The sequence below is a fragment of the Petromyzon marinus genome, chromosome 49, assembly GCF_048934315.1.
Source record: "Petromyzon marinus isolate PM22_M1 ecotype Great Lakes invasive population chromosome 49, UKy_Petmar_22M1.pri1.0, whole genome shotgun sequence".
NCBI classification, from domain to species: domain Eukaryota; kingdom Metazoa; phylum Chordata; class Hyperoartia; order Petromyzontiformes; family Petromyzontidae; genus Petromyzon; species Petromyzon marinus.
In genome coordinates, this window is record NC_133715.1 from 13,000,848 (window position 1) to 13,072,575 (window position 71,728).

A 71,728-nucleotide genomic window follows, 5' to 3' on the forward strand; every position below is an offset into this window, starting at 1 on the left:
CTCCCACAGGTTTCAGTGTAAATCAGAGAGACTCCCACAGGGTTCAGTGTTAATCAGTAAGACTCCAACAGGGTTCAGTGTTAATCAGTGAGACTCCCTCAGGGTTCATGTGTTAATCAGTGAGACTCCCACAGGGTTCAGTGTAAATTAGTGAGACTCCCACAGGGTTCATGTGTTAATCAGTGAGACTCCCATAGGGTTCAGTGTTAATCAGTGAGACTCCCACAGGGTTCAGTGTTACTCAGTGAGACTCCCTCAGGGTTCATGTGTTAATCAGTGAGACTCCCATAGGGTTCAGTGTTAATCAGTGAGACTCCCATAGGGTTCAGTGTTAAGCAGTGAGACTCCCACAGGGTTCAGTGTTAATCAGTGAAACTCCCATAGGGTGCAGTGTTAATCAGTGAGACTCCCACAGGGTTCAGTGTTAATCAGTGAGACTCCCACAGGGTTCAGTCTTAATCAGTGAGACTCCCTCAGGGTTCATGTGTTAATCAGTGAGACTCCCACAGGGTTCAGTGTAAATTAGTGAGACTCCCACAGGGTTCATGTGTTAATCAGTGAGACTCCCATAGGGTTCAGTGTTAATCAGTGAGACTCCCACAGGGTTCAGTGTTAATCAGTGAGACTCCCACAGGGTTCAGTCTTAATCAGTAAGACTCCCTCAGGGTTCATGTGTTAATCAGTGAGACTCCCACAGGGTTCAGTGTAAATTAGTGAGACTCCCACAGGGTTCATGTGTTAATCAGTGAGACTCCCATAGGGTTCAGTGTTAATCAGTGAGACTCCCACAGGGTTCAGTGTTAATCAGTGAGACTGCCTCAGGGTTCATGTGTTAATCAGTGAGACTCCCATAGGGTTCAGTGTTAATCAGTGAGACTCCCATAGGGTTCAGTGTTAATCAGTGAGACTCCCATAGGTTTTGTGTAAATCAGTGAGACTCCCACAGGGTTCATGTGTTAATCAGTGAAACTCCCACAGGGTTCAGTGTTAATCAATGAGACTCCCATAGAGTTCAGTGTTAATCAGTGAGACTCCCACAGGGTTCAGTGTTAATCAGTAAGACTCCCATAGGGTTCAGTCTAAATCAGTGAGACTATCACAGGGTTCAGTGTTAATCAGTGAGACTCCCATAGGGTTCAGTGTTAAGCAGTGAGACTCCCACAGGGATCAGTGTTAATCAGTGAGACTCCCACAGGGTTCAGTATTAATCAGTGAGACTCTCACAGGGTTCAGTGTTAATCAGTGAGACTCCCACAGGATTCAGTGTTAATCAGTGAGACTCCCACAGTGTGCAGTGTTAATCAGTGAGACTCCCCCAGTGTTCAGTGTTAATCAGTGAGACTCCCTCAGGGTTCAGTGTTAATAACTGAGACTCCCACAGGGTTCAGTGTTAATCAGTGAGACTCCCACAGGGTTCAGTGTTAATCAGTGAGACTCCCACAGGGTTCAGTGTTAATCCGTGAGACTCCCTCAGGGTTAATGTGTTAATCAGTGAGACTCCCATAGGGTTCAGTGTTAATCAGTGAGGCTCCCACAGGGTTCAGTGTAAATCAGTGAGACTCCCACAGGGTTAATGTGTTAATCAGTGAGACTCCCATAGGGTTCAGTGTTAATCAGTGAGAATCCCATAGAGTTCAGTGTTAATCAGTGAGACTCCCATAGGGTTCAGTCTTAATCAGTGAGACTCCCACAGGGTTCAGTGTTAATCAGTGAGACTCCCATAGGGTTCAGTGTTAATCAGTGAGACTCCCACAGGTTTCAGTGTAAATCAGAGAGACTCCCACAGGGTTCAGTGTTAATCAGTAAGACTCCGACAGGGTTCAGTGTTAATCAGTGAGACTCCCTCAGGGTTCATGTGTTAATCAGTGAGACTCCCACAGGGTTCAGTGTAAATTAGTGAGACTCCCACAGGGTTCATGTGTTAATCAGTGAGACTCCCATAGGGTTCAGTGTTAATCAGTGAGACTCCCACAGGGTTCAGTGTTGATCAGTGAGACTCCCTCAGGGTTCATGTGTTAATCAGTGAGACTCCCATAGGGTTCAGTGTTAATCAGTGAGACTCCCATAGGGTTCAGTGTTAAGCAGTGAGACTCCCACAGGGTTCAGTGTTAATCAGTGAAACTCCCATAGGGTGCAGTGTTAATCAGTGAGACTCCCACAGGGTTCAGTGTTAATCAGTGAGACTCCCACAGGGTTCAGTCTTAATCAGTGAGACTCCCTCAGGGTTCATGTGTTAATCAGTGAGACTCCCACAGGGTTCAGTGTAAATTAGTGAGACTCCCACAGGGTTCATGTGTTAATCAGTGAGACTCCCATAGGGTTCAGTGTTAATCAGTGAGACTCCCACAGGGTTCAGTGTTAATCAGTGAGACTCCCACAGGGTTCAGTCTTAATCAGTGAGACTCCCTCAGGGTTCATGTGTTAATCAGTGAGACTCCCACAGGGTTCAGTGTAAATTAGTGAGACTCCCACAGGGTTCATGTGTTAATCAGTGAGACTCCCATAGGGTTCAGTGTTAATCAGTGAGACTCCCACAGGGTTCAGTGTTAATCAGTGAGACTCCCTCAGGGTTCATGTGTTAATCAGTGAGACTCCCATAGGGTTCAGTGTTAATCAGTGAGACTCCCATAGGGTTCAGTGTTAAGCAGTGAGACTCCCAGAGGGTTCAGTGTTAATCAGTGAGACTCCCATAGGGTTCAGTGTTAATCAGTGAAACTCCCATAGGGTGCAGTGTTAATCAGTGAGACTCCCAGAGGGTTCAGTGTTAATCAGTGAGACTCCCATATGGTTCAGTGTTAATCAGTGAGACTCCCACAGGGTTAAGTGTTAATCAGTGAGACTCCCATAGGGTTCAGTGTTAATCAGTGAGACTCCCATAGGTTTTGTGTAAATAAGTGAGACTCCCACAGGGTTCATGTGTTAATCAGTGAGACTCCCACAGGGTTCAGTGTTAATCAATGAGACTCCCATAGAGTTCAGTGTTAATCAGTGAGACTCCCACAGGGTTCAGTGTTAATCAGTGAGACTACCATAGGGTTCAGTCTAAATCAGTGAGACTATCACAGGGTTCAGTGTTAATCAGTGAGACTCCCACAGTGTGCAGTGTTAATCAGTGAGACTCCCCCAGTGTTCAGTGTTAATCAGTGAGACTCCCTCAGGGTTCAGTGTTAATAACTGAGACTCCCACAGGGTTCAGTGTTAATCAGTGAGACTCCCACAGGGTTCAGTGTTAATCAGTGAGACTCCCACAGGGTTCAGTGTTAATCAGTGAGACTCCCTCAGGGTTAATGTGTTAATCAGTGAGACTCCCATAGGGTTCAGTGTTAATCAGTGAGGCTCCCACAGGGTTCAGTGTAAATCAGTGAGACTCCCACAGGGTTCATGTGTTAATCAGTGAGACTCCCATAGGGTTCAGTGTTAATCAGTGAGAATCCCATAGAGTTCAGTGTTAATCAGTGAGACTCCCATAGGGTTCAGTCTTAATCAGTGAGACTCCCACAGGGTTCAGTGTTAATCAGTGAGACTCCCATAGGGTTCAGTGTTAATCAGTGAGACTCCCACAGGTTTCAGTGTAAATCAGAGAGACTCCCACAGGGTTCAGTGTTAATCAGTAAGACTCCGACAGGGTTCAGTGTTAATCAGTGAGACTCCCTCAGGGTTCATGTGTTAATCAGTGAGACTCCCACAGGGTTCAGTGTAAATTAGTGAGACTCCCACAGGGTTCATGTGTTAATCAGTGAGACTCCCATAGGGTTCAGTGTTAATCAGTGAGACTCCCACAGGGTTCAGTGTTAATCGGTGAGACTCCCATAGGGTTCAGTGTTAATCAGTGAGACTCCCATAGGGTTCAGTGTTAATCAGTGAGACTCCCATAGGTTTTGTGTAAATCAGTGAGAATCCCACAGGGTTCATGTGTTAATCAGTGAGACTCCCACAGGGTTCAGTGTTAATCAATGAGACTCCCATAGAGTTCAGTGTTAATCAGTGAGACTCCCACAGGGTTCAGTGTTAATCAGTGAGACTCCCATAGGGTTCAGTCTAAATCAGTGAGACTATCACAGGGTTCAGTGTTAATCATTGAGACTCCCATAGGGTTCAGTGTTAAGCAGTAAGACTCCCACAGGGATCAGTGTTAATCAGTGAGACTCCCACAGGGTTCAGTATTCATCAGTGAGACTCTCACAGGGTTCAGTGTTAATCAGTGAGACTCCCACAGGATTCAGTGTTAATCAGTGAGACTCCCACAGTGTGCAGTGTTAATCAGTGAGACTCCCCCAGTGTTCAGTGTTAATCAGTGAGACTCCCTCAGGGTTCAGTGTTAATAACTGAGACTCCCACAGGGTTCAGTGTTAATCAGTGAGACTCCCACAGGGTTCAGTGTTAATCAGTGAGACTCCCACAGGGTTCAGTGTTAATCAGTGAGACTCCCACAGGGTTCAGTGTTAATCAGTGAGACTCCCTCAGGGTTAATGTGTTAATCAGTGAGACTCCCATAGGGTTCAGTGTTAATCAGTGAGGCTCCCACAGGGTTCAGTGTAAATCAGTGAGACTCCCACAGGGTTCATGTGTTAATCAGTGAGACTCCCATAGGGTTCAGTGTTAATCAGTGAGAATCCCATAGAGTTCAGTGTTAATCAGTGAGACTCCCATAGGGTTCAGTCTTAATCAGTGAGACTCCCACAGGGTTCAGTGTTAATCAGTGAGACTCCCATAGGGTTCAGTGTTAATCAGTGAGACTCCCACACGTTTCAGTGTAAATCAGAGAGACTCCCACAGGGTTCAGTGTTAATCAGTAAGACTCCGACAAGGTTCAGTGTTAATCAGTGAGACTCCCTCAGGGTTCATGTGTTAATCAGTGAGACTCCCACAGGGTTCAGTGTAAATTAGTGAGACTCCCACAGGGTTCATGTGTTAATCAGTGAGACTCCCATAGGGTTCAGTGTTAATCAGTGAGACTCCCACAGGGTTCAGTGTTAATCAGTGAGACTCCCTCAGGGTTCATGTGTTAATCAGTGAGACTCCCATAGGGTTCAGTGTTAATCAGTGAGACTCCCATAGGGTTCAGTGTTAAGCAGTGAGACTCCCACAGGGTTCAGTGTTAATCAGTGAAACTCCCATAGGGTGCAGTGTTAATCAGTGAGACTCCCACAGGGTTCAGTGTTAATCAGTGAGACTCCCATATGGTTCAGTGTTAATCAGTGAGACTCCCGCAGGGTTCAGTTTTAATCAGTGAGACTCCCATAGGGTTCAGTGTTAATCAGTGAGACTCCCATAGGTTTTGTGTAAATCAGTGAGACTCCCACAGGGTTCATGTGTTAATCAGTGAGACTCCCACAGGGTTCAGTGTTAATCAATGAGACAACCCATAGGGTTCAGTGTTAATCAGTGAGACTCCCACAGGGTTCAGTGTTAATCAGTGAGACTCCCATAGGGTTCAGTCTTAATCAGTGAGGCACTCACAGGGTTCAGTGTTAATCAGTGAGATTCCCATAGGGTTCAGTGTTAAGCAGTGAGACTCCCATAGGGTTCAGTCTTAATCAGTGAGACTCCCACAGGGTTCAGTGTTAATCAGTGAGACTCCCATAGGGTTCAGTGTTAATCAGTGAGACTCCCACAGGTTTCAGTGTTAATCAGTGAGACTCCCACAGGGTTCAGTGTTAATCAGTGAGACTCCCACAGGGTTCAGTCTTAATCAGTGAGACTCCCTCAGGGTTCATGTGTTTATCAGTGAGACTCCCACAGGGTTCAGTGTAAATTAGTGAGACTCCCACAGGGTTCATGTGTTAATCAGTGAGACTCCCATAGGGTTCAGTGTTAATCAGTGAGACTCCCACAGGGTTCAGTGTTAATCAGTGAGACTCCCTCAGGGTTCATGTGTTAATCAGTGAGACTCCCATAGGGTTCAGTGTTAATCAGTGAGACTCCCATAGGGTTCAGTGTTAAGCAGTGAGACTCCCACAGGGATCAGTGTTAATCAGTGAGACTCCCACAGGGTTCAGTGTTAATCAGTGAGACTCCCACAGGGTTCAGTGTTAATCAGTGAAACTCCCATAGGGTGCAGTGTTAATCAGTGAGACTCCCACAGGGTTCAGTGTTAATCAGTGAGACTCCCATATGGTCCAGTGTTAATCAGTGAGACTCCCACAGGGTTCAGTGTTAATCAGTGAGACTCCCATAGGGTTCAGTGTTAATCAGTGAGACTCCCATAGGTTTTGTGTAAATCAGTGAGACTCCCACAGGGTTCATGTGTTAATCAGTGAGACTCCCACAGGGTTCAGTGTTAATCAATGAGACTCCCATAGAGTTCAGTGTTAATCAGTGAGACTCCCACAGGGTTCAGTGTTAATCAGTGAGACTCCCATAGGGTTCAGTCTAAATCAGTGAGACTATCACAGGGTTCAGTGTTAATCAGTGAGACTCCCATAGGGTTCAGTGTTAAGCAGTGAGACTCCCACAGGGATCAGTGTTAATCAGTGAGACTCCCACAGGGTTCAGTATTAATCAGTGAGACTCTCACAGGGTTCAGTGTTAATCAGTGAGACTCCCACAGGATTCAGTGTTAATCAGTGAGACTCCCACAGGGTTCAGTGTTAATCAATGAGACTCCCATAGGGTTCAGTGTTAAGCAGTGAGACTCCCACAGGGTTCAGTGTTAATCAGTGAAACTCCCATAGGGTGCAGTGTTAATCAGTGAGACTCCCACAGGGTTCAGTGTTAATCAGTGAGACTCCCACAGGGTTCAGTCTTAATCAGTGAGACTCCCTCAGGGTTCATGTGTTAATCAGTGAGACTCCCACAGGGTTCAGTGTAAATTAGTGAGACTCCCACAGGGTTCATGTGTTAATCAGTGAGACTCCCATAGGGTTCAGTGTTAATCAGTGAGACTCCCACAGGGTTCAGTGTTAATCAGTGAGACTCCCACAGGGTTCAGTCTTAATCAGTGAGACTCCCTCAGGGTTCATGTGTTAATCAGTGAGACTCCCACAGGGTTCAGTGTAAATTAGTGAGACTCCCACAGGGTTCATGTGTTAATCAGTGAGACTCCCATAGGGTTCAGTGTTAATCAGTGAGACTCCCACAGGGTTCAGTGTTAATCAGTGAGACTCCCTCAGGGTTCATGTGTTAATCAGTGAGACTCCCATAGGGTTCAGTGTTAATCAGTGAGACTCCCATAGGGTTCAGTGTTAAGCAGTGAGACTCCCAGAGGGTTCGGTGTTAATCAGTGAGACTCCCATAGGGTTCAGTGTTAATCAGTGAAACTCCCATAGGGTGCAGTGTTAATCAGTGAGACTCCCAGAGGGTTCAGTGTTAATCAGTGAGACTCCCATATGGTTCAGTGTTAATCAGTGAGACTCCCACAGGGTTAAGTGTTAATCAGTGAGACTCCCATAGGGTTCAGTGTTAATCAGTGAGACTCCCATAGGTTTTGTGTAAATAAGTGAGACTCCCACAGGGTTCATGTGTTAATCAGTGAGACTCCCACAGGGTTCAGTGTTAATCAATGAGACTCCCATAGAGTTCAGTGTTAATCAGTGAGACTCCCACAGGGTTCAGTGTTAATCAGTGAGACTACCATAGGGTTCAGTCTAAATCAGTGAGACTATCACAGGGTTCAGTGTTAATCAGTGAGACTCCCACAGTGTGCAGTGTTAATCAGTGAGACTCCCCCAGTGTTCAGTGTTAATCAGTGAGACTCCCTCAGGGTTCAGTGTTAATAACTGAGACTCCCACAGGGTTCAGTGTTAATCAGTGAGACTCCCACAGGGTTCAGTGTTAATAAGTGAGACTCCCACAGGGTTCAGTGTTAATCAGTGAGACTCCCTCAGGGTTAATGTGTTAATCAGTGAGACTCCCATAGGGTTCAGTGTTAATCAGTGAGGCTCCCACAGGGTTCAGTGTAAATCAGTGAGACTCCCACAGGGTTCATGTGTTAATCAGTGAGACTCCCATAGGGTTCAGTGTTAATCAGTGAGAATCCCATAGAGTTCAGTGTTAATCAGTGAGACTCCCATAGGGTTCAGTCTTAATCAGTGAGACTCCCACAGGGTTCAGTGTTAATCAGTGAGACTCCCATAGGGTTCAGTGTTAATCAGTGAGACTCCCACAGGTTTCAGTGTAAATCAGAGAGACTCCCACAGGGTTCAGTGTTAATCAGTAAGACTCCGACAGGGTTCAGTGTTAATCAGTGAGACTCCCTCAGGGTTCATGTGTTAATCAGTGAGACTCCCACAGGGTTCAGTGTAAATTAGTGAGACTCCCACAGGGTTCATGTGTTAATCAGTGAGACTCCCATAGGGTTCAGTGTTAATCAGTGAGACTCCCACAGGGTTCAGTGTTAATCGGTGAGACTCCCATAGGGTTCAGTGTTAATCAGTGAGACTCCCATAGGGTTCAGTGTTAATCAGTGAGACTCCCATAGGTTTTGTGTAAATCAGTGAGAATCCCACAGGGTTCATGTGTTAATCAGTGAGACTCCCACAGGGTTCAGTGTTAATCAATGAGACTCCCATAGAGTTCAGTGTTAATCAGTGAGACTCCCACAGGGTTCAGTGTTAATCAGTGAGACTCCCATAGGGTTCAGTCTAAATCAGTGAGACTATCACAGGGTTCAGTGTTAATCATTGAGACTCCCATAGGGTTCAGTGTTAAGCAGTAAGACTCCCACAGGGATCAGTGTTAATCAGTGAGACTCCCACAGGGTTCAGTATTCATCAGTGAGACTCTCACAGGGTTCAGTGTTAATCAGTGAGACTCCCACAGGATTCAGTGTTAATCAGTGAGACTCCCACAGTGTGCAGTGTTAATCAGTGAGACTCCCCCAGTGTTCAGTGTTAATCAGTGAGACTCCCTCAGGGTTCAGTGTTAATAACTGAGACTCCCACAGGGTTCAGTGTTAATCAGTGAGACTCCCACAGGGTTCAGTGTTAATCAGTGAGACTCCCACAGGGTTCAGTGTTAATCAGTGAGACTCCCACAGGGTTCAGTGTTAATCAGTGAGACTCCCTCAGGGTTAATGTGTTAATCAGTGAGACTCCCATAGGGTTCAGTGTTAATCAGTGAGGCTCCCACAGGGTTCAGTGTAAATCAGTGAGACTCCCACAGGGTTCATGTGTTAATCAGTGAGACTCCCATAGGGTTCAGTGTTAATCAGTGAGAATCCCATAGAGTTCAGTGTTAATCAGTGAGACTCCCATAGGGTTCAGTCTTAATCAGTGAGACTCCCACAGGGTTCAGTGTTAATCAGTGAGACTCCCATAGGGTTCAGTGTTAATCAGTGAGACTCCCACACGTTTCAGTGTAAATCAGAGAGACTCCCACAGGGTTCAGTGTTAATCAGTAAGACTCCGACAAGGTTCAGTGTTAATCAGTGAGACTCCCTCAGGGTTCATGTGTTAATCAGTGAGACTCCCACAGGGTTCAGTGTAAATTAGTGAGACTCCCACAGGGTTCATGTGTTAATCAGTGAGACTCCCATAGGGTTCAGTGTTAATCAGTGAGACTCCCACAGGGTTCAGTGTTAATCAGTGAGACTCCCTCAGGGTTCATGTGTTAATCAGTGAGACTCCCATAGGGTTCAGTGTTAATCAGTGAGACTCCCATAGGGTTCAGTGTTAAGCAGTGAGACTCCCACAGGTTTCAGTGTTAATCAGTGAAACTCCCATAGGGTGCAGTGTTAATCAGTGAGACTCCCACAGGGTTCAGTGTTAATCAGTGAGACTCCCATATGGTTCAGTGTTAATCAGTGAGACTCCCGCAGGGTTCAGTTTTAATCAGTGAGACTCCCATAGGGTTCAGTGTTAATCAGTGAGACTCCCATAGGTTTTGTGTAAATCAGTGAGACTCCCACAGGGTTCATGTGTTAATCAGTGAGACTCCCACAGGGTTCAGTGTTAATCAATGAGACAACCCATAGGGTTCAGTGTTAATCAGTGAGACTCCCACAGGGTTCAGTGTTAATCAGTGAGACTCCCATAGGGTTCAGTCTTAATCAGTGAGGCACTCACAGGGTTCAGTGTTAATCAGTGAGATTCCCATAGGGTTCAGTGTTAAGCAGTGAGACTCCCATAGGGTTCAGTCTTAATCAGTGAGACTCCCACAGGGTTCAGTGTTAATCAGTGAGACTCCCATAGGGTTCAGTGTTAATCAGTGAGACTCCCACAGGTTTCAGTGTTAATCAGTGAGACTCCCACAGGGTTCAGTGTTATTCAGTGAGACTCCCACAGGGTTCAGTCTTAATCAGTGAGACTCCCTCAGGGTTCATGTGTTTATCAGTGAGACTCCCACAGGGTTCAGTGTAAATTAGTGAGACTCCCACAGGGTTCATGTGTTAATCAGTGAGACTCCCATAGGGTTCAGTGTTAATCAGTGAGACTCCCACAGGGTTCAGTGTTAATCAGTGAGACTCCCTCAGGGTTCATGTGTTAATCAGTGAGACTCCCATAGGGTTCAGTGTTAATCAGTGAGACTCCCATAGGGTTCAGTGTTAAGCAGTGAGACTCCCACAGGGATCAGTGTTAATCAGTGAGACTCCCACAGGGTTCAGTGTTAATCAGTGAGACTCCCACAGGGTTCAGTGTTAATCAGTGAAACTCCCATAGGGTGCAGTGTTAATCAGTGAGACTCCCACAGGGTTCAGTGTTAATCAGTGAGACTCCCATATGGTCCAGTGTTAATCAGTGAGACTCCCACAGGGTTCAGTGTTAATCAGTGAGACTCCCATAGGGTTCAGTGTTAATCAGTGAGACTCCCATAGGTTTTGTGTAAATCAGTGAGACTCCCACAGGGTTCATGTGTTAATCAGTGAGACTCCCACAGGGTTCAGTGTTAATCAATGAGACTCCCATAGAGTTCAGTGTTAATCAGTGAGACTCCCACAGGGTTCAGTGTTAATCAGTGAGACTCCCATAGGGTTCAGTCTAAATCAGTGAGACTATCACAGGGTTCAGTGTTAATCAGTGAGACTCCCATAGGGTTCAGTGTTAAGCAGTGAGACTCCCACAGGGATCAGTGTTAATCAGTGAGACTCCCACAGGGTTCAGTATTAATCAGTGAGACTCTCACAGGGTTCAGTGTTAATCAGTGAGACTCCCACAGGATTCAGTGTTAATCAGTGAGACTCCCACAGGGTTCAGTGTTAATCAGTGAGACTCCCACAGGGTTCAGTGTTAATCAATGAGACTCCCATAGGGTTCAGTGTTAATCAGTGAGACTCCCACAGGGTTCAGTGTTAATCAGTGAGACTCCCATAGGGTTCAGTCTTAATCAGTGAGGCACTCACAGGGTTCAGTGTTAATCAGTGAGATTCCCATAGGGTTCAGTGTTAAGCAGTGAGACTCCCATAGGGTTCAGTCTTAATCAGTGAGACTCCCACAGGGTTCAGTGTTAATCAGTGAGACTCCCATAGGGTTCAGTGTTAATCAGTGAGACTCCCACAGGTTTCAGTGTTAATCAGTGAGACTCCCACAGGGTTCAGTGTTAATCAGTGAGACTCCCACAGGGTTCAGTCTTAATCAGTGAGACTCCCTCAGGGTTCATGTGTTAATCAGTGAGACTCCCACAGGGTTCAGTGTAAATTAGTGAGACTCCCACAGGGTTCATGTGTTAATCAGTGAGACTCCCATAGGGTTCAGTGTTAATCAGTGAGACTCCCACAGGGTTCAGTGTTAATCAGTGAGACTCCCTCAGGGTTCATGTGTTAATCAGTGAGACTCCCATAGGGTTCAGTGTTAATCAGCGAGACTCCCATAGGGTTCAGTGTTAAGCAGTGAGACTCCCACAGGGATCAGTGTTAATCAGTGAGACTCCCACAGGGTTCAGTGTTAATCAGTGAGACTCCCACAGGGTTCAGTGTTAATCAGTGAGACTCCCATAGGGTTCAGTGTTAATCAGTGAGACTCCCATAGGTTTTGTGTAAATCAGTGAGACTCCCATAGGGTTCAGTCTAAATCAGTGAGACTATCACAGGGTTCAGTGTTAATCAGTGAGACTCCCATAGGGTTCAGTGTTAAGCAGTGAGACTCCCACAGGGATCAGTGTTAATCAGTGAGACTCCCACAGGGTTCAGTATTAATCAGTGAGACTCTCACAGGGTTCAGTGTTAATCAGTGAGACTCCCACAGGATTCAGTGTTAATCAGTGAGACTCCCACAGGGTTCAGTGTTAATCAGTGAGACTCCCACAGGGTTCAGTGTTAATCAATGAGACTCCCATAGGGTTCAGTGTTAATCAGTGAGACTCCCACAGGGTTCAGTGTTAATCAGTGAGACTCCCATAGGGTTCAGTCTTAATCAGTGAGGCACTCACAGGGTTCAGTGTTAATCAGTGAGATTCCCATAGGGTTCAGTGTTAAGCAGTGAGACTCCCATAGGGTTCAGTCTTAATCAGTGAGACTCCCACAGGGTTCAGTGTTAATCAGTGAGACTCCCATAGGGTTCAGTGTTAATCAGTGAGACTCCCACAGGTTTCAGTGTGAATCAGTGAGACTCCCACAGGGTTCAGTGTTAATCAGTGAGACTCCCACAGGGTTCAGTCTTAATCAGTGAGACTCCCTCAGGGTTCATGTGTTAATCAGTGAGACTCCCACAGGGTTCAGTGTAAATTAGTGAGACTCCCACAGGGTTCATGTGTTAATCAGTGAGACTCCCATAGGGTTCAGTGTTAATCAGTGAGACTCCCACAGGGTTCAGTGTTAATCAGTGAGACTCCCTCAGGGTTCATGTGTTAATCAGTGAGACTCCCATAGGGTTCAGTGTTAATCAGCGAGACTCCCATAGGGTTCAGTGTTAAGCAGTGAGACTCCCACAGGGATCAGTGTTAATCAGTGAGACTCCCACAGGGTTCAGTGTTAATCAGTGAGACTCCCACAGGGTTCAGTGTTAATCAGTGAGACTCCCATAGGGTTCAGTGTTAATCAGTGAGACTCCCATAGGTTTTGTGTAAATCAGTGAGACTCCCATAGGGTTCAGTCTAAATCAGTGAGACTATCACAGGGTTCAGTGTTAATCAGTGAGACTCCCATAGGGTTCAGTGTTAAGCAGTGAGACTCCCACAGGGATCAGTGTTAATCAGTGAGACTCCCACAGGGTTCAGTATTAATCAGTGAGACTCTCACAGGGTTCAGTGTTAATCAGTGAGACTCCCACAGGATTCAGTGTTAATCAGTGAGACTCCCACAGGGTTCAGTGTTAATCAGTGAGACTCCCACAGGGTTCAGTGTTAATCAATGAGACTCCCATAGGGTTCAGTGTTAATCAGTGAGACTCCCACAGGGTTCAGTGTTAATCAGTGAGACTCCCATAGGGTTCAGTCTTAATCAGTGAGGCACTCACAGGGTTCAGTGTTAATCAGTGAGATTCCCATAGGGTTCAGTGTTAAGCAGTGAGACTCCCATAGGGTTCAGTCTTAATCAGTGAGACTCCCACAGGGTTCAGTGTTAATCAGTGAGACTCCCATAGGGTTCAGTGTTAATCAGTGAGACTCCCACAGGTTTCAGTGTTAATCAGTGAGACTCCCACAGGGTTCAGTGTTAATCAGTGAGACTCCCACAGGGTTCAGTCTTAATCAGTGAGACTCCCTCAGGGTTCATGTGTTAATCAGTGAGACTCCCACAGGGTTCAGTGTAAATTAGTGAGACTCCCACAGGGTTCATGTGTTAATCAGTGAGACTCCCATAGGGTTCAGTGTTAATCAGTGAGACTCCCACAGGGTTCAGTGTTAATCAGTGAGACTCCCTCAGGGTTCATGTGTTAATCAGTGAGACTCCCATAGGGTTCAGTGTTAATCAGCGAGACTCCCATAGGGTTCAGTGTTAAGCAGTGAGACTCCCACAGGGATCAGTGTTAATCAGTGAGACTCCCACAGGGTTCAGTGTTAATCAGTGAGACTCCCACAGGGTTCAGTGTTAATCAGTGAGACTCCCATAGGGTTCAGTGTTAAGCAGTGAGACTCCCACAGGGATCAGTGTTAATCAGTGAGACTCCCACAGGGTTCATGTGTTAATCAGTGAAACTCCCACAGGGTTCAGTGTTAATCAATGAGACTCCCATAGAGTTCAGTGTTAATCAGTGAGACTCCCACAGGGTTCAGTGTTAATCAGTAAGACTCCCATAGGGTTCAGTCTAAATCAGTGAGACTATCACAGGGTTCAGTGTTAATCAGTGAGACTCCCATAGGGTTCAGTGTTAAGCAGTGAGACTCCCACAGGGATCAGTGTTAATCAGTGAGACTCCCACAGGGTTCAGTATTAATCAGTGAGACTCTCACAGGGTTCAGTGTTAATCAGTGAGACTCCCACAGGATTCAGTGTTAATCAGTGAGACTCCCACAGTGTGCAGTGTTAATCAGTGAGACTCCCCCAGTGTTCAGTGTTAATCAGTGAGACTCCCTCAGGGTTCAGTGTTAATAACTGAGACTCCCACAGGGTTCAGTGTTAATCAGTGAGACTCCCACAGGGTTCAGTGTTAATCAGTGAGACTCCCACAGGGTTCAGTGTTAATCCGTGAGACTCCCTCAGGGTTAATGTGTTAATCAGTGAGACTCCCATAGGGTTCAGTGTTAATCAGTGAGGCTCCCACAGGGTTCAGTGTAAATCAGTGAGACTCCCACAGGGTTAATGTGTTAATCAGTGAGACTCCCATAGGGTTCAGTGTTAATCAGTGAGAATCCCATAGAGTTCAGTGTTAATCAGTGAGACTCCCATAGGGTTCAGTCTTAATCAGTGAGACTCCCACAGGGTTCAGTGTTAATCAGTGAGACTCCCATAGGGTTCAGTGTTAATCAGTGAGACTCCCACAGGTTTCAGTGTAAATCAGAGAGACTCCCACAGGGTTCAGTGTTAATCAGTAAGACGCCGACAGGGTTCAGTGTTAATCAGTGAGACTCCCTCAGGGTTCATGTGTTAATCAGTGAGACTCCCACAGGGTTCAGTGTAAATTAGTGAGACTCCCACAGGGTTCATGTGTTAATCAGTGAGACTCCCATAGGGTTCAGTGTTAATCAGTGAGACTCCCACAGGGTTCAGTGTTGATCAGTGAGACTCCCTCAGGGTTCATGTGTTAATCAGTGAGACTCCCATAGGGTTCAGTGTTAATCAGTGAGACTCCCATAGGGTTCAGTGTTAAGCAGTGAGACTCCCACAGCGTTCAGTGTTAATCAGTGAAACTCCCATAGGGTGCAGTGTTAATCAGTGAGACTCCCACAGGGTTCAGTGTTAATCAGTGAGACTCCCACAGGGTTCAGTCTTAATCAGTGAGACTCCCTCAGGGTTCATGTGTTAATCAGTGAGACTCCCACAGGGTTCAGTGTAAATTAGTGAGACTCCCACAGGGTTCATGTGTTAATCAGTGAGACTCCCATAGGGTTCAGTGTTAATCAGTGAGACTCCCACAGGGTTCAGTGTTAATCAGTGAGACTCCCACAGGGTTCAGTCTTAATCAGTGAGACTCCCTCAGGGTTCATGTGTTAATCAGTGAGACTCCCACAGGGTTCAGTGTAAATTAGTGAGACTCCCACAGGGTTCATGTGTTAATCAGTGAGACTCCCATAGGGTTCAGTGTTAATCAGTGAGACTCCCACAGGGTTCAGTGTTAATCAGTGAGACTCCCTCAGGGTTCATGTGTTAATCAGTGAGACTCCCATAGGGTTCAGTGTTAATCAGTGAGACTCCCATAGGGTTCAGTGTTAAGCAGTGAGACTCCCAGAGGGTTCAGTGTTAATCAGTGAGACTCCCATAGGGTTCAGTGTTAATCAGTGAAACTCCCATAGGGTGCAGTGTTAATCAGTGAGACTCCCAGAGGGTTCAGTGTTAATCAGTGAGACTCCCATATGGTTCAGTGTTAATCAGTGAGACTCCCACAGGGTTAAGTGTTAATCAGTGAGACTCCCATAGGGTTCAGTGTTAATCAGTGAGACTCCCATAGGTTTTGTGTAAATAAGTGAGACTCCCACAGGGTTCATGTGTTAATCAGTGAGACTCCCACAGGGTTCAGTGTTAATCAATGAGACTCCCATAGAGTTCAGTGTTAATCAGTGAGACTCCCACAGGGTTCAGTGTTAATCAGTGAGACTACCATAGGGTTCAGTCTAAATCAGTGAGACTATCACAGGGTTCAGTGTTAATCAGTGAGACTCCCACAGTGTGCAGTGTTAATCAGTGAGACTCCCCCAGTGTTCAGTGTTAATCAGTGAGACTCCCTCAGGGTTCAGTGTTAATAACTGAGACTCCCACAGGGTTCAGGGTTAATCAGTGAGACTCCCACAGGGTTCAGTGTTAATCAGTGAGACTCCCACAGGGTTCAGTGTTAATCAGTGAGACTCCCTCAGGGTTAATGTGTTAATCAGTGAGACTCCCATAGGGTTCAGTGTTAATCAGTGAGGCTCCCACAGGGTTCAGTGTAAATCAGTGAGACTCCCACAGGGTTCATGTGTTAATCAGTGAGACTCCCATAGGGTTCAGTGTTAATCAGTGAGAATCCCATAGAGTTCAGTGTTAATCAGTGAGACTCCCATAGGGTTCAGTCTTAATCAGTGAGACTCCCACAGGGTTCAGTGTTAATCAGTGAGACTCCCATAGGGTTCAGTGTTAATCAGTGAGACTCCCACAGGTTTCAGTGTAAATCAGAGAGACTCCCACAGGGTTCAGTGTTAATCAGTAAGACTCCGACAGGGTTCAGTGTTAATCAGTGAGACTCCCTCAGGGTTCAGTGTTAATCAGTGAGACTACCATAGGGTTCAGTCTAAATCAGTGAGACTATCACAGGGTTCAGTGTTAATCAGTGAGACTCCCACAGTGTGCAGTGTTAATCAGTGAGACTCCCCCAGTGTTCAGTGTTAATCAGTGAGACTCCCTCAGGGTTCAGTGTTAATAACTGAGACTCCCACAGGGTTCAGTGTTAATCAGTGAGACTCCCACAGGGTTCAGTGTTAATCAGTGAGACTCCCACAGGGTTCAGTGTTAATCAGTGAGACTCCCTCAGGGTTAATGTGTTAATCAGTGAGACTCCCATAGGGTTCAGTGTTAATCAGTGAGGCTCCCACAGGGTTCAGTGTAAATCAGTGAGACTCCCACAGGGTTCATGTGTTAATCAGTGAGACTCCCATAGGGTTCAGTGTTAATCAGTGAGAATCCCATAGAGTTCAGTGTTAATCAGTGAGACTCCCATAGGGTTCAGTCTTAATCAGTGAGACTCCCACAGGGTTCAGTGTTAATCAGTGAGACTCCCATAGGGTTCAGTGTTAATCAGTGAGACTCCCACAGGTTTCAGTGTAAATCAGAGAGACTCCCACAGGGTTCAGTGTTAATCAGTAAGACTCCGACAGGGTTCAGTGTTAATCAGTGAGACTCCCTCAGGGTTCATGTGTTAATCAGTGAGACTCCCACAGGGTTCAGTGTAAATTAGTGAGACTCCCACAGGGTTCATGTGTTAATCAGTGAGACTCCCATAGGGTTCAGTGTTAATCAGTGAGACTCCCACAGGGTTCAGTGTTAATCGGTGAGACTCCCATAGGGTTCAGTGTTAATCAGTGAGACTCCCATAGGGTTCAGTGTTAATCAGTGAGACTCCCATAGGTTTTGTGTAAATCAGTGAGACTCCCACAGGGTTCATGTGTTAATCAGTGAGACTCCCACAGGGTTCAGTGTTAATCAATGAGACTCCCATAGAGTTCAGTGTTAATCAGTGAGACTCCCACAGGGTTCAGTGTTAATCAGTGAGACTCCCATAGGGTTCAGTCTAAATCAGTGAGACTATCACAGGGTTCAGTGTTAATCAGTGAGACTCCCATAGGGTTCAGTGTTAAGCAGTAAGACTCCCACAGGGATCAGTGTTAATCAGTGAGACTCCCACAGGGTTCAGTATTCATCAGTGAGACTCTCACAGGGTTCAGTGTTAATCAGTGAGACTCCCACAGGATTCAGTGTTAATCAGTGAGACTCCCACAGTGTGCAGTGTTAATCAGTGAGACTCCCCCAGTGTTCAGTGTTAATCAGTGAGACTCCCTCAGGGTTCAGTGTTAATAACTGAGACTCCCACAGGGTTCAGTGTTAATCAGTGAGACTCCCACAGGGTTCAGTGTTAATCAGTGAGACTCCCACAGGGTTCAGTGTTAATCAGTGAGACTCCCACAGGGTTCAGTGTTAATCAGTGAGACTCCCTCAGGGTTAATGTGTTAATCAGTGAGACTCCCATAGGGTTCAGTGTTAATCAGTGAGGCTCCCACAGGGTTCAGTGTAAATCAGTGAGACTCCCACAGGGTTCATGTGTTAATCAGTGAGACTCCCATAGGGTTCAGTGTTAATCAGTGAGAATCCCATAGAGTTCAGTGTTAATCAGTGAGACTCCCATAGGGTTCAGTCTTAATCAGTGAGACTCCCACAGGGTTCAGTGTTAATCAGTGAGACTCCCATAGGGTTCAGTGTTAATCAGTGAGACTCCCACACGTTTCAGTGTAAATCAGAGAGACTCCCACAGGGTTCAGTGTTAATCAGTAAGACTCCGACAAGGTTCAGTGTTAATCAGTGAGACTCCCTCAGGGTTCATGTGTTAATCAGTGAGACTCCCACAGGGTTCAGTGTAAATTAGTGAGACTCCCACAGGGTTCATGTGTTAATCAGTGAGACTCCCATAGGGTTCAGTGTTAATCAGTGAGACTCCCACAGGGTTCAGTGTTAATCAGTGAGACTCCCTCAGGGTTCATGTGTTAATCAGTGAGACTCCCATAGGGTTCAGTGTTAATCAGTGAGACTCCCATAGGGTTCAGTGTTAAGCAGTGAGACTCCCACAGGGTTCAGTGTTAATCAGTGAAACTCCCATAGGGTGCAGTGTTAATCAGTGAGACTCCCACAGGGTTCAGTGTTAATCAGTGAGACTCCCATATGGTTCAGTGTTAATCAGTGAGACTCCCGCAGGGTTCAGTTTTAATCAGTGAGACTCCCATAGGGTTCAGTGTTAATCAGTGAGACTCCCATAGGTTTTGTGTAAATCAGTGAGACTCCCACACGGTTCATGTGTTAATCAGTGAGACTCCCACAGGGTTCAGTGTTAATCAATGAGACAACCCATAGGGTTCAGTGTTAATCAGTGAGACTCCCACAGGGTTCAGTGTTAATCAGTGAGACTCCCATAGGGTTCAGTCTTAATCAGTGAGGCACTCACAGGGTTCAGTGTTAATCAGTGAGATTCCCATAGGGTTCAGTGTTAAGCAGTGAGACTCCCATAGGGTTCAGTCTTAATCAGTGAGACTCCCACAGGGTTCAGTGTTAATCAGTGAGACTCCCATAGGGTTCAGTGTTAATCAGTGAGACTCCCACAGGTTTCAGTGTTAATCAGTGAGACTCCCACAGGGTTCAGTGTTAATCAGTGAGACTCCCACAGGGTTCAGTCTTAATCAGTGAGACTCCCTCAGGGTTCATGTGTTAATCAGTGAGACTCCCACAGGGTTCAGTGTAAATTAGTGAGACTCCCACAGGGTTCATGTGTTAATCAGTGAGACTCCCATAGGGTTCAGTGTTAATCAGTGAGACTCCCACAGGGTTCAGTGTTAATCAGTGAGACTCCCTCAGGGTTCATGTGTTAATCAGTGAGACTCCCATAGGGTTCAGTGTTAATCAGTGAGACTCCCATAGGGTTCAGTGTTAAGCAGTGAGACTCCCACAGGGATCAGTGTTAATCAGTGAGACTCCCACAGGGTTCAGTGTTAATCAGTGAGACTCCCACAGGGTTCAGTGTTAATCAGTGAAACTCCCATAGGGTGCAGTGTTAATCAGTGAGACTCCCACAGGGTTCAGTGTTAATCAGTGAGACTCCCATATGGTCCAGTGTTAATCAGTGAGACTCCCTCAGGGTTCAGTGTTAATCAGTGAGACTCCCATAGGGTTCAGTGTTAATCAGTGAGACTCCCATAGGTTTTGTGTAAATCAGTGAGACTCCCACAGGGTTCATGTGTTAATCAGTGAGACTCCCACAGGGTTCAGTGTTAATCAATGAGACTCCCATAGAGTTCAGTGTTAATCAGTGAGACTCCCACAGGGTTCAGTGTTAATCAGTGAGACTCCCATAGGGTTCAGTCTAAATCAGTGAGACTATCACAGGGTTCAGTGTTAATCAGTGAGACTCCCATAGGGTTCAGTGTTAAGCAGTGAGACTCCCACAGGGATCAGTGTTAATCAGTGAGACTCCCACAGGGTTCAGTATTAATCAGTGAGACTCTCACAGGGTTCAGTGTTAATCAGTGAGACTCCCACAGGATTCAGTGTTAATCAGTGAGACTCCCACAGGGTTCAGTGTTAATCAGTGAGACTCCCACAGGGTTCAGTGTTAATCAATGAGACTCCCATAGGGTTCAGTGTTAATCAGTGAGACTCCCACAGGGTTCAGTGTTAATCAGTGAGACTCCCAAAGGGTTCAGTCTTAATCAGTGAGGCACTCACAGGGTTCAGTGTTAATCAGTGAGATTCCCATAGGGTTCAGTGTTAAGCAGTGAGACTCCCATAGGGTTCAGTCTTAATCAGTGAGACTCCCACAGGGTTCAGTGTTAATCAGTGAGACTCCCATAGGGTTCAGTGTTAATCAGTGAGACTCCCACAGGTTTCAGTGTTAATCAGTGAGACTCCCACAGGGTTCAGTGTTAATCAGTGAGACTCCCACAGGGTTCAGTCTTAATCAGTGAGACTCCCTCAGGGTTCATGTGTTAATCAGTGAGACTCCCACAGGGTTCAGTGTAAATTAGTGAGACTCCCACAGGGTTCATGTGTTAATCAGTGAGACTCCCATAGGGTTCAGTGTTAATCAGTGAGACTCCCACATGGTTCAGTGTTAATCAGTGAGACTCCCTCAGGGTTCATGTGTTAATCAGTGAGACTCCCACAGGGTTCATGTGTTAATCAGTGAGACTCCCACAGGGTTCAGTGTTAATCAATGAGACTCCCATAGAGTTCAGTGTTAATCAGTGGGACTCCCACAGGGTTCAGTGTTAATCAGTGAGACTCCCATAGGGTTCAGTCTAAATCAGTGAGACTATCACAGGGTTCAGTGTTAATCAGTGAGACTCCCATAGGGTTCAGTGTTAAGCAGTGAGACTCCCACAGGGATCAGTGTTAATCAGTGAGACTCCCACAGGGTTCAGTATTAATCAGTGAAACTCCCATAGGGTGCAGTGTTAATCAGTGAGACTCCCACAGGGATCAGTGTTAATCAGTGAGACTCCCATATGGTTCAGTGTTAATCAGTGAGACTCCCGCAGGGTTCAGTTTTAATCAGTGAGACTCCCATAGGGTTCAGTGTTAATCAGTGAGACTCCCATAGGTTTTGTGTAAATCAGTGAGACTCCCACAGGGTTCATGTGTTAATCAGTGAGACTCCCACAGGGTTCAGTGTTAATCAATGAGACTCCCATAGGGTTCAGTGTTAATCAGTGAGACTCCCACAGGATTCAGTGTTAATCAGTGAGACTCCCATAGGGTTCAGTGTTAATCAGCGAGACTCCCATAGGGTTCAGTGTTAAGCAGTGAGACTCCCACAGGGATCAGTGTTAATCAGTGAGACTCCCACAGGGTTCAGTGTTAATCAGTGAGACTCCCACAGGGTTCAGTGTTAATCAGTGAGACTCCCATAGGGTTCAGTGTTAATCAGTGAGACTCCCATAGGTTTTGTGTAAATCAGTGAGACTCCCACAGGGTTCATGTGTTAATCAGTGAGACTCCCACAGGGTTCAGTGTTAATCAATGAGACTCCCATAGAGTTCAGTGTTAATCAGTGGGACTCCCACAGGGTTCAGTGTTAATCAGTGAGACTCCCATAGGGTTCAGTCTAAATCAGTGAGACTATCACAGGGTTCAGTGTTAATCAGTGAGACTCCCATAGGGTTCAGTGTTAAGCAGTGAGACTCCCACAGGGATCAGTGTTAATCAGTGAGACTCCCACAGGGTTCAGTATTAATCAGTGAGACTCTCACAGGGTTCAGTGTTAATCAGTGAGACTCCCACAGGATTCAGTGTTAATCAGTGAGACTCCCACAGTGTGCAGTGTTAATCAGTGAGACTCCCCCAGTGTTCAGTGTTAATCAGTGGGACTCCCACAGGGTTCAGTGTTAATCAGTGAGACTCCCACAGGGTTCAGTGTTAATCAGTGAGACTCCCTCAGGGTTAATGTGTTAATCAGTGAGACTCCCATAGGGTTCAGTGTTAATCAGTGAGGCTCCCACAGGGTTCAGTGTAAATCAGTGAGACTCCCACAGGGTTCATGTGTTAATCAGTGAGACTCCCATAGGGTTCAGTGTTAATCAGTGAGAATCCCATAGAGTTCAGTGTTAATCAGTGAGACTCCCATAGGGTTCAGTCTTAATCAGTGAGACTCCCACAGGGTTCAGTGTTAATCAGCGAGACTCCCATAGGGTTCAGTGTTAAGCAGTGAGACTCCCACAGGGATCAGTGTTAATCAGTGAGACTCCCACAGGGTTCAGTGTTAATCAGTGAGACTCCCACAGGGTTCAGTGTTAATCAGTGAGACTCCCATAGGGTTCAGTGTTAATCAGTGAGACTCCCATAGGTTTTGTGTAAATCAGTGAGACTCCCACAGGGTTCATGTGTTAATCAGTGAGACTCCCACAGGGTTCAGTGTTAATCAATGAGACTCCCATAGAGTTCAGTGTTAATCAGTGGGACTCCCACAGGGTTCAGTGTTAATCAGTGAGACTCCCATAGGGTTCAGTCTAAATCAGTGAGACTATCACAGGGTTCAGTGTTAATCAGTGAGACTCCCATAGGGTTCAGTGTTAAGCAGTGAGACTCCCACAGGGATCAGTGTTAATCAGTGAGACTCCCACAGGGTTCAGTATTAATCAGTGAGACTCTCACAGGGTTCAGTGTTAATCAGTGAGACTCCCACAGGATTCAGTGTTAATCAGTGAGACTCCCACAGTGTGCAGTGTTAATCAGTGAGACTCCCCCAGTGTTCAGTGTTAATCAGTGGGACTCCCACAGGGTTCAGTGTTAATCAGTGAGACTCCCACAGGGTTCAGTGTTAATCAGTGAGACTCCCTCAGGGTTAATGTGTTAATCAGTGAGACTCCAATAGGGTTCAGTGTTAATCAGTGAGGCTCCCACAGGGTTCAGTGTAAATCAGTGAGACTCCCACAGGGTTCATGTGTTAATCAGTGAGACTCCCATAGGGTTCAGTGTTAATCAGTGAGAATCCCATAGAGTTCAGTGTTAATCAGTGAGACTCCCACAGGTTTCAGTGTAAATCAGAGAGACTCCCACAGGGTTCAGTGTTAATCAGTAAGACTCCGACAGGGTTCAGTGTTAATCAGTGAGACTCCCTCAGGGTTCATGTGTTAATCAGTGAGACTCCCACAGGGTTCAGTGTAAATTAGTGAGACTCCCACAGGGTTCATGTGTTAATCAGTGAGACTCCCATAGGGTTCAGTGTTAATCAGTGAGACTCCCACAGGGTTCAGTGTTAATCAGTGAGACTCCCATAGGGTTCAGTGTTAAGCAGTGAGACTCCCACAGGGTTCAGTGTTAATCAGTGAAACTCCCATAGGGTGCAGTGTTAATCAGTGAGACTCCCACAGGGATCAGTGTTAATCAGTGAGACTCCCATATGGTTCAGTGTTAATCAGTGAGACTCCCGCAGGGTTCAGTTTTAATCAGTGAGACTCCCATAGGGTTCAGTGTTAATCAGTGAGACTCCCATAGGTTTTGTGTAAATCAGTGAGACTCCCACAGGGTTCATGTGTTAATCAGTGAGACTCCCACAGGGTTCAGTGTTAATCAATGAGACTCCCATAGGGTTCAGTGTTAATCAGTGAGACTCCCACAGGGTTCAGTGTTAATCAGTGAGACTCCCATAGGGTTCAGTCTTAATCAGTGAGACTCTCACAGGGTTCAGTGTTAATCAGTGAGATTCCCATAGGGTTCAGTGTTAAGCAGTGAGACTCCCACAGGGATCAGTGTTAATCAGTGAGACTCTCACAGGGTTCAGTGTTAATGAGTGAGACTCCCACAGGGTTCAGTGTTAATCAGTGAAACTCCCATAGGGTGCAGTGTTAATCAGTGATACTCCCACAGGGTTCATTGTTAATCAGTGAGACTCCCATATGGTTCAGTGTTAATCAGTGAGACTCCCACAGGGTTCAGTGTTAATCAGTGAGACTCCCACAGGGTTCATGTGTTAATCAGTGAGACTCCCATAGGGTTCAGTGTTAATCAGTGAGAATCCCATAGAGTTCAGTGTTAATCAGTGAGACTCCCATAGGGTTCAGTCTTAATCAGTGAGACTCCCACAGGGTTCAGTGTTAATCAGCGAGACTCCCATAGGGTTCAGTGTTAAGCAGTGAGACTCCCACAGGGATCAGTGTTAATCAGTGAGACTCCCACAGGGTTCAGTGTTAATCAGTGAGACTCCCACAGGGTTCAGTGTTAATCAGTGAGACTCCCATAGGGTTCAGTGTTAATCAGTGAGACTCCCATAGGTTTTGTGTAAATCAGTGAGACTCCCACAGGGTTCATGTGTTAATCAGTGAGACTCCCACAGGGTTCAGTGTTAATCAATGAGACTCCCATAGAGTTCAGTGTTAATCAGTGGGACTCCCACAGGGTTCAGTGTTAATCAGTGAGACTCCCATAGGGTTCAGTCTAAATCAGTGAGACTATCACAGGGTTCAGTGTTAATCAGTGAGACTCCCATAGGGTTCAGTGTTAAGCAGTGAGACTCCCACAGGGATCAGTGTTAATCAGTGAGACTCCCACAGGGTTCAGTATTAATCAGTGAGACTCTCACAGGGTTCAGTGTTAATCAGTGAGACTCCCACAGGATTCAGTGTTAATCAGTGAGACTCCCACAGTGTGCAGTGTTAATCAGTGAGACTCCCCCAGTGTTCAGTGTTAATCAGTGGGACTCCCACAGGGTTCAGTGTTAATCAGTGAGACTCCCACAGGGTTCAGTGTTAATCAGTGAGACTCCCTCAGGGTTAATGTGTTAATCAGTGAGACTCCAATAGGGTTCAGTGTTAATCAGTGAGGCTCCCACAGGGTTCAGTGTAAATCAGTGAGACTCCCACAGGGTTCATGTGTTAATCAGTGAGACTCCCATAGGGTTCAGTGTTAATCAGTGAGAATCCCATAGAGTTCAGTGTTAATCAGTGAGACTCCCACAGGTTTCAGTGTAAATCAGAGAGACTCCCACAGGGTTCAGTGTTAATCAGTAAGACTCCGACAGGGTTCAGTGTTAATCAGTGAGACTCCCTCAGGGTTCATGTGTTAATCAGTGAGACTCCCACAGGGTTCAGTGTAAATTAGTGAGACTCCCACAGGGTTCATGTGTTAATCAGTGAGACTCCCATAGGGTTCAGTGTTAATCAGTGAGACTCCCACAGGGTTCAGTGTTAATCAGTGAGACTCCCATAGGGTTCAGTGTTAAGCAGTGAGACTCCCACAGGGTTCAGTGTTAATCAGTGAAACTCCCATAGGGTGCAGTGTTAATCAGTGAGACTCCCACAGGGATCAGTGTTAATCAGTGAGACTCCCATATGGTTCAGTGTTAATCAGTGAGACTCCCGCAGGGTTCAGTTTTAATCAGTGAGACTCCCATAGGGTTCAGTGTTAATCAGTGAGACTCCCATAGGTTTTGTGTAAATCAGTGAGACTCCCACAGGGTTCATGTGTTAATCAGTGAGACTCCCACAGGGTTCAGTGTTAATCAATGAGACTCCCATAGGGTTCAGTGTTAATCAGTGAGACTCCCACAGGGTTCAGTGTTAATCAGTGAGACTCCCATAGGGTTCAGTCTTAATCAGTGAGACTCTCACAGGGTTCAGTGTTAATCAGTGAGATTCCCATAGGGTTCAGTGTTAAGCAGTGAGACTCCCACAGGGATCAGTGTTAATCAGTGAGACTCTCACAGGGTTCAGTGTTAATGAGTGAGACTCCCACAGGGTTCAGTGTTAATCAGTGAAACTCCCATAGGGTGCAGTGTTAATCAGTGATACTCCCACAGGGTTCATTGTTAATCAGTGAGACTCCCATATGGTTCAGTGTTAATCAGTGAGACTCCCACAGGGTTCAGTGTTAATCAGTGAGACTCCCACAGCGTTCAGTGTTAATCAATGAGACTCCCATAGGGTTCAGTGTTAATCAGTGAGACTCCCACAGGGTTCAGTGTTAATCAATGAGACTCCCATAGGGTTCAGTGTTAATCAGTGAGACTCCCACAGGGTTCAGTGTTAATCAGTGAGACTCCCTCAGGGTTCATGTGTTAATCAGTGAGACTCCCATAGGGTTCAGTGTTAATCAGTGAGACTCCCATAGGGTTCAGTGTTAAGTAGTGAGACTCCCACAGGGTTCAGTGTTAATCAGTGAAACTCCCATAGGGTGCAGTGTTAATCAGTGAGACTCCCACAGGGTTCAGTGTTAATCAGTGATACTCCCATATGGTTCAGTGTTAATCAGTGAGACTCCCGCAGGGTTCAGTTTTAATCAGTGAGACTCCCATAGGGTTCAGTGTTAATCAGTGAGACTCCCATAGGTTTTGTGTAAATCAGTGAGACTCCCACAGGGTTCATGTGTTAATCAGTGAGACTCCCACAGGGTTCAGTGTTAATCAATGAGACTCCCATAGGGTTCAGTGTTAATCAGTGAGATTCCCACAGGGTTCAGTGTTAATCAGTGAGACTCCCATAGGGTTCAGTCTTAATCAGTGAGACTCTCACAGGGTTCAGTGTTAATCAGTGAGATTCCCATAGGGTTCAGTGTTAAGCAGTGAGACTCCCACAGGGATCAGTGTTAATCAGTGAGACTCCCACAGGGTTCAGTGTTAATGAGTGAGACTCCCACAGGGTTCAGTGTTAATCAGTGAAACTCCCTTTGTGGTGCAGTGTTAATCAGTGATACTCCAACAGGGTTCATTGTTAATCAGTGAGACTCCCATATGGTTCAGTGTTAATCAGTGAGACTCCCACAGGGTTCAGTGTTAATCAGTGAGACTCCCACAGGGTTCAGTGTTAATCAATGAGACTCCCATAGGGTTCAGTGTTAATCAGTGAGACTCCCACAGGATTCAGTGTTAATCAGTGAGACTCCCACAGTGTGCAGTGTTAATCAGTGAGACTCCCCCAGTGTTCAGTGTTAATCAGTGAGACTCCCTCAGGGTTCAGTGTTAATAACTGAGACTCCCACAGGGTTCAGTGTTAATCAGTGAGACTCCCACAGGGTTCAGTGTTAATGAGTGAGACTCCCACAGGGTTCAGTGTTAATCAGTGAGACTCCCTCAGGGTTAATGTGTTAATCAGTGAGACTCCCATAGGGTTCAGTGTTAATCAGTGAGGCTCCCACAGGGTTCAGTGTAAATCAGTGAGACTCCCACAGGGTTCATGTGTTAATCAGTGAGACTCCCATAGGGTTCAGTGTTAATCAGTGAGACTCCCACAGGGTTCAGTGTTAATCAGTGAGACTCCCATAGGGTTCAGTCTTAATCAGTGAGACTCCCACAGGGTTCAGTGTTAATCAGTGAGACTCCCATAGGGTTCAGTGTTAATCAGTAGACTCCCACAGGGTTCAGTGTTAATCAGTGAGACTCCCTCAGGTTCATGTGTTAATCAGTGAGACTCCCACAGGGTTCAGTGTAAATTAGTGAGACTCCCACAGGGTTCATGTGTTAATCAGTGAGACACCCATAGGGTTCAGTGTTAATCAGTGAGACTCCCACAGGGTTCAGTGTTAATCAGTGAGACTCCCTCAGGGTTCATGTGTTAATCAGTGAGACTCCCATAGGGTTCAGTGTTAATCAGTGAGACTCCCATAGGGTTCAGTGTTAAGCAGTGAGACTCCCACAGGGATCAGTGTTAATCAGTGAGACTCCCACAGGGTTCAGTGTTAATCAGTGAGACTCCCACAGGGTTCAATGTTAATCAGTGAGACTCCCATATGGTTCAGTGTTAATCAGTGCGACTCCCACAGGGTTCAGTTTTAATCCCTGAGACTCCCATAGGGTTCAGTGTTAATCAGTGAGACTCCCATAGGTTTTGTGTAAATCAGTGAGACTCCCACAGGGTTCATGTGTTAATCAGTGAGACTCCCACAGGGTTCAGTGTTAATCAATGAGACTCCCATAGGGTTCAGTGTTAATCAGTGAGACTCCCACAGGGTTCAGTGTTAATCAATGAGACTCCCATAGGGTTCAGTCTTAATCAGTGAGACTCTCACAGGGTTCAGTGTTAATCAGTGAGACTCCCATAGGGTTCAGTGTTAAGCAGTGAGACTCCCACAGGGATCAGTGTTAATCAGTGAGACTCCCACAGGGTTAAGTGTTAATGAGTGAGACTCCCACAGGGTTCAGTGTTAATCAATCAAACTCCCATAGGGTGCAGTGTTAATCAGTGAGACTCCCACAGGGTTCAGTGTTAATCAGTGAGACTCCCATATGGTTCAGTGTTAATCAGTGAGACTCCCACAGGGTTCAGTGTTAATCAGTGAGACTCCCATAAGGTTCAGTGTTAATCAGTGAGACTCCCATAGGGTTCAGTCTTAATCAGTGAGACTCCCACAGGGTTCAGTGTTAATCAGTGAGACTCCCATAGGGTTCAGTGTTAATCAGTGAGACTCCCACAGGTTTCAGTGTTAATCAGTGAGACTCCCACAGGGTTCAGTGTTAATCAGTGAGACTCCCACAGGGTTCAGTGTTAATCAGTGAGACTCCCTCAGGGTTCATGTGTTAATCAGTGAGACTCCCACAGGGTTCAATGTAAATTAGTGAGACTCCCACAGGGTTCATGTGTTAATCAGTGAGACTCCCGTAGGGTTCAGTGTTAATCAGTGAGACTCCCACAGGGTTCAGTGTTAATCAGTGAGACTCCCTCAGGGTTAATGTGTTAATCAGTGAGACTCCCATAGGGTTCAGTGTTAATCAGTGAGGTCTCCCACAGGGTTCAGTGTTAATCAGTGAGACTCCCACAGGGTTCAGTGTTAATGAGTGAGACTCCCACAGGGTTCAGTGTTAATGAGTGAGACTCCCACAGGGTTCAGTGTTAATCAGTGAGACTCCCTCAGGGTTAATGTGTTAATCAGTGAGACTCCCATAGGGTTCAGTGTTAATCAGTGAGGCTCCCACAGGGTTCAGTGTAAAACAGTGAGACTCCCACAGGGTTCATGTGTTAATCAGTGAGACTCCCATAGGGTTCAGTGTTAATCAGTGAGACTCCCACAGGGTTCAGTGTTAATCAGTGAGACTCCCATAGGGTTCAGTCTTAATCAGTGAGACTCCCACAGGGTTCAGTGTTAATCAGTGAGACTCCCATAGGGTTCAGTTAATCAGTAAGACTCCCACAGGGTTCAGTGTTAATCAGTGAGACTCCCTCAGGTTCATGTGTTAATCAGTGAGACTCCCACAGGGTTCAGTGTAAATTAGTCAGACTCCCACAGGGTTCATGTGTTAATCAGTGAGACTCCCATAGGGTTCAGTGTTAATCAGTGAGACTCCCACAGGGTTCAGTGTTAATCAGTGAGACTCCCTCAGGGTTCATGTGTTAATCAGTGAGACTCCCATAGGGTTCAGTGTTAATCAGTGAGACTCCCATAGGGTTCAATGTTAAGCAGTGAGACTCCCACAGGGATCAGTGTTAATCAGTGAGACTCCCACAGGGTTCAGTGTTAATCAGTGAGACTCCCATTGGGTTCGGTGTTAATCAGTGAGACTCCCATAGGGTTCAGTTTTAATCAGTGAAACTCCCATAGGGTGCAGTGTTAATCAGTGATACTCCAACAGGGTTCATTGTTAATCAGTGAGACTCCCATATGGTTCAGTGTTAATCAGTGAGACTCCCACAGGGTTCAGTGTTAATCAGTGAGACTCCCACAGGGTTCAGTGTTAATCAATGAGACTCCCATAGGGTTCAGTGTTAATCAGTGAGACTCCCACAGGATTCAGTGTTAATCAGTGAGACTCCCACAGTGTGCAGTGTTAATCAGTGAGACTCCCCCAGTGTTCAGGGTTAATCAGTGAGACTCCCTCAGGGTTCAGTGTTAATAACTGAGACTCCCACAGGGTTCAGTGTTAATCAGTGAGACTCCCACAGGGTTCAGTGTTAATGAGTGAGACTCCCACAGGGTTCAGTGTTAATCAGTGAGACTCCCTCAGGGTTAATGTGTTAATCAGTGAGACTCCCATAGGGTTCAGTGTTAATCAGTGAGGCTCCCACAGGGTTCAGTGTAAATCAGTGAGACTCCCACAGGGTTCATGTGTTAATCAGTGAGACTCCCATAGGGTTCAGTGTTAATCAGTGAGACTCCCACAGGGTTCAGTGTTAATCAGTGAGACTCCCATAGGGTTCAGTCTTAATCAGTGAGACTCCCACAGGGTTCAGTGTTAATCAGTGAGACTCCCATAGGGTTCAGTGTTAATCAGTAGACTCCCACAGGGTTCAGTGTTAATCAGTGAGACTCCCTCAGGTTCATGTGTTAATCAGTGAGACTCCCACAGGGTTCAGTGTAAATTAGTGAGACTCCCACAGGGTTCATGTGTTAATCAGTGAGACACCCATACGGTTCAGTGTTAATCAGTGAGACTCCCACAGGGTTCAGTGTTAATCAGTGAGACTCCCTCAGGGTTCATGTGTTAATCAGTGAGACTCCCATAGGGTTCAGTGTTAATCAGTGAGACTCCCATAGGGTTCAGTGTTAAGCAGTGAGACTCCCACAGGGATCAGTGTTAATCAGTGAGACTCCCACAGGGTTCAGTGTTAATCAGTGAGACTCCCACAGGGTTCAATGTTAATCAGTGAGACTCCCATATGGTTCAGTGTTAATCAGTGCGACTCCCACAGGGTTCAGTTTTAATCCCTGAGACTCCCATAGGTTTCAGTGTTAATCAGTGAGACTCCCATAGGTTTTGTGTAAATCAGTGAGACTCCCACAGGGTTCATGTGTTAATCAGTGAGACTCCCACAGGGTTCAGTGTTAATCAATGAGACTCCCATAGGGTTCAGTGTTAATCAGTGAGACTCCCACAGGGTTCAGTGTTAATCAATGAGACTCCCATAGGGTTCAGTCTTAATCAGTGAGACTCTCACAGGGTTCAGTGTTAATCAGTGAGACTCCCATAGGGTTCAGTGTTAAGCAGTGAGACTCCCACAGGGATCAGTGTTAATCAGTGAGACTCCCACAGGGTTAAGTGTTAATGAGTGAGACTCCCACAGGGTTCAGTGTTAATCAGTCAAACTCCCATAGGGTGCAGTGTTAATCAGTGAGACTCCCACAGGGTTCAGTGTTAATCAGTGAGACTCCCATATGGTTCAGTGTTAATCAGTGAGACTCCCACAGGGTTCAGTGTTAATCAGTGAGACTCCCATAGGGTTCAGTGTTAATCAGTGAGACTCCCATAGGGTTCAGTCTTAATCAGTGAGACTCCCACAGGGTTCAGTGTTAATCAGTGAGACTCCCATAGGGTTCAGTGTTAATCAGTGAGACTCCCACAGGTTTCAGTGTTAATCAGTGAGACTCCCACAGGGTTCAGTGTTAATCAGTGAGACTCCCACAGGGTTCAGTGTTAATCAGTGAGACTCCCTCAGGGTTCATGTGTTAATCAGTGAGACTCCCACAGGGTTCAATGTAAATTAGTGAGACTCCCACAGGGTTCATGTGTTAATCAGTGAGACTCCCGTAGGGTTCAGTGTTAATCAGTGAGACTCCCACAGGGTTCAGTGTTAATCAGTGAGACTCCCTCAGGGTTAATGTGTTAATCAGTGAGACTCCCATAGGGTTCAGTGTTAATCAGTGAGGTCTCCCACAGGGTTCAGTGTTAATCAGTGAGACTCCCACAGGGTTCAGTGTTAATGAGTGAGACTCCCACAGGGTTCAGTGTTAATGAGTGAGACTCCCACAGGGTTCAGTGTTAATCAGTGAGACTCCCTCAGGGTTAATGTGTTAATCAGTGAGACTCCCATAGGGTTCAGTGTTAATCAGTGAGGCTCCCACAGGGTTCAGTGTAAAACAGTGAGACTCCCACAGGGTTCATGTGTTAATCAGTGAGACTCCCATAGGGTTCAGTGTTAATCAGTGAGACTCCCACAGGGTTCAGTGTTAATCAGTGAGACTCCCATAGGGTTCAGTCTTAATCAGTGAGACTCCCACAGGGTTCAGTGTTAATCAGTGAGACTCCCATAGGGTTCAGTTAATCAGTAAGACTCCCGCAGGGTTCAGTGTTAATCAGTGAGACTCCCTCAGGTTCATGTGTTAATCAGTGAGACTCCCACAGGGTTCAGTGTAAATTAGTGAGACTCCCACAGGGTTCATGTGTTAATCAGTGAGACTCCCATAGGGTTCAGTGTTAATCAGTGAGACTCCCACAGGGTTCAGTGTTAATCAGTGAGACTCCCTCAGGGTTCATGTGTTAATCAGTGAGACTCCCATAGGGTTCAGTGTTAATCAGTGAGACTCCCATAGGGTTCAATGTTAAGCAGTGAGACTCCCACAGGGATCAGTGTTAATCAGTGAGACTCCCACAGGGTTCAGTGTTAATCAGTGAGACTCCCACAGGGTTCAGTGTTAATCAGTGAGACTCCCATATGGTTCAGTGTTAATCAGTGCGACTCCCACAGGGTTCAGTTTTAATCCCTGAGACTCCCATAGGGTTCAGTGTTAATCAGTGAGACTCCCATAGGTTTTGTGTAAATCAGTGAGACTCCCACAGGGTTCATGTGTTAATCAGTGAGACTCCCACAGGGTTCAGTGTTAATCAATGAGACTCCCATAGGCTTCAGTGTTAATCAGTGAGACTCCCACAGGGTTCAGTTTTAATCTGTGAGACTCCCATAGGGTTCAGTCTTAATCAGTGAGACTCTCACAGGGTTCAGTGTTAATCAGTGAAACTCCCATAGGGTGCAGTGTTAATCAGTGAGACTCCCACAGGGTTCAGTGTTAATCAGTGAGACTCCCATATGGTTCAGTGTTAATCAGTGAGACTCCCACAGGGATCAGTGTTAATCAGTGAGACTCCCACAGGGTTCAGTGTTAATGAGTGAGACTCCCACAGGGTTCAGTGTTAATCAGTGAAACTCCCATAGGGTGCAGTGTTAATCAGTGAGACTCCCACAGGGTTCAGTGTTAATCAGTGAGACTCCCATATGGTTCAGTGTTAATCAGTGAGACTCCCACAGGGTTCAGTGTTAATCAGTGAGACTCCCATAGGGTTCAGTGTTAATCAGTGAGACTCCCATAGGGTTCAGTCTTAATCAGTGAGACTCCCACAGGGTTCAGTGTTAATCAGTGAGACTCCCATAGGGTTCAGTGTTAATCAGTGAGACTCCCACAGGTTTCAGTGTTAATCAGTGAGACTCCCACAGGGTTCAGTGTTAATCAGTGAGACTCCCACAGGGTTCAGTGTTAATCAGTGAGACTCCCTCAGGGTTCATGTGTTAATCAGTGAGACTCCCACAGGGTTCAGTGTAAATTAGTGAGACTCCCACAGGGTTCATGTGTTAATCAGTGAGACTCCCATAGGGTTCAGTGTTAATCAGTGAGACTCCCACAGGGTTCAGTGTTAATCAGTGAGACTCCCTCAGGGTTAATGTGTTAATCAGTGAGACTCCCATAGGGTTCAGTGTTAATCAGTGAGGCTCCCACAGGGTTCAGTGTAAATCAGTGAGACTCCCACAGGTTTCATGTGTTAATCAGTGAGACTCCCATAGGGTTCAGTGTTAATCAGTGAGACTCCCACAGGGTTCAGTGTTAATCAGTGAGACTCCCATAGGGTTCAGTGTTAATCAGTGAGAATCCCATAGATTTCAGTGTTAATCAGTGAGACTCCCATAGGGTTCAGTCTTAATCAGTGAGACTCCCACAGGGTTCAGTGTTAATCAGTGAGACTCCAATAGGGTTCAGTGTTAATCAGTGAGACTCCCACAGGTTTCAGTGTTAATCAATGAGACTCCCACAGGGTTCAGTGTTAATCAGTAAGACTCCCACAGGGTTCAGTGTTAATCAGTGAGACTCCCTCAGGTTCATGTGTTAATCAGTGAGACTCCCACAGGGTTCAGTGTAAATTAGTGAGACTCCCACAGGGTTCATGTGTTAATCAGTGAGACTCCCATAGGGTTCAGTGTTAATCAGTGAGACTCCCACAGGGTTCAGTGTTAATCAGTGAGACTCCCTCAGGGTTCATGTGTTAATCAGTGAGACTCCCATAGGGTTCAGTGTTAATCAGTGAGACTCCCATAGGGTTCAGTGTTAAGCAGTGAGACTCCCACAGGGATCAGTGTTAATCAGTGAGACTCCCACAGGGTTCAGTGTTAATCAGTGAGACTCCCACAGGGTTCAGTGTTAATCAGTGAGACTCCCATATGGTTCAGTGTTAATCAGTGAGACTCCCACAGGGTTCAGTTTTAATCCCTGAGACTCCCATAGGGTTCAGTGTTAATCAGTGAGACTCCCATAGGTTTTGTGTAAATCAGTGAGACTCCCACAGGGTTCAGTGTTAATCAATGAGACTCCCACAGGGTTCAGTGTTAATCAGTGAGACTCCCACAGGGTTCAGTGTTAATCAGTGAGACTCCCATAGGGTTCAGTCTTAATCAGTGAGACTCTCACAGGGTTCAGTGTTAATCAGTGAGACTCCCATAGGGTTCAGTGTTAAGCAGTGAGACTCCCACAGGGATCAGTGTTAATCAGTGAGACTCCCACAGGGTTCAGTGTTAATGAGTGAGACTCCCACAGGGTTCAGTGTTAATCAGTGAAACTCCCATAGGGTGCAGTGTTAATCAGTGAGACTCCCACAGGGTTCAGTGTTAATCAGTGAGACTCCCATATGGTTCAGTGTTAATCAGTGAGACTCCCACATGGTTCAGTGTTAATCAGTGAGACTCCCATAGGGTTCAGTGTTAATCAGTGAGACTCCCATAGGGTTCAGTCTTAATCAGTGAGACTCCCACAGGGTTCAGTGTTAACCAGTGAGACTCCCATAGGGTTCAGTGTTAATCAGTGAGACTCCCACAGGTTTCAGTGTTAATCAGTGAGACTCCCACAGGGTTCAGTGTTAATCAGTGAGACTCCCACAGGGTTCAGTGTTAATCAGTGAGACTCCCACAGGGTTCAGTGTAAATTAGTGAAACTCCCACAGGGTTCATGTGTTAATCAGTGAGACTCCCATAGGGTTCAGTGTTAATCAGTGAGACTCCCACATGGTATAGTGTTAATCAGTGAGACTCCCATATGGTTCAGTGTTAATCAGTGAGACTCCCACAGGGTTCAGTTTTAATCCCTGAGACTCCCATAGGGTTCAGTGTTAATCAGTGAGACTCCCATAGGTTTTGTGTAAATCAGTGAGACTCCCACAGGGTTCAGTGTTAATCAATGAGACTCCCACAGGGTTCAGTGTTAATCAGTGAGACTCCCACATCGTTCAGTTTTAATCAGTGAGACTCCCATAGGGTTCAGTCTTAATCAGTGAGACTCTCACAGGGTTCAGTGTTAATCAGTGAGACTCCCATAGGGTTCAGTGTTAAGCAGTGAGACTCCCACAGGGATCAGTGTTAATCAGTGAGACTCCCACAGGGTTCAGTGTTAATGAGTGAGACTCCCACAGGGTTCATTGTTAATCAGTGAAACTCCCATAGGGTGCAGTGTTAATCAGTGAGACTCCCACAGGGTTCAGTGTTAATCAATGAGACTCCCATATGGTTCAGTGTTAATCAGTGAGACTCCCACAGGGTTCAGTGTTAATCAGTGAGACTCCCATAGGGTTCAGTGTTAATCAGTGAGACTCCCATAGGGTTCAGTCTTAATCAGTGAGACTCCCACAGGGTTCAGTGTTAATCAGTGAGACTCCCATAGGGTTCAGTGTTAATCAGTGAGACACCCACAGGTTTCAGTGTTAATCAGTGAGACTCCCACAGGGTTCAGTGTTAATCAGTGAGACTCCCACAGGGTTCAGTGTTAATCAGTGAGACTCCCTCAGGGTTCATGTGTTAATCAGTGAGACTCCCACAGGGTTCAGTGTAAATTAGTGAGACTCCCACAGGGTTCAGTGTTAATCAGTGAGACTCCCACATCGTTCAGTTTTAATCAGTGAGACTCCCATAGGGTTCAGTCTTAATCAGTGAGACTCTCACAGGGTTCAGTGTTAATCAGTGAGACTCCCATAGGGTTCAGTGTTAAGCAGTGAGACTCCCACAGGGATCAGTGTTAATCAGTGAGACTCCCACAGGGTTCAGTGTTAATGAGTGAGACTCCCACAGGGTTCATTGTTAATCAGTGAAACTCCCATAGGGTGCAGTGTTAATCAGTGAGACTCCCACAGGGTTCAGTGTTAATCAATGAGACTCCCATATGGTTCAGTGTTAATCAGTGAGACTCCCACAGGGTTCAGTGTTAATCAGTGAGACTCCCATAGGGTTCAGTGTTAATCAGTGAGACTCCCATAGGGTTCAGTCTTAATCAGTGAGACTCCCACAGGGTTCAGTGTTAATCAGTGAGACTCCCATAGGGTTCAGTGTTAATCAGTGAGACACCCACAGGTTTCAGTGTTAATCAGTGAGACTCCCACAGGGTTCAGTGTTAATCAGTGAGACTCCCACAGGGTTCAGTGTTAATCAGTGAGACTCCCTCAGGGTTCATGTGTTAATCAGTGAGACTCCCACAGGGTTCAGTGTAAATTAGTGAGACTCCCACAGGGTTCATGTGTTAATCAGTGAGACTCCCATAGGGTTCAGTGTTAATCAGTGAGACTCCCACAGGGTTCAGTGTTAATCAGTGAGACTCCCTCAGGGTTCATGTGTTAATCAGTGAGACTCCCATAGGGTGCAGTGTTAATCAGTGAAACTCCCATAGGGTTCAGTGTTAAGCAGTGAGACTCCCACAGGGATCAGTGTTAATCAGTGAGACTCCCACAGTGTTCAGTGTTAATCAGTGAGACTCCCACAGTGTTCAGTGTTAATCAGTGAGACTCCCTCAGGGTTCAGTGTTAATACCTGAGACTCCCACAGGGTTCAGTGTTAATCAGTGAGACTCCCACAGGGTTCAGTGTTAATCAGTGAGACTCCCACAGGGTTCAGTGTTAATCAGTGAGACTCCCTCAGGATTCATGTGTTAATCAGTGAGACTCCCACAGGGTTCAGTGTAAATTAGTGAGACTCCCACAGGGTTCATGTGTTAATCAGTGAGACTCCCATAGGGTTCAGTCTTAATCAGTGAGACTCTCACAGGGTTCAGTGTTAATCAGTGAGACTCCCATAGGGTTCAGTGTTAAGCAGTGAGACTCCCACAGGGATCAGTGTTAATCAGTGAGACTCCCACAGGGTTCAGTGTTAATGAGTGAGACTCCCACAGGGTTCATTGTTAATCAGTGAAACTCCCATAGGGTGCAGTGTTAATCAGTGAGACTCCCACAGGGTTCAGTGTTAATCAATGAGACTCCCATATGGTTCAGTGTTAATCAGTGAGACTCCCACAGGGTTCAGTGTTAATCAGTGAGACTCCCATAGGGTTCAGTGTTAATCAGTGAGACTCCCATAGGGTTCAGTCTTAATCAGTGAGACTCCCACAGGGTTCAGTGTTAATCAGTGAGACTCCCATAGGGTTCAGTGTTAATCAGTGAGACACCCACAGGTTTCAGTGTTAATCAGTGAGACTCCCACAGGGTTCAGTGTTAATCAGTGAGACTCCCACAGGGTTCAGTGTTAATCAGTGAGACTCCCTCAGGGTTCATGTGTTAATCAGTGAGACTCCCACAGGGTTCAGTGTAAATTAGTGAGACTCCCACAGGGTTCATGTGTTAATCAGTGAGACTCCCATAGGGTTCAGTGTTAATCAGTGAGACTCCCACAGGGTTCAGTGTTAATCAGTGAGACTCCCTCAGGGTTCATGTGTTAATCAGTGAGACTCCCATAGGGTGCAGTGTTAATCAGTGAAACTCCCATAGGGTTCAGTGTTAAGCAGTGAGACTCCCACAGGGATCAGTGTTAATCAGTGAGACTCCCACAGTGTTCAGTGTTAATCAGTGAGACTCCCACAGTGTTCAGTGTTAATCAGTGAGACTCCCTCAGGGTTCAGTGTTAATACCTGAGACTCCCACAGGGTTCAGTGTTAATCAGTGAGACTCCCACAGGGTTCAGTGTTAATCAGTGAGACTCCCACAGGGTTCAGTGTTAATCAGTGAGACTCCCTCAGGATTCATGTGTTAATCAGTGAGACTCCCACAGGGTTCAGTGTAAATTAGTGAGACTCCCACAGGGTTCATGTGTTAATCAGTGAGACTCCCATAGGGTTCAGTGTTAATCAGTGAGACTCCCACAGGATTCAGTGTTAATCAGTGAGACTCCCTCAGGGTTCATGTGTTAATCAGTGAGACTCCCATAGGGTTCAGTGTTAATCAGTGAGACTCCCATAGGGTTCAGTGTTAAGCAGTGAGACTCCCACAGGGATCAGTGTTAATCAGTGAGACTCCCACAGTGTTCAGTGTTAATCAGTGAGACTCCCACAGTGTTCAGTGTTAATCAGTGAGACTCCCTCAGTGTTCAGTGTTAATAACTGAGACTCCCACAGGGTTCAGTGTTAATCAGTGAGACTCCCACAGGGTTCAGTGTTAATCAGTGAGCCTCCCACAGGGTTCAGTGTTAATCAGTGAGACTCCCTCAGGGTTAATGTGTTAATCAGTGAGACTCCCATAGGGTTCAGTGTTAATCAGTGAGACTCCCACAGGGTTCAGTGTAAATCAGTGAGACTCCCACAGGGTTCATGTGTTAATCAGTGAGACTCCCATAGGGTTCAGTGTTAATCAGTGAGACTCCCACAGGGTTCAGTGTTAATCAGTGAGACTCCCATAGGGTTCAGTGTTAATCAGTGAGAATCCCATAGAGTTCAGTGTTAATCAGCGAGACTCCCATAGGGTTCAGTCTTAATCAGTGAGACTCCCACAGGGTTCAGTGTTAATCAGTGAGACTCCCATAGGGTTCAGTGTTAATCAGTGAGACTCCCACAGGTTTCAGTGTTAATCAGTGAGACTCCCACAGGGTTCAGTGTTAATCAGTGAGACTCCCACAGGGTTCAGTCTTAATCAGTGAGACTCCCTCAGGGTTCATGTGTTAATCAGTGAGACTCCCACAGGGTTCAGTGTTAATGAGTGAGACTCCCACAGGGTTCAGTGTTAATCAGTGAGACTCCCACAGGGTTCAGTGTTAATGAGTGAGACTCCCACAGGGTTCAGTGTTAATCAGTGAAACTCCCAATGGGTGCAGTGTTAATCAGTGAGACTCCCACAGGGTTCAGTGTTAATCAGTGAGACTCCCATATGGTTCAGTGTTAATCAGTGAGACTCCCACAGGGTTCAGTGTTAATCAGTGAGACTCCCATAGGGTTCAGTGTTAATCAGTGAGACTCCCATAGGGTTCAGTCTTAATCAGTGAGACTCCCACAGGGTTCAGTGTTAATCAGTGAGACTCCCATAGGGTTCAGTGTTAATCAGTGAGACTCCCACAGGTTTCAGTGTTAATCAGTGAGACTCCCACAGGGTTCAGTGTTAATCAGTGAGACTCCCACAGGGTTCAGTGTAAATTAGTGAGACTCCCACAGGGTTCATGTGTTAATCAGTGAGACTCCCATAGAGTTCAGTGTTAATCAGTGAGACTCCCACAGGGTTCAGTGTTAATCAGTGAGACTCCCACAGTGTTCAGTGTTAATCAGTGAGACTCCCTCAGGGTTCAGTGTTAATAACTGAGACTCCCACAGGGTTCAGTGTTAATCAGTGAGACTCCCACAGGGTTCAGTGTTAATCAGTGAGACTCCCATAGGGTTCAGTGTTAATCAGTGAGACTCCCACAGGGTTCAGTGTTAATCAGTGAGACTCCCTCAGGGTTCATGTGTTAATCAGTGAGACTCCCATAGGGTTCAGTGTTAATCAGTGAGACTCCCACAGGGTTCAGTGTTAATCAGTGAGACTCCCACAGGGTTCAGTGTTAATCAGTGAGACTCCCATATGGTTCAGTGTTAATCAGTGAGACTCCCACAGGGTTCAGTTTTAATCCCTGAGACTCCCATAGGGTTCAGTGTTAATCAGTGAGACTCCCATAGGGTTCAGTCTTAATCAGTGAGACTCCCACAGGGTTCAGTGTTAATCAGTGAGACTCCCATAGGGTTCAGTGTTAATCAGTGAGACTCCCACAGGTTTCAGTGTTAATCAGTGAGACTCCCACAGGGTTCAGTGTTAATCAGTGAGACTCCCACAGGGTTCAGTGTAAATTAGTGAGACTCCCACAGGGTTCATGTGTTAATCAGTGAGACTCCCATAGGGTTCAGTGTTAATCAGTGAGACTCCCACAGGGTTCAGTGTTAATCAGTGAGACTCCCACAGTGTTCAGTGTTAATCAGTGAGACTCCCTCAGGGTTCAGTGTTAATAACTGAGACTCCCACAGGGTTCAGTGTTAATCAGTGAGACTCCCACAGGGTTCAGTGTTAATCAGTGAGACTCCCATAGGGTTCAGTGTTAATCAGTGAGACTCCCACAGGGTTCAGTGTTAATCAGTGAGACTCCCTCAGGGTTCATGTGTTAATCAGTGAGACTCCCATAGGGTTCAGTGTTAATCAGTGAGACTCCCACAGGGTTCAGTGTTAATCAGTGAGACTCCCACAGGGTTCAGTGTTAATCAGTGAGACTCCCATATGGTTCAGTGTTAATCAGTGAGACTCCCACAGGGTTCAGTTTTAATCCCTGAGACTCCCATAGGGTTCAGTGTTAATCAGTGAGACTCCCATAGGTTTTGTGTAAATCAGTGAGACTCCCACAGGGTTCATGTGTTAATCAGTGAGACTCCCACAGGGTTCACTGTTAATCAATGAGACTCCCACAGGGTTCAGTGTTAATCAGTGAGACTCCCTCAGGGTTCAGTGTTAATCAGTGAGACTCCCATAGGGTTCAGTCTTAATCAGTGAGACTCTCACAGGGTTCAGTGTTAATCAGTGAGACTCCCACAGGTTTCAGTGTTAATCAGTGAGACTCCCACAGGGTTCAGTGTTAATCAGTGAGACTCCCACAGGGTTCAGTGTAAATTAGTGAGACTCCCACAGGGTTCATGTGTTAATCAGTGAGACTCCCATAGGGTTCAGTGTTAATCAGTGAGACTCCCACAGGGTTCAGTGTTAATCAGTGAGACTCCCACAGTGTTCAGTGTTAATCAGTGAGACTCCCTCAGGGTTCAGTGTTAATAACTGAGACTCCCACAGGGTTCAGTGTTAATCAGTGAGACTCCCACAGGGTTCAGTGTTAATCAGTGAGACTCCCATAGGGTTCAGTGTTAATCAGTGAGACTCCCACAGGGTTCAGTGTTAATCAGTGAGACTCCCTCAGGGTTCATGTGTTAATCAGTGAGACTCCCATAGGGTTCAGTGTTAATCAGTGAGACTCCCACAGGGTTCAGTGTTAATCAGTGAGACTCCCACAGGGTTCAGTGTTAATCAGTGAGACTCCCATATGGTTCAGTGTTAATCAGTGAGACTCCCACAGGGTTCAGTTTTAATCCCTGAGGCTCCCATAGGGTTCAGTGTTAATCAGTGAGACTCCCATAGGTTTTGTGTAAATCAGTGAGACTCCCACAGGGTTCATGTGTTAATCAGTGAGACTCCCACAGGGTTCACTGTTAATCAATGAGACTCCCACAGGGTTCAGTGTTAATCAGTGAGACTCCCTCAGGGTTCAGTGTTAATCAGTGAGACTCCCATAGGGTTCAGTCTTAATCAGTGAGACTCTCTCAGGGTTCAGTGTTAATCAGTGAGACTCCCATAGGGTTCAGTGTTAAGCAGTGAGACTCCCACAGGGATCAGTGTTAATCAGTGAGACTCCCACAGGGTTCAGTGTTAATGAGTGAGACTCCCACAGGGTTCAGTGTTAATCAGTGAAACTCCCATAGGGTGCAGTGTTAATCAGTGAGACTCCCACAGGGTTCAGTGTTAATCAGTGAGACTCCCATATGGTTCAGTGTTAATCAGTGAGACTCCCACATGGTTCAGTGTTAATCAGTGAGACTCCCATAGGGTTCAGTGTTAATCAGTGAGACTCCCATAGGGTTCAGTCTTAATCAGTGAGACTCCCACAGGGTTCAGTGTTAACCAGTGAGACTCCCATAGGGTTCAGTGTTAATCAGTGAGACTCCCACAGGTTTCAGTGTTAATCAGTGAGACTCCCACAGGGTTCAGTGTTAATCAGTGAGACTCCCACAGGGTTCAGTGTTAATCAGTGAGACTCCCACAGGGTTCAGTGTAAATTAGTGAAACTCCCACAGGGTTCATGTGTTAATCAGTGAGACTCCCATAGGGTTCAGTGTTAATCAGTGAGACTCCCACATGGTATAGTGTTAATCAGTGAGACTCCCATATGGTTCAGTGTTAATCAGTGAGACTCCCACAGGGTTCAGTTTTAATCCCTGAGACTCCCATAGGGTTCAGTGTTAATCAGTGAGACTCCCATAGGTTTTGTGTAAATCAGTGAGACTCCCACAGGGTTCAGTGTTAATCAATGAGACTCCCACAGGGTTCAGTGTTAATCAGTGAGACTCCCACATCGTTCAGTTTTAATCAGTGAGACTCCCATAGGGTTCAGTCTTAATCAGTGAGACTCTCACAGGGTTCAGTGTTAATCAGTGAGACTCCCATAGGGTTCAGTGTTAAGCAGTGAGACTCCCACAGGGATCAGTGTTAATCAGTGAGACTCCCACAGGGTTCAGTGTTAATGAGTGAGACTCCCACAGGGTTCATTGTTAATCAGTGAAACTCCCATAGGGTGCAGTGTTAATCAGTGAGACTCCCACAGGGTTCAGTGTTAATCAATGAGACTCCCATATGGTTCAGTGTTAATCAGTGAGACTCCCACAGGGTTCAGTGTTAATCAGTGAGACTCCCATAGGGTTCAGTGTTAATCAGTGAGACTCCCATAGGGTTCAGTCTTAATCAGTGAGACTCCCACAGGGTTCAGTGTTAATCAGTGAGACTCCCATAGGGTTCAGTGTTAATCAGTGAGACACCCACAGGTTTCAGTGTTAATCAGTGAGACTCCCACAGGGTTCAGTGTTAATCAGTGAGACTCCCACAGGGTTCAGTGTTAATCAGTGAGACTCCCTCAGGGTTCATGTGTTAATCAGTGAGACTCCCACAGGGTTCAGTGTAAATTAGTGAGACTCCCACAGGGTTCATGTGTTAATCAGTGAGACTCCCATAGGGTTCAGTGTTAATCAGTGAGACTCCCACAGGGTTCAGTGTTAATCAGTGAGACTCCCTCAGGGTTCATGTGTTAATCAGTGAGACTCCCATAGGGTGCAGTGTTAATCAGTGAAACTCCCATAGGGTTCAGTGTTAAGCAGTGAGACTCCCACAGGGATCAGTGTTAATCAGTGAGACTCCCACAGTGTTCAGTGTTAATCAGTGAGACTCCCACAGTGTTCAGTGTTAATCAGTGAGACTCCCTCAGGGTTCAGTGTTAATACCTGAGACTCCCACAGGGTTCAGTGTTAATCAGTGAGACTCCCACAGGGTTCAGTGTTAATCAGTGAGACTCCCACAGGGTTCAGTGTTAATCAGTGAGACTCCCTCAGGATTCATGTGTTAATCAGTGAGACTCCCACAGGGTTCAGTGTAAATTAGTGAGTCTCCCACAGGGTTCATGTGTTAATCAGTGAGACTCCCATAGGGTTCAGTGTTAATCAGTGAGACTCCCACAGGATTCAGTGTTAATCAGTGAGACTCCCTCAGGGTTCATGTGTTAATCAGTGAGACTCCCATAGGGTTCAGTGTTAATCAGTGAGACTCCCATAGGGTTCAGTGTTAAGCAGTGAGACTCCCACAGGGATCAGTGTTAATCAGTGAGACTCCCACAGTGTTCAGTGTTAATCAGTGAGACTCCCACAGTGTTCAGTGTTAATCAGTGAGACTCCCTCAGTGTTCAGTGTTAATAACTGAGACTCCCACAGGGTTCAGTGTTAATCAGTGAGACTCCCACAGGGTTCAGTGTTAATCAGTGAGCCTCCCACAGGGTTCAGTGTTAATCAGTGAGACTCCCTCAGGGTTAATGTGTTAATCAGTGAGACTCCCATAGGGTTCAGTGTTAATCAGTGAGACTCCCACAGGGTTCAGTGTAAATCAGTGAGACTCCCACAGGGTTCATGTGTTAATCAGTGAGACTCCCATAGGGTTCAGTGTTAATCAGTGAGACTCCCACAGGGTTCAGTGTTAATCAGTGAGACTCCCATAGGGTTCAGTGTTAATCAGTGAGAATCCCATAGAGTTCAGTGTTAATCAGCGAGACTCCCATAGGGTTCAGTCTTAATCAGTGAGACTCCCACAGGGTTCAGTGTTAATCAGTGAGACTCCCATAGGGTTCAGTGTTAATCAGTGAGACTCCCACAGGTTTCAGTGTTAATCAGTGAGACTCCCACAGGGTTCAGTGTTAATCAGTGAGACTCCCACAGGGTTCAGTCTTAATCAGTGAGACTCCCTCAGGGTTCATGTGTTAATCAGTGAGACTCCCACAGGGTTCAGTGTTAATGAGTGAGACTCCCACAGGGTTCAGTGTTAATCAGTGAGACTCCCACAGGGTTCAGTGTTAATGAGTGAGACTCCCACAGGGTTCAGTGTTAATCAGTGAAACTCCCAATGGGTGCAGTGTTAATCAGTGAGACTCCCACAGGGTTCAGTGTTAATCAGTGAGACTCCCATATGGTTCAGTGTTAATCAGTGAGACTCCCACAGGGTTCAGTGTTAATCAGTGAGACTCCCATAGGGTTCAGTGTTAATCAGTGAGACTCCCATAGGGTTCAGTCTTAATCAGTGAGACTCCCACAGGGTTCAGTGTTAATCAGTGAGACTCCCATAGGGTTCAGTGTTAATCAGTGAGACTCCCACAGGTTTCAGTGTTAATCAGTGAGACTCCCACAGGGTTCAGTGTTAATCAGTGAGACTCCCACAGGGTTCAGTGTAAATTAGTGAGACTCCCACAGGGTTCATGTGTTAATCAGTGAGACTCCCATAGAGTTCAGTGTTAATCAGTGAGACTCCCACAGGGTTCAGTGTTAATCAGTGAGACTCCCACAGTGTTCAGTGTTAATCAGTGAGACTCCCTCAGGGTTCAGTGTTAATAACTGAGACTCCCACAGGGTTCAGTGTTAATCAGTGAGACTCCCACAGGGTTCAGTGTTAATCAGTGAGACTCCCATAGGGTTCAGTGTTAATCAGTGAGACTCCCACAGGGTTCAGTGTTAATCAGTGAGACTCCCTCAGGGTTCATGTGTTAATCAGTGAGACTCCCATAGGGTTCAGTGTTAATCAGTGAGACTCCCACAGGGTTCAGTGTTAATCAGTGAGACTCCCACAGGGTTCAGTGTTAATCAGTGAGACTCCCATATGGTTCAGTGTTAATCAGTGAGACTCCCACAGGGTTCAGTTTTAATCCCTGAGACTCCCATAGGGTTCAGTGTTAATCAGTGAGACTCCCATAGGGTTCAGTCTTAATCAGTGAGACTCCCACAGGGTTCAGTGTTAATCAGTGAGACTCCCATAGGGTTCAGTGTTAATCAGTGAGACTCCCACAGGTTTCAGTGTTAATCAGTGAGACTCCCACAGGGTTCAGTGTTAATCAGTGAGACTCCCACAGGGTTCAGTGTAAATTAGTGAGACTCCCACAGGGTTCATGTGTTAATCAGTGAGACTCCCATAGGGTTCAGTGTTAATCAGTGAGACTCCCACAGGGTTCAGTGTTAATCAGTGAGACTCCCACAGTGTTCAGTGTTAATCAGTGAGACTCCCTCAGGGTTCAGTGTTAATAACTGAGACTCCCACAGGGTTCAGTGTTAATCAGTGAGACTCCCACAGGGTTCAGTGTTAATCAGTGAGACTCCCATAGGGTTCAGTGTTAATCAGTGAGACTCCCACAGGGTTCAGTGTTAATCAGTGAGACTCCCTCAGGGTTCATGTGTTAATCAGTGAGACTCCCATAGGGTTCAGTGTTAATCAGTGAGACTCCCACAGGGTTCAGTGTTAATCAGTGAGACTCCCACAGGGTTCAGTGTTAATCAGTGAGACTCCCATATGGTTCAGTGTTAATCAGTGAGACTCCCACAGGGTTCAGTTTTAATCCCTGAGACTCCCATAGGGTTCAGTGTTAATCAGTGAGACTCCCATAGGTTTTGTGTAAATCAGTGAGACTCCCACAGGGTTCATGTGTTAATCAGTGAGACTCCCACAGGGTTCACTGTTAATCAATGAGACTCCCACAGGGTTCAGTGTTAATCAGTGAGACTCCCTCAGGGTTCAGTGTTAATCAGTGAGACTCCCATAGGGTTCAGTCTTAATCAGTGAGACTCTCACAGGGTTCAGTGTTAATCAGTGAGACTCCCACAGGTTTCAGTGTTAATCAGTGAGACTCCCACAGGGTTCAGTGTTAATCAGTGAGACTCCCACAGGGTTCAGTGTAAATTAGTGAGACTCCCACAGGGTTCATGTGTTAATCAGTGAGACTCCCATAGGGTTCAGTGTTAATCAGTGAGACTCCCACAGGGTTCAGTGTTAATCAGTGAGACTCCCACAGTGTTCAGTGTTAATCAGTGAGACTCCCTCAGGGTTCAGTGTTAATAACTGAGACTCCCACAGGGTTCAGTGTTAATCAGTGAGACTCCCACAGGGTTCAGTGTTAATCAGTGAGACTCCCATAGGGTTCAGTGTTAATCAGTGAGACTCCCACAGGGTTCAGTGTTAATCAGTGAGACTCCCTCAGGGTTCATGTGTTAATCAGTGAGACTCCCATAGGGTTCAGTGTTAATCAGTGAGACTCCCACAGGGTTCAGTGTTAATCAGTGAGACTCCCACAGGGTTCAGTGTTAATCAGTGAGACTCCCATATGGTTCAGTGTTAATCAGTGAGACTCCCACAGGGTTCAGTTTTAATCCCTGAGACTCCCATAGGGTTCAGTGTTAATCAGTGAGACTCCCATAGGTTTTGTGTAAATCAGTGAGACTCCCACAGGGTTCATGTGTTAATCAGTGAGACTCCCACAGGGTTCACTGTTAATCAATGAGACTCCCACAGGGTTCAGTGTTAATCAGTGAGACTCCCTCAGGGTTCAGTGTTAATCAGTGAGACTCCCATAGGGTTCAGTCTTAATCAGTGAGACTCTCACAGGGTTCAGTGTTAATCAGTGAGACTCCCATAGGGTTCAGTGTTAAGCAGTGAGACTCCCACAGGGATCAGTGTTAATCAGTGAGACTCCCACAGGGTTCAGTGTTAATGAGTGAGACTCCCACAGGGTTCAGTGTTAATCAGTGAAACTCCCATAGGGTGCAGTGTTAATCAGTGAGACTCCCACAGGGTTCAGTGTTAATCAGTGAGACTCCCATATGGTTCAGTGTTAATCAGTGAGACTCCCACAGGGTTCAGTGTTAATCAGTGAGACTCCCATAGGGTTCAGTGTTAATCAGTGAGACTCCCATAGGGTTCAGTCTTAATCAGTGAGACTCCCACAGGGTTCAGTGTTAATCAGTGAGACTCCCATAGGGTTCAGTGTTAATCAGTGAGACTCCCACAGGTTTCAGTGTTAATCAGTGAGACTCCCACAGGGTTCAGTGTTAATCAGTGAGACTCCCACATGGTTCAGTGTTAATCAGTGAGACTCCCTCAGGGTTCATGTGTTAATCAGTGAGACTCCCACAGGGTTCAGTGTAAATTAGTGAGACTCCCACAGGGTTCATGTGTTAATCAGTGAGACTCCCATAGGGTTCAGTGTTAATCAGTGAGACTCCCACAGGGTTCAGTGTTAATCAGTGAGACTCCCTCAGGGTTAATGTGTTAATCAGTGAGACTCCCATAGGGTTCAGTGTTAATCAGTGAGGCTCCCACAGGGTTCAGTGTAAATCACTGAGACTCCCACAGGGTTCATGTGTTAATCAGTGAGACTCCCATAGGGTTCAGTCTTAATCATTGAGACTCCCACAGGGTTCAGTGTTAATCAGTGAGACTCCCATAGGGTTCAGTGTTAATCAGTGAGACTCCCACAGGTTTCAGTGTTAATCAGTGAGACTCCCACAGGGTTCAGTGTTAATCAGTAAGACTCCCACAGGGTTCAGTGTTAATCAGTGAGACTCCCTCAGGTTCATGTGTTAATCAGTGAGACTCCGACAGGGTTCAGTGTAAATTAGTGAGACTCCCACAGGGTTCATGTGTTAATCAGTGAGACTCCCATAGGGTTCAGTGTTAATCAGTGAGGCTCCCACAGGGTTCAGTGTAAATCAGTGAGACTCCCACAGGGTTCATGTGTTAATCAGTGAGACTCCCATAGGGTTCAGTCTTAATCAGTGAGACTCCCACAGGGTTCAGTGTTAATCAGTGAGACTCCCATAGGGTCCAGTGTTAATCAGTGAGACTCCCACAGGTTTCAGTGTTAATCAGTGAGACTCCCACAGGGTTCAGTGTTAATCAGTAAGACTCCCACAGGGTTCAGTGTTAATCAGTGAGACTCCCTCAGGTTCATGTGTTAATCAGTGAGACTCCGACAGGGTTCAGTGTAAATTAGTGAGACTCCCACAGGGTTCATGTGTTAATCAGTGAGACTCCCATAGGGTTCAGTGTTAATCAGTGAGACTCCCACAGGGTTCAGTGTTAATCAGTGAGACTCCCTCAGGGTTCATGTGTTAATCAGTGAGACTCCCATAGGGTTCAGTGTTAATCAGTGAGACTCCCATAGGGTTCAGTGTTAAGCAGTGAGACTCCCACAGGGATCAGTGTTAATCAGTGAGACTCCCACAGGGTTCAGTGTTAATCAGTGAGACTCCCACAGGGTTCAGTGTTAATCAGTGAGACTCCCATATGGTTCAGTGTTAATCAGTGAGACTCCCACAGGGTTCAGTTTTAATCCCTGAGACTCCCATAGGGTTCAGTGTTAATCAGTGAGACTCCCATAGGTTTTGTGTAAATCAGTGAGACTCCCACAGGGTTCAGTGTTAATCAATGAGACTCCCACAGGGTTCAGTGTTAATGAGTGAGACTCCCACAGGGTTCAGTGTTAATCAGTGAAACTCCAATAGGGTGCAGTGTTAATCAGTGAGACTCCCACAGGGTTCAGTGTTAATCAGTGAGACTCCCATATGGTTCAGTGTTAATCAGTGAGACTCCCACAGGGTTCAGTGTTAATCAGTGAGACTCCCATAGGGTTCAGTGTTAATCAGTGAGACTCCCATAGGGTTCAGTCTTAATCAGTGAGACTCCCACAGGGTTCAGTGTTAATCAGTGAGACTCCCATAGGGTTCAGTGTTAATCAGTGAGACTCCCACAGGTTTCAGTGTTAATCAGTGAGACTCCCACAGGGTTCAGTGTTAATCAGTGAGACTCCCACAGGGTTCAGTGTTAATCAGTGAGACTCCCTCAGGGTTCATGTGTTAATCAGTGAGACTCCCACAGGGTTCAGTATAAATTAGTGAGACTCCTACAGGGTTCATGTGTTAATCAGTGAGACTCCCATAGGGTTCAGTGTTAATCAGTGAGACTACCACAGGGTTCAGTGTTAATCAGTGAGACTCCCTCAGGGTTCATGTGTTAATCAGTGAGACTCCCATAGGGTTCAGTGTTAATCAGTGAGACTCCCATAGGGTTCAGTGTTAAGCAGTGAGACTCCCACAGGGATCAGTGTTAATCAGTGAGACTCCCACAGGGTTCAGTGTTAATCAGTGAGACTCCCTCAGGGTTCATGTGTTAATCAGTGAGACTCCCATAGGGTTCAGTGTTAATCAGTGAGACTCCCATAGGGTTCAGTGTTAAGCAGTGAGACTCCCACAGGGATCAGTGTTAATCAGTGAGACTCCCACAGTGTTCAGTGTTAATCAGTGCGACTCCCACAGTATTCAGTGTTAATCAGTGAGACTCCCTCAGGGTTCAGTGTTAATAACTGAGACTCCCACAGGGTTCAGTGTTAATCAGTGAGACTCCCACAGGGTTCAGTGTTAATCAGTGAGACTCCCACAGGGTTCAGTGTTAATCAGTGAGACTCCCTCAGGATTCATGTGTTAATCAGTGAGACTCCCACAGGGTTCAGTGTAAATTAGTGAGACTCCCACAGGGTTCATGTGTTAATCAGTGAGACTCCCATAGGGTTCAGTGTTAATCAGTGAGACTCCCACAGGGTTCAGTGTTAATCAGTGAGACTCCCTCAGGGTTCATCTGTTAATCAGTGAGACTCCCATAGGGTTCAGTGTTAATCAGTGAGACTCCCATAGGGTTCAGTGTTAAGCAGTGAGACTCCCACAGGGATCAGTGTTAATCAGTGAGACTCCCACAGTGTTCAGTGTTAATCAGTGAGACTCCCACAGTGTTCAGTGTTAATCAGTGAGACTCCCTCAGTGTTCAGTGTTAATAACTGAGACTCCCACAGGGTTCAGTGTTAATCAGTGAGACTCCCACAGGGTTCAGTGTTAATCAGTGAGACTCCCATAGGGTTCAGTCTTAATCAGTGAGACTCTCACAGGGTTCAGTGTTAATCAGTGAGACTCCCATAGGGTTCAGTGTTAAGCAGTGAGACTCCCACAGGGATCAGTGTTAATCAGTGAGACTCCCACAGGGTTCAGTGTTAATGAGTGAGACTCCCACAGGGTTCAGTGTTAATCAGTGAAACTCCCATAGGGTGCAGTGTTAATCAGTGAGACTCCCACAGGGTTCAGTGTTAATCAGTGAGACTCCCATATGGTTCAGTGTTAATCAGTGAGACTCCCACAGGGTTCAGTGTTAATCAGTGAGACTCCCATAGGGTTCAGTGTTAATCAGTGAGACTCCCACAGGGTTCAGTGTTAATCAGTGAGACTCCCATAGGGTTCAGTGTTAATCAGTGAGACTCCCACAGGTTTCAGTGTTAATCAGTGAGACTCCCACAGGGTTCAGTGTTAATAAGTGAGACTCCCACAGGGTTCAGTGTTAATCAGTGAGACTCCCTCAGGGTTCATGTGTTAATCAGTGAGACTCCCACAGGGTTCAGTGTAAATTAGTGAGACTCCTACAGGGTTCATGTGTTAATCAGTGAGACTCCCATAGGGTTCAGTGTTAATCAGTGAGACTCCCACAGGGTTCAGTGTTAATCAGTGAGACTCCCTCAGGGTTCATGTGTTAATCAGTGAGACTCCCATAGGGTTCAGTGTTAATCAGTGAGACTCCCATAGGGTTCAGTGTTAAGCAGTGAGACTCCCACAGGGATCAGTGTTAATCAGTGAGACTCCCACAGGGTTCAGTGTTAATCAGTGAGACTCCCTCAGGGTTCATGTGTTAATCAGTGAGACTCCCATAGGGTTCAGTGTTAATCAGTGAGACTCCCATAGGGTTCAGTGTTAAGCAGTGAGACTCCCACAGGGATCAGTGTTAATCAGTGAGACTCCCACAGTGTTCAGTGTTAATCAGTGCGACTCCCACAGTGTTCAGTGTTAATCAGTGAGACTCCCTCAGGGTTCAGTGTTAATCAGTGAGACTCCCTCAGGGTTCAGTGTTAATAACTGAGACTCCCACAGGGTTCAGTGTTAATCAGTGAGACTCCCACAGGGTTCAGTGTTAATCAGTGAGACTCCCACAGGGTTCAGTGTTAATCAGTGAGACTCCCTCAGGATTCATGTGTTAATCAGTGAGACTCCCACAGGGTTCAGTGTAAATTAGTGAGACTCCCACAGGGTTCATGTGTTAATCAGTGAGACTCCCATAGGGTTCAGGTTAATCAGTGAGACTCCCACAGGTTTCAGTGTTAATCAGTGAGACTCCCTCAGGGTTCATCTGTTAATCAGTGAGACTCCCATAGGGTTCAGTGTTAATCAGTGAGACTCCCATAGGGTTCAGTGTTAAGCAGTGAGACTCCCACAGGGATCAGTGTTAATCAGTGAGACTCCCACAGTGTTCAGTGTTAATCAGTGAGACTCCCACAGTGTTCAGTGTTAATCAGTGAGACTCCCTCAGTGTTCAGTGTTAATAACTGAGACTCCCACAGGGTTCAGTGTTAATCAGTGAGACTCCCACAGGGTTCAGTGTTAATCAGTGAGACTCCCATAGGGTTCAGTCTTAATCAGTGAGACTCTCACAGGGTTCAGTGTTAATCAGTGAGACTCCCATAGGGTTCAGTGTTAAGCATTGAGACTCCCACAGGGATCAGTGTTAATCAGTGAGACTCCCACAGGGTTCAGTGTTAATGAGTGAGACTCCCACAGGGTTCAGTGTTAATCAGTGAAACTCCCATAGGGTGCAGTGTTAATCAGTGAGACTCCCACAGGGTTCAGTGTTAATCAGTGAGACTCCCATATGGTTCAGTGTTAATCAGTGAGACTCCCACAAGGTTCAGTGTTAATCAGTGAGACTCCCATAGGGTTCAGTGTTAATCAGTGAGACTCCCATAGGGTTCAGTCTTAATCAGTGAGACTCCCACAGGGTTCAGTGTTAATCAGTGAGACTCCCATAGGGTTCAGTGTTAATCAGTGAGACTCCCACAGGTTTCAGTGTTAATCAGTGAGACTCCCACAGGGTTCAGTGTTAATCAGTGAGACTCCCACAGGGTTCAGTGTTAATCAGTGAGACTCCCTCAGGGTTCATGTGTTAATCAGTGAGACTCCCACAGGGTTCAGTGTAAATTAGTGAGACTCCTACAGGGTTCATGTGTTAATCAGTGAGACTCCCATAGGGTTCAGTGTTAATCAGTGAGACTCCCACAGGGTTCAGTGTTAATCAGTGAGACTCCCTCAGGGTTCATGTGTTAATCAGTGAGACTCCCATAGGGTTCAGTGTTAATCAGTGAGACTCCCACAGGTTTCAGTGTTAATCAGTGAGACTCCCACAGGGTTCAGTGTTAATCAGTGAGACTCCCATAGGGTTCAGTGTTAATCAGTGAGACTCCCATAGGGTTCAGTGTTAAGCAGTGAGACTCCCACAGGGATCAGTGTTAATCAGTGAGACTCCCACAGTGTTCAGTGTTAATCAGTGCAACTCCCACAGTGTTCAGTGTTAATCAGTGAGACTCCCTCAGGGTTCAGTGTTAATAACTGAGACTCCCACAGGGTTCAGTGTTAATCAGTGAGACTCCCACAGGGTTCAGTGTTAATCAGTGAGACTCCCACAGGGTTCAGTGTTAATCAGTGAGACTCCCTCAGGATTCATGTGTTAATCAGTGAGACTCCCACAGGGTTCAGTGTAAATTAGTGAGACTCCCACAGGGTTCATGTGTTAATCAGTGAGACTCCCATAGGGTTCAGTGTTAATCAGTGAGACTCCCACAGGGTTCAGTGTTAATCAGTGAGACTCCCTCAGGGTTCATCTGTTAATCAGTGAGACTCCCATAGGGTTCAGTGTTAATCAGTGAGACTCCCATAGGGTTCAGTGTTAAGCAGTGAGACTCCCACAGGGATCAGTGTTAATCAGTGAGACTCCCACAGTGTTCAGTGTTAATCAGTGAGACTCCCTCAGTGTTCAGTGTTAATAACTGAGACTCCCACAGGGTTCAGTGTTAATCAGTGAGACTCCCACAGGGTTCAGTGTTAATCAGTGAGCCTCCCACAGGGTTCAGTGTTAATCAGTGAGACTCCCTCAGGGTTAATGTGTTAATCAGTGAGACTCCCATAGGGTTCAGTGTTAATCATTGAGACTCCCACAGGGTTCAGTGTAAATCAGTGAGACTCCCACAGGGTTCAGTGTTAATCAGTGAGACTCCCATAGGGTTCAGTGTTAAGCAGTGAGACTCCCACAGGGATCAGTGTTAATCAGTGAGACTCCCACAGTGTTCAGTGTTAATCAGTGAGACTCCCACAGTGTTCAGTGTTAATCAGTGAGACTCCCTCAGGGTTCAGTGTTAATAACTGAGACTCCCACAGGGTTCAGTGTTAATCAGTGAGACTCCCACAGGATTCAGTGTTAATCAGTGAGACTCCCACAGGGTTCAGTGTTAATCAGTGAGACTCCCTCAGGGTTCATGTGTTAATCAGTGAGACTCCCATAGGGTTCAGTGTTAATCAGTGAGACTCCCATAGGGTTCAGTGTTAAGCAGTGAGACTCCCACAGGGATCAGTGTTAATCAGTCAGACTCCCACAGTGTTCAGTGTTAATCAGTGAGACTCCCACAGTGTTCAGTGTTAATCAGTGAGACTCCCTCAGTGTTCAGTGTTAATAACTGAGACTCCCACAGGGTTCAGTGTTAATCAGTGAGACTCCCACAGGGTTCAGTGTTAATCAGTGAGCCTCCCACAGGGTTCAGTGTTAATCAGTGAGACTCCCTCAGGGTTAATGTGTTAATCAGTGAGATTCCCATAGGGTTCAGTGTTAATCAGTGAGACTCCCACAGGGTTCAGTGTAAATCAGTGAGACTCCCACAGGGTTCATGTGTTAATCAGTGAGATTCCCATAGGGTTCAGTGTTAATCAGTGAGACTCCCACAGGGTTCAGTGTTAATCAGTGAGACTCCCATAGGGTTCAGTGTTAATCAGTGAGAATCCCATAGAGTTCAGTGTTAATCAGTGAGACTCCCATAGGGTGCAGTCTTAATCAGTGAGACTCCCACAGGGTTCAGTGTTAATCAGTGAGCCTCCCACAGGGTTCAGTGTTAATCAGTGAGACTCCCTCAGGGTTAATGTGTTAATCAGTGAGATTCCCATAGGGTTCAGTGTTAATCAGTGAGACTCCCACAGGGTTCAGTGTAAATCAGTGAGACTCCCACAGGGTTCATGTGTTAATCAGTGAGACTCCCATAGGGTTCAGTGTTAATCAGTGAGACTCCCACAGGGTTCAGTGTTAATCAGTGAGACTCCCATAGGGTTCAGTGTTAATCAGTGAGAATCCCATAGAGTTCAGTGTTAATCAGTGAGACTCCCATAGGGTGCAGTCTTAATCAGTGAGACTCCCACAGGGTTCAGTGTTAATCAGTGAGACTCCCATAGGGTTCAGTGTTAATCAGTGAGACTCCCACAGGTTTCAGTGTTAATCAGTGAGACTCCCACAGGGTTCAGTGTTAATCAGTGAGACTCCCTCAGGGTTCATGTGTTAATCAGTGAGACTCCCACAGGGTTCAGTGTAAATTAGTGAGACTCCCACAGGGTTCATGTGTTAATCAGTGAGACTCCCATAGAGTCCAGTGTTAATCAGTGAGACTCCCACAGGGTTCAGTGTTAATCAGTGAGACTCCCATAGGGTTCAGTCTAGATCAGTGAGACTCTCACAGGGTTCAGTGTTAATCAGTGAGACTCCCACAGGGTTCAGTGTTAATCAATGAGACTCCCATAGAGTTCAGTGTTAATCAGTGAGACTACCACAGGGTTCAGTGTTAATCAGTGAGACTCCCATAGGGTTCAGTATAAATCAGTGAGACTCTCACAGGGTTCAGTGTTAATCAGTGAGACTCCCATAGGGTTCAGTGTTAAGCAGTGAGACTCCCACAGGGATCAGTGTTAATCAGTGAGACTCCCACAGGGTTCAGTATTAATCAGTGAGACTCCCACAGGGTTCAGTGTTAATCAGTGAAACTCCCACATTGTTCAGTGTTAATCAGTGAGACTCCCTCAGGGTTCATGTGTTAATCAATGAGACTCCCATAGGGTTCAGTGTTAATCAGTGAGACTCCCACAGGATTCAGTGTTAATCAGTGAGACTCCCACAGTGTGCAGTGTTAATCAGTGAGACTTCCCCAGTGTTCAGTGTTAATCAGTGAGACTCCCTCAGGGTTCAGTGTTAATAACTGAGACTCCCACAGGGTTCAGTGTTAATCAGTGAGACTCCCACAGGGTTCAGTGTTAATCAGTGAGACTCCCACAGGGTTCAGTGTTAATCAGTGAGACTCCCTCAGGGTTAATGTGTTAATCAGTGAGACTCCCATAGGGTTCAGTGTTAATCAGTGAGGCTCCCACAGGGTTCAGTGTAAATCAGTGAGACTCCCACAGGGTTCATCTGTTAATCAGTGAGACTCCCATAGGGTTCAATGTTAATCAGTGAGACTCCCACAGGGTTCAGTGTTAATCAGTGAGACTCCCATAGGGTTCAGTGTTAATCAGTGAGAATCCCATAGAGTTCAGTGTTAATCAGTGAGACTCCCATAGGGTTCAGTCTTAATCAGTGAGACTCCCACAGGGTTCAGTGTTAATCAGTGAGACTCCCATAGGGTTCAGTGTTAATCAGTGAGACTCCCACAGGTTTCAGTGTTAATCAGAGAGACTCCCACAGGGTTCAGTGTTAATCAGTAAGACTCCCACAGGGTTCAGTGTTAATCAGTGAGACTCCCTCAGGGTTCATGTGTTAATCAGTGAGACTCCCACAGGGTTCAGTGTAAATTAGTGAGACTCCCACAGGGTTCATGTGTTAATCAGTGAGACTCCCATAGGGTTCAGTGTTAATCAGTGAGACTCCCACATTGTTCAGTGTTAATCAGTGAGACTCCCTCAGGGTTAATGTGTTAATCAGTGAGACTCCCATAGGGTTCAGTGTTAATCAGTGAGGCTCCCACAGGGTTCAGTGTAAATCAGTGAGACTCCCACAGGGATCAGTGTTAATCAGTGAGACTCCCACAGGGTTCAGTGTTAATCAGTGAGACTCCCACAGGGTTCAGTGTTAATCAGTGAAACTCCCATAGGGTGCAGTGTTAATCAGTGAGACTCCCACAGGGTTCATTGTTAATCAGTGAGACTCCCACAGGGTTAATGTGTTAATCAGTGAGACTCCCATAGGGTTCAGTGTTAATCAGTGAGGCTCCCACAGGGTTCAGTGTAAATCAGTGAGACTCCCACAGGGTTCAGTGTTAATCAGTGAGACTCCCATAGGGTTCAGTGTTAATCAGTGAGACTCCCACAGGGTTCAGTGTTAATCAGTGAGACTCCCTCAGGGTTCATGTGTTAATCAGTGAGACTCCCACAGGGTTCAGTGTTAATCAGTGAGACTCCCATAGGGTTCAGTGTTAATCAGTGAGAATCCCATAGAGTTCAGTGTTAATCAGTGAGACTCCCATAGGGTTCAGTCTTAATCAGTGAGACTCCCACAGGGTTCAGTGTTAATCAGTGAGACTCCCATAGGGTTCAGTGTTAATCAGTGAGACTCCCATATGGTTCAGTGTTCATCAGTGAGACTCCCACAGGGTTCAGTGTTAATCAGTGAGACTCCCATAGGGTTCAGTGTTAATCAGTGAGACTCCCTCAGGGTTCATGTGTTAATCAGTGAGACTCCCACAGGGTTCAGTGTAAATTAGTGAGACTCCCACAGGGTTCATGTGTTAATCAGTGAGACTCCCATAGGGTTCAGTGTTAATCAGTGAGACTCCCACAGGGTTCAGTGTTAATCAGTGAGACTCCCTCAGCGTTCATGTGTTAATCAGTGAGACACCCATAGGGTTCAGTGTTAATCAGTGAGACTCCCATAGGGTTCAGTGTTAAGCAGTGATACTCCCACAGGGATCAGTGTTAATCAGTGAGACTCCCACAGGGTTCAGTATTAATCAGTGAGACTCCCACAGGATTCAGTGTAAATTAGTGAGACTCCCACAGGGTTCATGTGTTAATCAGTGAGACTCCCACAGGGTTCAGTGTTAATCAGTGAGACTCCCACAGGGTTCAGTGTTAATCAGTGAGACTCCCACAGGATTCAGTGTTAATCAGTGAGACTCCCATAGGGTTCAGTGTTAATCAGTGAGACTCCCCCAGTGTTCAGTGTTAATCAGTGAGACTCCCTCAGGGTGCAGTGTTAATAACTGAGAATCCCATAGAGTTCAGTGTTAATCAGTGAGACTCCCATAGGGTTCAGTGTTAATGAGTGAGACTCCCACAGGGTTCAGTGTTAATCAGTGAGACTCCCTCAGGGTTAATGTGTTAATCAGTGAGACTCCCATAGGGTTCAGTGTTAATCAGTGAGGCTCCCACAGGGTTCAGTGTAAATCAGTGAGACTCCCACAGGGTTCATGTGTTAATCAGTGAGACTCCCATATGGTTCAGTGTTAATCAGTGAGACTCCCACAGGGTTCAGTGTTAATCAGTGAGACTCCCATAGGGTTCAGTGTTAATCAGTGAGAATCCCATAGAGTTCAGTGTTAATCAGTGAGACTCCCATAGGGTTCAGTCTTAATCAGTGAGACTCCCACAGGGTTCAGTGTTAATCAGTGAGACTCCCATAGGGTTCAGTGTTAATCAGTGAGACTCCCACAGGTTTCAGTGTTAATCAGAGAGACTCCCACAGGGTTCAGTGTTAATCAGTAAGACTCCCACAGGGTTCAGTGTTAATCAGTGAGACTCCCTCAGGGTTCTTGTGTTAATCAGTGAGACTCCCACAGGGTTCAGTGTAAATTAGTGAGACTCCCACAGGGTTCATGTGTTAATCAGTGAGACTCCCATAGGGTTCAGTGTTAATCAGTGAGACTCCCACAGGGTTCAGTGTTAATCAGTGAGACTCCCTCAGGGTGCATGTGTTAATCAGTGAGACTCCCATAGGGTTCAGTGTTAATCAGTGAGACTCCCATAGGGTTCAGTGTTAATCAGTGAGACTCCCATAGGGTTCAGTGTTAAGCAGTGAGACTCCCAAAGGGATCAGTGTTAATCAGTGAGACTCCCACAGGGTTCAGTGTTAATCAGTGAGGCTCCCACAGAGTTCAGTGTTAATCAGTGAAACTCCCATAGGGTGCAGTGTTAATCAGTGAGACTCCCACAGGGTTCATGTGTTAATCAGTGAGACTCCCACAGGGTTCAGTGTAAACTAGTGAGACTCCCACAGGGTTCATGTGTTAATCAGTGAGACTCCCACAGGGTTCAGTGTTAATCAGTGAGACTCCCTCAGGGTTCATGCGTTAATCAGTGAGACTCCCACAGGGTTCATGTGTTAATCAGTGAGACTCCCACAGGGTTCAGTGGTAATCAATGAGACTCCCATAGGGTTCAGTGTTAATCAGTGAGACTCCCACAGGGTTCAGTGTTAATCAGTGAGACTCCCATAGGGTTCAGTCTTAATCAGTGAGACTCTCACAGGGTTCAGTGTTAATCAGTGAGACTCCCATAGGGTTCAGTGTTAAGCAGTGAGACTCCCACAGGGATCAGTGTTAATCAGTGAGACTCCCACAGGGTTCAGTGTTAATGAGTGAGACTCCCACAGGGTTCAGTGTTAATCAGTGAAACTCCCATAGGGTGCAGTGTTAATCAGTGAGACTCCCACAGGGTTCAGTGTTAATCAGTGAGACTCCCTCAGGGTTCATGTGTTAATCAGTGAGACTCCCACAGGGTTCAGTGTTAATCAGTGAGACTCCCATAGGGTTCAGTGTTAATCAGTGAGAATCCCATAGAGTTCAGTGTTAATCAGTGAGACTCCCATAGGGTTCAGTCTTAATCAGTGAGACTCCCACAGGGTTCAGTGTTAATCAGTGAGACTCCCACAGGGTTCAGTGTTAATCAGTGAGACTCCCATAGGGTTCAGTGTTAATCAGTGAGAATCCCATAGAGTTCAGTGTTAATCAGTGAGACTCCCATAGGGTTCAGTCTTAATCAGTGAGACTCCCACAGGGTTCAGTGTTAATCAGTGAGACTCCCACAGGGTTAATGTGTTAATCAGTGAGACTCCCATAGGGTTCAGTGTTAATCAGTGAGGCTCCCACAGGGTTCAGTGTAAATCAGTGAGACTCCCACAGGGTTCAGTGTTAATCAGTGAGACTCCCATAGGGTTCAGTGTTAATCAGTGAGACTCCCACAGGGTTCAGTGTTAATCAGTGAGACTCCCTCAGGGTTCATGTGTTAATCAGTGAGACTCCCACAGGGTTCAGTGTTAATCAGTGAGACTCCCATAGGGTTCAGTGTTAATCAGTGAGAATCCCATAGAGTTCAGTGTTAATCAGTGAGACTCCCATAGGGTTCAGTCTTAATCAGTGAGACTCCCACAGGGTTCAGTGTTAATCAGTGAGACTCCCATAGGGTTCAGTGTTAATCAGTGAGACTCCCATATGGTTCAGTGTTCATCAGTGAGACTCCCACAGGGTTCAGTGTTAATCAGTGAGACTCCCATAGGGTTCAGTGTTAATCAGTGAGACTCCCTCAGGGTTCATGTGTTAATCAGTGAGACTCCCACAGGGTTCAGTGTAAATTAGTGAGACTCCCACAGGGTTCATGTGTTAATCAGTGAGACTCCCATAGGGTTCAGTGTTAATCAGTGAGACTCCCACAGGGTTCAGTGTTAATCAGTGAGACTCCCTCAGCGTTCATGTGTTAATCAGTGAGACACCCATAGGGTTCAGTGTTAATCAGTGAGACTCCCATAGGGTTCAGTGTTAAGCAGTGATACTCCCACAGGGATCAGTGTTAATCAGTGAGACTCCCACAGGGTTCAGTATTAATCAGTGAGACTCCCACAGGATTCAGTGTAAATTAGTGAGACTCCCACAGGGTTCATGTGTTAATCAGTGAGACTCCCACAGGGTTCAGTGTTAATCAGTGAGACTCCCACAGGGTTCAGTGTTAATCAGTGAGACTCCCACAGGATTCAGTGTTAATCAGTGAGACTCCCATAGGGTTCAGTGTTAATCAGTGAGACTCCCCCAGTGTTCAGTGTTAATCAGTGAGACTCCCTCAGGGTGCAGTGTTAATAACTGAGAATCCCATAGAGTTCAGTGTTAATCAGTGAGACTCCCATAGGGTTCAGTGTTAATGAGTGAGACTCCCACAGGGTTCAGTGTTAATCAGTGAGACTCCCTCAGGGTTAATGTGTTAATCAGTGAGACTCCCATAGGGTTCAGTGTTAATCAGTGAGGCTCCCACAGGGTTCAGTGTAAATCAGTGAGACTCCCACAGGGTTCATGTGTTAATCAGTGAGACTCCCATATGGTTCAGTGTTAATCAGTGAGACTCCCACAGGGTTCAGTGTTAATCAGTGAGACTCCCATAGGGTTCAGTGTTAATCAGTGAGAATCCCATAGAGTTCAGTGTTAATCAGTGAGACTCCCATAGGGTTCAGTCTTAATCAGTGAGACTCCCACAGGGTTCAGTGTTAATCAGTGAGACTCCCATAGGGTTCAGTGTTAATCAGTGAGACTCCCACAGGTTTCAGTGTTAATCAGAGAGACTCCCACAGGGTTCAGTGTTAATCAGTAAGACTCCCACAGGGTTCAGTGTTAATCAGTGAGACTCCCTCAGGGTTCTTGTGTTAATCAGTGAGACTCCCACAGGGTTCAGTGTAAATTAGTGAGACTCCCACAGGGTTCATGTGTTAATCAGTGAGACTCCCATAGGGTTCAGTGTTAATCAGTGAGACTCCCACAGGGTTCAGTGTTAATCAGTAAGACTCCCTCAGGGTGCATGTGTTAATCAGTGAGACTCCCATAGGGTTCAGTGTTAATCAGTGAGACTCCCATAGGGTTCAGTGTTAATCAGTGAGACTCCCATAGGGTTCAGTGTTAAGCAGTGAGACTCCCAAAGGGATCAGTGTTAATCAGTGAGACTCCCACAGGGTTCAGTGTTAATCAGTGAGGCTCCCACAGAGTTCAGTGTTAATCAGTGAAACTCCCATAGGGTGCAGTGTTAATCAGTGAGACTCCCACAGGGTTCATGTGTTAATCAGTGAGACTCCCACAGGGTTCAGTGTAAACTAGTGAGACTCCCACAGGGTTCATGTGTTAATCAGTGAGACTCCCACAGGGTTCAGTGTTAATCAGTGAGACTCCCTCAGGGTTCATGCGTTAATCAGTGAGACTCCCACAGGGTTCATGTGTTAATCAGTGAGACTCCCACAGGGTTCAGTGGTAATCAATGAGACTCCCATAGGGTTCAGTGTTAATCAGTGAGACTCCCACAGGGTTCAGTGTTAATCAGTGAGACTCCCATAGGGTTCAGTCTTAATCAGTGAGACTCTCACAGGGTTCAGTGTTAATCAGTGAGACTCCCATAGGGTTCAGTGTTAAGCAGTGAGACTCCCACAGGGATCAGTGTTAATCAGTGAGACTCCCACAGGGTTCAGTGTTAATGAGTGAGACTCCCACAGGGTTCAGTGTTAATCAGTGAAACTCCCATAGGGTGCAGTGTTAATCAGTGAGACTCCCACAGGGTTCAGTGTTAATCAGTGAGACTCCCATATGGTTCAGTGTTAATCAGTGAGACTCCCTCAGGGTTAATGTGTTAATCAGTGAGACTCCCATAGGGTTCAGTGTTAATCAGTGAGGCTCCCACAGGGTTCAGTGTTAATCAGTGAGGCTCCCACAGGGTTCAGTGTAAATCAGTGAGACTCCCACAGGGTTCATGTGTTAATCAGTGAGACTCCCATAGGGTTCAGTGTTAATCAGTGAGACTCCCACAAGGTTCAGTGTTAATCAGTGAGACTCCCATAGGGTTCAGTGTTAATCAGTGAGAATCCCATAGAGTTCAGTGTTAATCAGTGAGACTCCCATAGGGTTCAGTCTTAATCAGTGAGACTCCCACAGGGTTCAGTGTTAATCAGTGAGACTCCCATAGGGTTCAGTGTTAATCAGTGAGAATCCCATAGAGTTCAGTGTTAATCAGTGAGACTCCCATAGGGTTCAGTCTTAATCAGTGAGACTCCCACAGGGTTCAGTGTTAATCAGAGAGACTCCCACAGGGTTCAGTGTTAATCAGTAAGACTCCCACAGGGTTCAGTGTTAATCAGTGAGACTCCCTCAGGGTTCATGTGTTAATCAGTGAGACTCCCACAGGGTTCAGTGTAAATTAGTGAGACTCCCACAGGGTTCATGTGTTAATCAGTGAGACTCCCATAGGGTTCAGTGTTAATCAGTGAGACTCCCACAGGGTTCAGTGTTAATCAGTGAGACTCCCTCAGGGTTCATGTGTTAATCAGTGAGACTCCCATAGGGTTCAGTGTTAATCAGTGAGACTCCCATAGGGTTCAGTGTTAAGCAGTGAGACTCCCACAGGGATCAGTGTTAATCAGTGAGACTCCCACAGGGTTCAGTGTTAATCAGTGAGACTCCCACAGGGTTCAGTGTTAATCAGTGAAACTCCCATAGGGTGCAGTGTTAATCAGTGAGACTCCCACAGGGTTCAGTGTTAATCAGTGAGACTCCCATATGGTTCAGTGTTAATCAATGAGACTCCCATAGGGTTCAGTGTTAATCAGTGAGACTTCCATAGGGTTCAGTGTTAAGCAGTGAGACTCCCACAGGGATCAGTGTTAATCAGTGAGACTCCCACAGGGTTCAGTGTTAATCAGTGAGACTCCCACAGGGTTCAGTGTTAATCAGTGAAACTCCCATAGGGTGCAGTGTTAATCAGTGAGACTCCCACAGGGTTCAGTGTTAATCAGTGAGACTCCCATAGGGTTCAGTGTTAATCAGTGAGACTCCCACAGGTTTCAGTGTTAATCAGAGAGACTCCCACAGGGTTCAGTGTTAATCAGTAAGACTCCCACAGGGTTCAGTGTTAATCAGTGAGACTCCCTCAGGGTTCATGTGTTAATCAGTGAGACTCCCACAGGGTTCAGTGTAAATTAGTGAGACTCCCACAGGGTTCATGTGTTAATCAGTGAGACTCCCATAGGGTTCAGTGTTAATCAGTGAGACTCCCACAGGGTTCAGTGTTAATCAGTGAGACTCCCTCAGGGTTCATGTGTTAATCAGTGAGACTCCCATAGGGTTCAGTGTTAATCAGTGAGACTCCCATAGGGTTCAGTGTTAAGCAGTGAGACTCCCACAGGGATCAGTGTTAATCAGTGAGACTCCCACAGGGTTCAGTGTTAATCAGTGAGACTCCCACAGGGTTCAGTGTTAATCAGTGAAACTCCCATAGGGTGCAGTGTTAATCAGTGAGACTCCCACAGGGTTCAGTGTTAATCAGTGAGACTCCCATATGGTTCAGTGTTAATCAATGAGACTCCCATAGGGTTCAGTGTTAATCAGTGAGACTCCCACAGGGTTCAGTGTTAATCAGTGAGACTCCCACAGGGTTCAGTTTTAATCAGTGAGACTCCCATAGGGTTCAGTGTTAATCAGTGAGACTCCCATAGGTTTTGTGTAAATCAGTGAGACTCCCACAGGGTTCATGTGTTAATCAGTGAGACTCCCACAGGGTTCAGTGTTAATCAATGAGACTCCCATAGGGTTCAGTGTTAATCAGTGAGACTCCCACAGGGTTCAGTGTTAAGCAGTGAGACTCCCACAGGGATCAGTGTTAATCAGTGAGACTCCCACAGGGTTCAGTGTTAATCAGTGAGACTCCCACAGGGTTCAGTGTTAATCAGTGAAACTCCCATAGGGTGCAGTGTTAATCAGTGAGACTCCCACAGGGTTCAGTGTTAATCAGTGAGACTCCCATATGATTCAGTGTTAATCAGTGAGACTCCCACAGGGTTCAGTGTTAATCAGTGAGACTCCCACAGGGTTCAGTGTTAATCAATGAGACTCCCATAGGGTTCAGTGTTAATCAGTGAGACTCCCACAGGATACAGTGTTAATCAGTGAGACTCCCACAGGGTTCAGTGTTAATCAGTGAGACTCCCATAGGGTTCAGTCTAAATCAGTGAGACTCTCACAGGGTTCAGTGTTAATCAGTGAGACTCCCATAGGGTTCAGTTTTAAGCAGTGAGACTCCCACAGGGATCAGTGTTAATCAGTGAGACTCCCACAGGGTTCAGTATTAATCAGTGAGACTCCCACAGGGTTCAGTGTTAATCAGTGAAACTCCCACATTGTTCAGTGTTAATCAGTGAGACTCCCTCAGGGTTCATGTGTTAATCAATGAGACTCCCATAGGGTTCAGTGTTAATCAGTGAGACTCCCACAGGATTCAGTGTTAATCAGTGAGACTCCCACAGTGTGCAGTGTTAATCAGTGAGACTCCCCCAGTGTTCAGTGTTAATCAGTGAGACTCCCTCAGGGTTCAGTGTTAATAACTGAGACTCCCACAGGGTTCAGTGTTAATCAGTGAGACTCCCACAGGGTTCATGTGTTAATCAGTGAGACTCCCATAGGGTTCAGTGTTAATCAGTGAGACTCCCACAGGGTTCAGTGTTAATCAGTGAGACTCCCATAGGGTTCAGTGTTAATCAGTGAGAATCCCATAGAGTTCAGTGTTAATCAGTGAGACTCCCATAGGATTCAGTCTTAATCAGTGAGACTCCCACAGGGTTCAGTGTTAATCAGTGAGACTCCCATAGGGTTCAGTGTTAATCAGTGAGAATCCCATAGAGTTCAGTGTTAATCAGTGAGACTCCCATAGGGTTCAGTCTTAATCAGTGAGACTCCCACAGGGTTCAGGGTTAATCAGTGAGACTCCCATAGGGTTCAGTGTTAATCAGTGAGACTCCCACAGGTTTCAGTGTTAATCAGAGAGAATCCCACAGGGTTCAGTGTTAAACAGTAAGACTCCCACAGGGTTCAGTGTTAATCAGTGAGACTCCCTCAGGGTTCATGTGTTAATCAGTGAGACTCCCACAGGGTTCTGTGTAAATTAGTGAGACTCCCACAGGGTTCATGTGTTAATCAGTGAGACTCCCATAGGGTTCAGTGTTAATCAGTGAGACTCCCACAGGGTTCAGTGTTAATCAGTGAGACTCCCTCAGGGTTCATGTGTTAATAAGTGAGACTCCCATAGGGTTCAGTGTTAATCAGTGAGACTCCCATAGGGTTCAGTGTTAAGCAGTGAGACTCCCACAGGGATCAGTGTTAATCAGTGAGACTCCCACAGGGTTCAGTGTTAATCAGTGAGACTCCCACAGGGTTCAGTGTTAATCAGTGAAACTCCCATAGGGTGCAGTGTTAATCAGTGAGACTCCCACAGGGTTCAGTGTTAATCAGTGAGACTCCCATATGGTTCAGTGTTAATCAATGAGACTCCCATAGGGTTCAGTGTTAATCAGTGAGACTCCCACAGGGTTCAGTGTTAATCAGTGAGACTCCCACAGGGTTCAGTGTTAATCAGTGAGACTCCCATAGGTTTTGTGTAAATCAGTGAGACTCCCACAGGGTTCATGTGTTAATCAGTGAGACTCCCACAGGGTTCAGTGTTAATCAATGAGACTCCCATAGGGTTCAGTGTTAATCAGTGAGACTCCCACAGGGTTCAGTGTTAATCAGTGAGACTCCCATAGGGTTCAGTCTTAATCAGTGAGACTCTCACAGGGTTCAGTGTTAATCAGTGAGACTCCCATAGGGTTCAGTGTTAAGCAGTGAGACTCCCACAGGGATCAGTGTTAATCAGTGAGACTCCCACAGGGTTCAGTGTTAATGAGTGAGACTCCCACAGGGTTCAGTGTTAATCAGTGAAACTCCCATAGGGTGCAGTGTTAATCAGTGAGACTCCCACAGGGTTCAGTGTTAATCAGTGAGACTCCCATATGATTCAGTGTTAATCAGTGAGACTCCCACAGGGTTCAGTGTTAATCAGTGAGACTCCCACAGGGTTCAGTGTTAATCAATGAGACTCCCATAGGGTTCAGTGTTAATCAGTGAGACTCCCACAGGATACAGTGTTAATCAGTGAGACTCCCACAGTGTGCAGTGTTAATCAGTGAGACTCCCCCAGTGTTCAGTGTTAATCAGTGAGACTCCCTCAGGGTTCAGTGTTAATAACTGAGACTCCCACAGGGTTCAGTGTTAATCAGTGAGACTCCCACAGGGTTCAATGTTAATGAGTTAGACTCCCACAGGGTTCAGTGTTAATCAGTGAGACTCCCTCAGGGTTAATGTGTTAATCAGTGAGACTCCCATAGGGTTCAGTGTTAATCAGTGAGGCTCCCACAGGGTTCAGTCTTAATCAGTGAGACTCCCATAGGGTTCAGTGTTAATCAGTGAGACTCCCACAGGTTTCAGTGTTAATCAGTGAGACTCCCACAGGGTTCAGTGTTAATCAGTGAGACTCCCACAGGGTTCAGTCTTAATCAGTGAGACTCCCTCAGGGTTCATGTGTTAATCAGTGAGACTCCCACAGGGTTCAGTGTAAATTAATGAGATTCCCACAGGGTTCATGTGTTAATCAATTAGACTCCGATAGGGTTCAGTGTTAATCAGTGAGACTCCCACAGGGTTCAGTGTTAATCAGTGAGACTCCCTCAGGGTTCATGTGTTAATCAGTGAGACTCCCATAGGGTTCAGTGTTAATCAGTGAGACTCCCATAGGGTCCAGTGTTAAGCAGTGAGACTCCCACAGGGATCAGTGTTAATCAGTGAGACTCCCACAGGGTTCAGTGTTAATCAGTGAGACTCCCACAGGGTTCAGTGTTAATCAGTGAAACTCCCATAGGGTGCAGTGTTAATCAGTGAGACTCCCACAGGGTTCAGTGTTAATCAGTGAGACTCCCATATGGTTCAGTATTAATCAGTGAGACTCCCACATGGTTCAGTGTTAATCAGTGAGACTCCCATAGGGTTCAGTGTTAATGAGTGAGACTCCCACAGGGTTCAGTGTTAATCAGTGAGACTCCCTCAGGGTTAATGTGTTAATCAGTGAGACTCCCATAGGGTTCAGTGTTAATCAGTGAGGCTCCCACAGGGTTCAGTGTAAATCAGTGAGACTCCCACAGGGTTCATGTGTTAATCAGTGAGACTCCCATAGGGTTCAGTGTTAATCAGTGAGACTCCCACAGGGTTCAGTGTTAATCAGTGAGACTCCCATAGGGTTCAGTGTTAATCAGTGAGAATCCCATAGAGTTCAGTGTTAATCAGTGAGACTCCCATAGGGTTCAGTCTTAATCAGTGAGACTCCCACAGGGTTCAGTGTTAATCAGTGAGACTCCCATAGGGTTCAGTGTTAATCAGTGAGAATCCCATAGAGTTCAGTGTTAATCAGTGAGACTCCCATAGGGTTCAGTCTTAATCAGTGAGACTCCCACAGGGTTCAGTGTTAATCAGTGAGACTCCCATAGGGTTCAGTGTTAATCAGTGAGACTCCCACAGGTTTCAGTGTTAATCAGAGAGACTCCCACAGGGTTCAGTGTTAATCAGTAAGACTCCCACAGGGTTCAGTGTTAATCAGTGAGACTCCCTCAGGGTTCGTGTGTTAATCAGTGAGACTCCCACAGGGTTCAGTGTAAATTAGTGAGACTCCCACAGGGTTCATGTGTTAATCAGTGAGACTCCCATAAGGTTCAGTGTTAATCAGTGAGACTCCCACAGGGTTCAGTGTTAATCAGTGAGACTCCCTCAGGGTTCATGTGTTAATCAGTGAGACTCCCATAGGGTTCAGTGTTAATCAGTGAGACTCCCACAGGGTTCAGTGTTAATCAGTGAGACTCCCATAGGGTTCAGTGTTAATCAGTGAGAATCCCATAGAGTTCAGTGTTAATCAGTGAGACTCCCATAGGATTCAGTCTTAATCAGTGAGACTCCCACAGGGTTCAGTGTTAATCAGTGAGACTCCCATAGGGTTCAGTGTTAATCAGTGAGAATCCCATAGAGTTCAGTGTTAATCAGTGAGACTCCCATAGGGTTCAGTCTTAATCAGTGAGACTCCCACAGGGTTCAGTGTTAATCAGTGAGACTCCCATAGGGTTCAGTGTTAATCAGTGAGACTCCCACAGGTTTCAGTGTTAATCAGAGAGACTCCCACAGGGTTCAGTGTTAAACAGTAAGACTCCCACAGGGTTCAGTGTTAATCAGTGAGACTCCCTCAGGGTTCATGTGTTAATCAGTGAGACTCCCACAGGGTTCTGTGTAAATTAGTGAGACTCCCACAGGGTTCATGTGTTAATCAGTGAGACTCCCATTGGGTTCAGTGTTAATCAGTGAGACTCCCACAGGGTTCAGTGTTAATCAGTGAGACTCCCTCAGGGTTCATGTGTTAATAAGTGAGACTCCCATAGGGTTCAGTGTTAATCAGTGAGACTCCCATAGGGTTCAGTGTTAAGCAGTGAGACTCCCACAGGGATCAGTGTTAATCAGTGAGACTCCCACAGGGTTCAGTGTTAATCAGTGAGACTCCCACAGGGTTCAGTGTTAATCAGTGAAACTCCCATAGGGTGCAGTGTTAATCAGTGAGACTCCCACAGGGTTCAGTGTTAATCAGTGAGACTCCCATATGGTTCAGTGTTAATCAATGAGACTCCCATAGGGTTCAGTGTTAATCAGTGAGACTCCCACAGGGTTCAGTGTTAATCAGTGAGACTCCCACAGGGTTCAGTTTTAATCAGTGAGACTCCCATAGGGTTCAGTGTTAATCAGTGAGACTCCCTCAGGGTTCAGTGTTAATAACTGAGACTCCCACAGGGTTCAGTGTTAATCAGTGAGACTCCCACAGGGTTCAATGTTAATGAGTGAGACTCCCACAGGGTTCAGTGTTAATCAGTGAGACTCCCTCAGGGTTAATGTGTTAATCAGTGAGACTCCCATAGGGTTCAGTGTTAATCAGTGAGGCTCCTACAGGGGTCAGTCTTAATCAGTGAGACTCCCATAGGGTTCAGTGTTAATCAGTGAGACTCCCACAGGTTTCAGTGTTAATCAGTGAGACTCCCACAGGGTTCAGTGTTAATCAGTGAGACTCCCATAGGGTTCAGTCTTAATCAGTGAGACTCCCTCAGGGTGCATGTGTTAATCAGTGAGACTCCCACAGGGTTCAGTGTAAATTAATGAGATTCCCACAGGGTTCATGTGTTAATCAATTAGACTCCGATAGGGTTCAGTGTTAATCAGTGAGACTCCCACAGGGTTCAGTGTTAATCAGTGAGACTCCCTCAGGGTTCATGTGTTAATCAGTGAGACTCCCATAGGGTTCAGTGTTAATCAGTGAGACTCCCATAGGGTTCAGTGTTAAGCAGTGAGACTCCCACAGGGATCAGTGTTAATCAGTGAGACTCCCACAGGGTTCAGTGTTAATCAGTGAGACTCCCACAGGGTTCAGTGTTAATCAGTGAAACTCCCATAGGGTGCAGTGTTAATCAGTGAGACTCCCACAGGGTTCAGTGTTAATCAGTGAGACTCCCATATGGTTCAGTATTAATCAGTGAGACTCCCACATGGTTCAGTGTTAATCAGTGAGACTCCCATAGGGTTCAGTGTTAATGAGTGAGACTCCCACAGGGTTCAGTGTTAATCAGTGAGACTCCCTCAGGGTTAATGTGTTAATCAGTGAGACTCCCATAGGGTTCAGTGTTAATCAGTGAGGCTCCCACAGGGTTCAGTGTAAATCAGTGAGACTCCCACAGGGTTCATGTGTTAATCAGTGAGACTCCCATAGGGTTCAGTGTTAATCAGTGAGACTCCCACAGGGTTCAGTGTTAATCAGTGAGACTCCCATAGGGTTCAGTGTTAATCAGTGAGAATCCCATAGAGTTCAGTGTTAATCAGTGAGACTCCCATAGGGTTCAGTCTTAATCAGTGAGACTCCCACAGGGTTCAGTGTTAATCAGTGAGACTCCCATAGGGTTCAGTGTTAATCAGTGAGAATCCCATAGAGTTCAGTGTTAATCAGTGAGACTCCCATAGGGTTCAGTCTTAATCAGTGAGACTCCCACAGGGTTCAGTGTTAATCAGTGAGACTCCCATAGGGTTCAGTGTTAATCAGTGAGACTCCCACAGGTTTCAGTGTTAATCAGAGAGACTCCCACAGGGTTCAGTGTTAATCAGTAAGACTCCCACAGGGTTCAGTGTTAATCAGTGAGACTCCCTCAGGGTTCATGTGTTAATCAGTGAGACTCCCACAGGGTTCAGTGTAAATTAGTGAGACTCCCACAGGGTTCATGTGTTAATCAGTGAGACTCCCATAGGGTTCAGTGTTAATCAGTGAGACTCCCACAGGGTTCAGTGTTAATCAGTGAGACTCCCTCAGGGTTCATGTGTTAATCAGTGAGACTCCCATAGGGTTCAGTGTTAATCAGTGAGACTCCCACAGGGTTCAGTGTTAATCAGTGAGACTCCCATAGGGTTCAGTGTTAATCAGTGAGAATCCCATAGAGTTCAGTGTTAATCAGTGAGACTCCCATAGGATTCAGTCTTAATCAGTGAGACTCCCACAGGGTTCAGTGTTAATCAGTGAGACTCCCATAGGGTTCAGTGTTAATCAGTGAGAATCCCATAGAGTTCAGTGTTAATCAGTGAGACTCCCATAGGGTTCAGTCTTAATCAGTGAGACTCCCACAGGGTTCAGTGTTAATCAGTGAGACTCCCATAGGGTTCAGTGTTAATCAGTGAGACTCCCACAGGTTTCAGTGTTAATCAGAGAGACTCCCACAGGGTTCAGTGTTAAACAGTAAGACTCCCACAGGGTTCAGTGTTAATCAGTGAGACTCCCTCAGGGTTCATGTGTTAATCAGTGAGACTCCCACAGGGTTCTGTGTAAATTAGTGAGACTCCCACAGGGTTCATGTGTTAATCAGTGAGACTCCCATAGGGTTCAGTGTTAATCAGTGAGACTCCCACAGGGTTCAGTGTTAATCAGTGAGACTCCCTCAGGGTTCATGTGTTAATAAGTGAGACTCCCATAGGGTTCAGTGTTAATCAGTGAGACTCCCATAGGGTTCAGTGTTAAGCAGTGAGACTCCCACAGGGATCAGTGTTAATCAGTGAGACTCCCACAGGGTTCAGTGTTAATCAGTGAGACTCCCACAGGGTTCAGTGTTAATCAGTGAAACTCCCATAGGGTGCAGTGTTAATCAGTGAGACTCCCACAGGGTTCAGTGTTAATCATTGAGACTCCCATATGGTTCAGTGTTAATCAATGAGACTCCCATAGGGTTCAGTGTTAATCAGTGAGACTCCCACAGGGTTCAGTGTTAATCAGTGAGACTCCCACAGGGTTCAGTTTTAATCAGTGAGACTCCCATAGGGTTCATTGTTAATCAGTGAGACTCCCATAGGTTTTGTGTAAATCAGTGAGACTCCCACA